Raw genomic sequence first — 72,089 nt, forward strand, 5'->3', positions numbered from 1 at the left:
ATCTTCAAAATCTAAATACTTCAGATCCAAGTTTTTATGGTTGGGGATTACCAAGCGCTGACAGAAAATGGAATGGTAGCTTCAAAAAATTTGTGACGGTCTTCACTTCAAACAATTTGTAAAGATAATGGCACAAATCATTTGGTCCAAATTAGCTTAAAAGAAAAAAAGACTGCAGTCCTTGTAGAGAGGTTGCAGGTTGTCTTCTTACCTCTGTTTTGACATCAGGCCTGGACAGCACAGAGGCAGACAGGGGTCTGTAAAGAGCCCGGGAACCAGCACGGACCTGCAGCAGCACAGACACAACAGGAGCACAAATTTAGTCCTGGCATGCTCAAGAAATATAACATACTGTATTATTAGAAACTATTTCCAGTCTGCAAGTACACAAGCTGGTGGAGGGCACTTTGGTCAATCACAGTGTCATTCACTATAGTACACACTTTGGACATGACCTGTGGTATTAAGTCAAGACTGCAAGTACAGTTGGTGCTGTAAAAGACACCTGTGCTTAGTTTGAAGTTTGTGCTAACCTATAGCATCGACAAACTACTGTAAAACATAAACTTCCAGGCTTACTGTCATACAGTCATATTGTAGTTCAAGCTGGTTAGCCCATTGGAGCTTCTAAAACCAATAATATGACCTTGGGAAATAAGTAGCACCCCAGGCTACATGGATATATAGAAGGTAACAATGCACAAATGTCCAAAGTGATCATTTGTGTATCACTTGCACAGGCCTGAGTGTGAGTTTGGTCTGCACCGGGCGCTAAATTGGGCTAACAGAGGGTGTAGATGACCTTAGCTAAATGCCACCATTGAAAATGTCCGCTGTGAGCTAAAGCAATGCTCCAGCTGCATATATTTGACGCGACCTAGCATGGAGCTTCTCTCTAAACATCAAAGCGACACAGGCTCCACATGAGATGTCTGATATTCAGTATTTTAACATTAGCTAGCTAACCCGCCGGCCTACTCCGCAGATACCCTTGTCAATCGGCTGCAGTCAAGTTCAACCAGAGGCCCACCGGAGATATTTGTAATATTACAAGAAGCAAGAGTCAAACTCACAGGAAACAAACACACCGAAGAATATAAACTCACCAGAGCCGGCGTGGAGACGAACTTTGCACAGGCGTACATTTTCTATTTTAGGTAGTTTTAACCGGTTCGGTCAAATCTGGTTGAAGCCCGGGTCTCTCTGAGGAGGGAAGACCGGAGAGAAGTAAGGTCAAACGAGTGTAAATATGCTCCACAGACGAAATAAACGCATTCATATGCACATTCACATCCATTCTGCATGCTGTCCTCACTTGTGTGCTGCAATGTGAAGGTGGGAGAGAGGATGAAAAGGGATTTACAAAGATTCGCTTCTCATTCAAACTGCCATTACACACTTACCGACTGCAGAGGTCGAACCACAGTGGAAGAGTGCGCCTGCGCCGTGTGACGTATGTAGAGGCCCGGATGATGACTGTGGAAGGTCATTTCACGGAAACTTTATTTAAAACGAACACAGAAGCAATGTTCATTCACAAATTACTGGTTTTGTTCACACGTGTATTTAAGTATTAATAGATGCACCTTTATTTTGTGATTACAGTTAAGAAACAAAATTAAATGTTTTCAAAAGATATTTTTGTTGAAAAAGAAAACGACAGAGATAAAACAAGGATAAAACAGGTAGGCTCAAGTTTTACTTTGGTTATTATTAGTTTTTATAAACTCCATCAAGAATATTGGCACTGTAAAGTTTGACACAGGTGAAGACAGGTAGCAATACAGGATGTGGCTTAAATTATTAGTCTGGTGTTTCTTTTTCTTTTATTTTCGAGTTCATAAAGATCAAAAACAGACAGACAGACAGACAGACAGATAGACAGATAGACAGATAGATAGACAGATAGATAGACAGATAGATAGACAGATAGATAGATAGACAGATACTTTATTCATCCTCTTGAGGAAATTCAAGGATGGAACTGGAATTACTTTTTACTGTCACTGCATAGTGTGCAACTAAAATAAGCTGCAATTATCTCAGTGCATTCACAGAATCAAATATTTCTTAAAAGTGCGATAAGAAAAGTGCAAATATAAAGTATAATGTTAGTAGTTCTTTCAAAGATAGCTTGTTTGGTATATTAGGAATCATGAAACTTCTGGATATTACACATTGCTGAACATGTATGAGAAAGTAAAGCTTTAGTAGTGCAAAAATACATACAAAGAGCAATAATATGTAGACATATGCACGTATAATGCCAGTAAAATAAATAAATTTAGTAAGTAAATCATACTGTGTATTTCCTTGCTTCAACACTAAAGTCTAGTGCTGACTATTCCTCTGAGTTTTGGTTCAGAAAAACAATAAAAAATGGATAAGTAAACATGTGTGCTAAAGTTTATTTTAAGTTGCTGCCACATAGATTGTCCTGCTCCTAAAAATACTCAGTAGCGCCATCAAGGCAGGGCTGAAAATAAAGCGAAACAAACGCACTTGTCACTCCTGGTTGAGGAGCATTTGCTAAAAACTACACCACCGTGCAGGAACACATTGACAGTTTTAGTCTGTTCACAGAATTTGCTGACAATGACAAAAGTATAGAATTTTACCTTAGTTTTTATGGGCATAATCACAATATATGTGACATCCAGGACTGCTGAGGCTTGTGAGTGTTTGTCTTTGTGGAGCAGATAACCCAGACTGAGGCAGGTTTACTTTTGGATTTATGTGCATTATCAACCGAAATAGCTCCACAGAAATGGCAGTATAGTGTTTGGTTTCTAATCTTGGCCCCAAGGATGAGCAAAATGTCACTCTTAGGATTGTTTTATCCAAAAAACAGAATGTTTTTGTGGAAATTCCAGTGTTTGAAGGTGCCAAATATGTCAGGTAAAATTTTGGGGGTGAAGCATCTAAAATGATACACAAAAGAGCAATTTTGTTTTCCAAGCTTAAACCTACATGAGGGAAAACTAGATTTTGAGGGTTTATTTGCTTTCTTTAATGTATTCACCACAACAAGGAAATATGCCCAACTACTGAGTTTTAGGTAATAATTAGGGATCGGATCGGGACATCCCTAGTAATAATCAATATATGACATTACTGATCTCTGTGAACTCAAGTCGTTAATTCAATTAACTGCTCCAATAAAGTTAACTGATAAAGTTCAACACATTTCTGGTGGAGCTATTAACAGTTTGATAGCATCTGTTTCTGCACGCTTTGATGGGAACCTACGTAGAAGATCCATATTTGTGTGAAATCTAATTATTATATGTATCAAAGTCATTTTGCCACAAATGAATGATGTGGCTATATCTGCTGATCACTAATCCAATCACTCATAAATACTGCTCAGCCACAATCGTCCTCAGCTCAGGTGGAAATGGAAGCCTATTCCAAAACACAAAATTCTCAGCTGTGGCAGAAATAATTTACATTTTCGTTTAAATAAGTGTGATCCTGAACAGTTTTTTTTTACATTCAGCACATAGCATGTACTGTACTGCATCTTCCCCAGACCCTATTTGTTGTCAGACGGACGACATCGTGTCGACCATTTGCAGGTAGAGGCAGAATTCAACCCGCATTTCAGCATTAGTTTTTCTCTCATAACAAAACCTGTCTGCCGCTGTCCACTACTATCACCTGTTGTGGTGGAATTTAACACTCTGTCCGGAGGGACTGATGGCTCGGGGCCCTATCTGTGCGTCTCACAGGCTGATGGTGGAGCTGTAGGCTACCAAGACCGGGCGGATTTGTAATCGTGATGAATGACTCCACAGCAGCTGGTCTGTGATGGAAAGGTAATGAGCACAGGGAGCCTGCCTTTGCTGCACGCCGGCTTAAAGGGAGGAAAGTCCCAGTGGCTCTTCAGGTATGATCTTTTCAGTCTTACAACATGAACATGAAACCACAGATTCCTGACCTCATAAGCATCGAGTAGAACCAGTCAGTACATTGTAGATCTACCAGAAAGGAGACAGTGACAGATCTGATGTATTAGGAAAGGACAGGGAAAATCTATTCTATTCTATGTTTTTACTATACTACCCCTGTCTATTCTATTCTATTCTATTCTATTCTATTCTATTCTATTCTATTCTATTCTATTCTATTCTATTCTATTCTATGTCTTTACTTTACTACCCGTCTGTTCTACTCCACTGTATTCAGGTTTGTTCTATGGTGTTCTTTTCTTTAATTTTCTATTCATTTCAGCTGTGTTTTCCACTATTGTTTTCCCTTCCACATGCTTTTTTGAGCATGTTCGCATCACAGGATTGCTAAAATTGCCGTTTTCAATTCACTGCATCTATTATACAGTAATATGTAAAAAAAATAAAAATGAATTAACCACAACCAACCTTTGGTTTAATTACAGCAGAAAAAAATGTATAGTTTGGCAAAACTGTGTCTAAGCTTCAGACATGAATATCTTTACAAGTGATAAAAAGGTTATTCTCATGAAGGTCCAGCAGAGGGTGCAATAGGGTCTGATGTGATCACAGCCTTTGTTGCTGGGGTCATGCTAGCTGCACAAAAGAGATGAGAAACATACACTTTCCACAACAATATTTTTATAAAATTCATAGTGATTTTATCAGGACGAAATATGCTCTGTTCTTGATATGTGCCAACACAGTAAACCTGTAGATAAAGTGCTGAAATCCCATTTTAGTTATACTGTACCTGGCCTGGTCTAAACCTTTTAATCGCCCTGTTAATTATACATGTGCAGAAAGAGCGAGCTTTCAAAGTAAAATTACCATATGTCAGATGTTTAATTTCTCACTACTGGTGCGGAATTTCTGTTAATGCAGAATGTAAAATGAAAGAGTACACCGTAGGCCCAAGTGTAAAGCATCAACAGAGCTAACCCAATGATAAAACATGAAGATTTACAATATATTAATTGCAAGACAGCGCATATCAAAGTGGCCGTTAACTACCTGAGGTCAATGTCATACTGTCTAATTAACCGGGCAGCGGCTGTGTGGTCCTACATGGCTGTGGAAGGTGGAGAGAGCAGCCGATCTCACACCCCCCACCACCCTTTACCCACCTTTTACTTCCTCCCATTCAGAGGCACGCACGCACTCGCTGTCTGAGTTCTTGCATAGAACACTCTGAGACATTCCATTTGCATGCCCGCCCCATCAAGCTGGATGCACTCAGACTGGTAATAAAAGGCATTGACCCCCTTAACCTTTATGAATTACAATTTGTGCCTGCAGCACGTCCTGTCAGAGGCCTCAGAAAAGCAGGCACCTCAGCCGGGGTGTGTGCGTGTTGTTTTGCAGTTGTTAAGGAGAGGGGAAAAGGTTTTTACAGCTCCTCGTCGGAGCTTCTGACAAGCAGGGAGGAGGCGGTCTGACAGCAGAAGCAGGGCAGGGAGGGACTGCAGCGCTGCTGATGGCTCCATGCTAATCTCTATCCCTGGATGCTGCACGAAACTACTGAGGCTCCTTTCTTTGTCAGGACCAGGAATACACAGCCTGTAGGGCTACAGTTGATCTGTGTTCTACCTGCGATTCCTTCCTCCTCCATAGCAAAGTAAACCTTTCTAAATCTGCTGGTGTGGACTGAGAGAGAAACCAGGAAATTAGATCTAACTACAAAAAGAGAACACTTGTTGATTAGTTAAGGAAAAATAACCGACACAGACTGACTTACAGTAGTAGATAAGTGTTGTAAAAACATAAATTTACAATCAGTTTGACAATGATTTTCTGAGCTCATCCTTTCTGCTTTAAGCTAATTAAATAAGAACATTTTATATAACAAATATAGTTGTTTTCTGAACTGTTGGTTTGATAAAACAGGGAATCTTAAGATGTCTCTGGCAAATTGTAAAGAATGTTTCTGCAGTGTTTTCACACATTTTGTAGATGAGAATGTTTGGCTTTTCTGCTTGAAAAGGGGCTGAAACAATCACTGTTATTGATTGCAGATTGTCTGAGAGTTGACTAATGAATTAATAAAGTAGTTGTTGCAGCTTCAGTCATTTTTCACTTTGCTGCCTAGATTTAAGGCACCTAAGTACACAAACATTACGTGCTCATAACACGCTCCTCTGATAAACCTGTTCTACACTCTAGTTCACACTTAGTTCAGACAGATTGTTTCAAAAAGACTGACAAAGATTAACATTTTAACTGCGGAAGACTTGAGGACAAATATAGACTACTACAAAACAATATAAATCCAGTCAGTCACATATAGTAGTTTCTACACACTCTTAACATTCAGAAATGTTAATTAAATATAAAGAATCAGAAATCTAAAGTGTTCAAACAAACGCATTTCTAACTTAGATTTCTTACCTAGACGTATAGTGATTAATTCTGTTTAGAAACATACTAATTAGATAAAACTTGGTATGCACAAAGCTGTTTGTAACTCCAGTGGCTGTAATTGTGTTTTGCTTTTCAAATTAACAAAGTAAGAGTAAGACAGAACATTTCCTTACTAAAAAAAACTCCTATCTGTTAAAACAGTGGTAGCTGCGATACTTGGGCTTCTGACAGGAGTTAAATACCACAGGTCACAACAGACTGTAAGGTTTAGTACAGAGAAATATTAACAGGTTCTCTCTTGTCTCATCAGTGTAGTTAAATGGAAAGTCAGTGACTGTAATCCGACACGTTTTTGTTAGATTTAGTGAATATCTGCTTCTCTGAATATGCCCGCTAGCTGTTGGTTCTGCATGTGCACGGAAAAAAGAAAAAAGCACAGCGGAGAGGAATATTAAATGTGACACCTATGTACTACCTAAATATGCTAACCGATGAAATACCAGCAAATTCTATCTAGTCTTTATCTAGTCTTCTTTGAAAGTACTTACGGCTTAGGCTTTCAGTGTCTAATATAGTGTGGAGGCTGAAACACACAAAAGTGATCAAAGCTCAGTTTCCAAGCAGTAAATTAACTTGTTTTCTTTCTTTGTTGATATATAACAAGTCACAATATAAATTCAAATATTATGAGACTAATTCAATATTTTTCAAGACACAGAGGTAGCATGGAGTAGTCTCAGTCTAGACAACAACGACAGGATAAGAAGAAAGAAATATGTTCTGGATAGCCAGTGAAGCTCTAAAATGCGACTGTGTCATTTCTCCTGGGTGGCTCAGTTGATAATTACTGCAGCGATGATCATGCTCCATGATAACACTTGCATTTTTATTCCCAGAGCAAACTGGAGAACAGGTGGAAAATCAGGTGGAGACTGAATCCAGGTCACAGCTCTGCAAAGCCTCCGCTTGTGATTTTTTATTTTTTTCTAGAAGAAAGATGCGTTTCTTTAACCTGTGAGGGCCATACGGAGCGTCTGAGAATGCTCTTCACTGAGAGCGTAGACAGCCTTCAAGCAGCTGCTCCAATAATCCACAGTAGGAGAGCACAGGCGGCTTCTTGATACCGCTGGAAATCATCCCACAGAAATGCAGCAGGCGTTCTTTATCTCTGAAAGATTTAAAGGACATTAGCATTCACAAAATTGATTTTTCAGCGAATCCATAATAACACTGATGTTTGTGCTGCTGCTGAGCAGAGCACTTGGAAGTGGTCTAAGAAATGCTGAAGCCTGCAGTATCATTAGTCTTTATCCTGACTTTTTAGCTAAGTCTGTAACACCTCTATATCCACTGCATGCTCTCTGCTTAGGGGTGTTCAACTGAACACAGCGATTTTATTAAATAATTCCTTAGCAGAAGTACTATAATACCAACATTGGCCTGATTTTAAATAAAGTTTAAAACTGACATTGTGTTCCCACAAACGCTGGCTCCGAACTGAGCTTTAATCCTCTTTCCTTTCTCTGTTTAACATCAGGAAATTCAGTCAGTGACTGTGTGAACAGGAGCGTGGCTGACAGGGGCAGCCGTGCGATGATTGGTTTACGGATCTCTGCTTTCTGTAGTGACTTCAAGGTCACTGAGATTTACAATCAAATGGCTTATGACACTTTAGTAAAAGCCACCCAAAACTGATGACAGGAAAAGAGAAGGAGCCGGCCACTTTGGAGGAATCTGCTTGACCTCGCACTGTGGTCCATGACTAGAATGTGCTGTTGTCTGTTTTTATTGCCACACCCAACACAGATATGCACGTTAGTTTTAGCAGACAGAAGGTTGTTAAGGACGGCATATGGAGAATGGATTTGATAGACAGACACTATATGGTGCATACACTATAGTGGATTAGAAGAACGGTGCATTTCAAGCTCCAGTCAAACTGCTGTTTCAGTCTACTACACAAAAGAGCAATTAAATATGATTTAAAGGCCAATCTGCAATGGCAGTGTGCTGCCCCCTATTGAAATATTATTGCCCTACTACTTACTGTTTTAGATGGTGATTTAGTGTGGAGTTCTGTCGACTTTAGTTTATTCCGGTCGTCGCTCTAGAATTTAATAGCTGAGTTTTGATTTAAAGGGCATTTAACTGCTAAATACGTGTTTACCTGAGTATGGAGGCACTTTGACAAAACTCTGTTCTTTTGTTAAGCAAAAACAAATCTGCATTTCAAAATAATGATGTGTTCATAATATTTAACCACATAGCATATAAGCAACTCTTTAACTAAAGCAAATCCGCCCAAATTGCTATACAAGCAAAGGAATAAATGCAGGTTTTATTTCGATCATTAACAAAATCACCTTAACCAGCAGTGGATATGAGACTTGTTACACAAACGCTGATATTCCAGGCGTGTTTACTTAGCACTCATATGGAACGCTGTTGATTTTTATGGGACGCATATGGCTGCGTTTTATTGTGCTCAATTAAATCGCTTTAAACTAGGATTAACTTTTTGGAGCGGCAATCCATTATATAACGTCGCCTTGCTTAGAGGCGTTCAGTGCGCGGCTGCTGCAAAAACGTCGCCTACACACTGCCCACACGACTGGGGTGTCAAAAATGAGGCTGTCACAACAATATTTAGTGAAAGAGCCCTTCCTGCTTTTAATGGCCTGACCTACATCCCAGTTCACAGAGCTAATAAAGGCAGTCTGGTGTAGGTCCTGGAGCTGCACAATGTCACTCACAGATGCCCAACTCAGCAAGATCCGGAATGCTCAATTAGTTGCTTTTATAGGCCCCATTAATATGCATTAACTCTCTTTCCAGTGTACGAGCACAGACAAACAGTTGCTGCTGGCAACATATCAGCCAGGTAACACATTTTTTTAAGCCCTTTCGGAAACATAATAGATTTTGGCACCATGAAAGCCTATCATAGAAAGAAATAGGGAGCAGAACCGAAAATAGAAAGTGGTGGAATGTAACTGAACACCTCTACTCAAAGTATTTTGCTTCAGGGCACGTTTGAGGTGCATTTCCTTGAGTGCCTCCATTTCCTACTATATGTTCGTGTATTCCTTTATATCTTATAGGGGAATATTAGAGAGCTGAAGTAATTAAATGCTTTTTTTAATCAAGAAAAAACACTGTGACAATCATTTTTTTCATTTCCAGCAGAAACACCAAACCTAAAATGTGACTATTATCTGCTTCTGCATGCCACATTGCCAATATATATGATCTAGTAAAAGAAAAAAAACAGTACAAAAACGCCACACAATAGTCATGGGGAGCCAGACCTTTACATTTCCACTGAATCCCTGCTCCAGCCTCAGCTCCTCTCTTGAACCAAGACAACAGAGAGCTCATCACAGAAACCTACACAATCTGGTACCACTCCTCCCACACAACAAACCGATCTGGCACACAGCAAGCTGAATCAATCATGGCACTTTATTATCCTGTCACTAGTCTGCTTCCTGCAAGTGTGTTTACCCTGTCCATGGCCCTGCGATTGTGGCTGTTCAGTGTACATTAAGACAGACATAATTGAGATTGTGGGCGGCCGAAAGTACAGGGCTCAACCTGTTGTCGTTAATCTGTCATATCGTCGAGAGTCACAGCAGCGGTGACCTATAGGAGGCTCCACCTTGGAGGCACTGCTGACGGCGCTTTGTTGTTCATGGCAGAGGGCCTCACCTATTTTAAGTTTATTGGTTTGCCACCAACGGAGAACCCAAAGAAAGCGTGATCTATAGCCCAACCTCTGGCTTCAATTTCTCTGCTCTACTCCTAATCCATGTCAGGCGCTGCATGTTGAGCAGTGACTCTTAAAACTCATCACCTCTACATTACCTAAAGCTATTCATGATCTGAGTTATTAAGGTCCAGACCTATTTGAAGGTGTTATGATGAAAAATAAGTTGGAAACACTCAAAGGAGGTGCAGTCATGCCCCATATAATGAAAGCTCAATACTGCTCTTTGTAATGTACTAAATGATGCAAGCAATCCATTTGAATTAATTCATAAGCCTTCAGATAGCAGCAGTCTCTCTTTAAATTAGATTACTGATGGCTGTGCTGAAAATGTGCCTTCACTTTGTATAAATTAAAGCTCTGGAAAAGCATTTACAAAATAACAAGATATAAATGAATGCAATCGTACTGTTGGAAAAGGTGCTTTTTACAATCACGCAGCATATTAGAAATAATAGCTCAATCGTGCCTCAGCAGCCTGTTATTAATTACCTGACAAATAGGACCTGTCTGTTTTCAAACTGAGTTATATTTGTGGCGAGAGATCACCAAAGAAAATTAAACAGAAATCAAAGTACATTTCTATCATCATAATTCTGATTGTCAGGATCACCTTTCCCGAGATGCCTCGCAGCACCATAACAAATCCTAGTTTTTATTAAGTGGCTCAATTCGCTGCCGTTCATATTTACCATTTATGTCGTATTTGCAACGGAGTCATACATGTATCCTGTGTTCTTGTAATTTCTGGTATGCTACATGATTTATTAGACACAGAAACAGAGAATGCTGTCATGAAACTGGAGGATCTAATTGATATTTAGAGACGACTCTGCTTCTAACGAGTAATCTGTGGCGGCTTCTGTGCCAAACAGCACGCTAACACGGAAACAGCAGCGGTAACAGGAAGGCTTTTATCACATCGTGCATTCCTTTAAACCAGCCTTGACAAAAATTCACAAAGCAATTGGTTAAAACCTCAAAGAGGATGTAAGTATCTGGCTCTTCAGAATGTGGCTTCTTTTATAGCTGGGGCTTATATCAGCCTGGAGACCCATAAGTTATGAAATGTCAGGATCCTATGCATTCTAATTGAGTGTGGAACAGTTAATGGCTGTGGAAATTCAGCCGCTTGACGTCTTATTCCCCAGTGTGCCGTTTCGCAGCCAAGCCCATGAGCCTCAATTAAATGACAAAATGGGCCCCATTCTTGAAAATAACAACAATAAAAACACAAGCCTATAAGGCAATAATATCAGGTCTCACCTTGAATCAACAATGGTCACAGGCTGCAGACGGCTAAATGGAGACACTCTGCTAAGAGGCGGGACAGGGGGTCTGTGTAAGATCATTCTAGACAGGAATATACAGCACTGGAGCTCTATATTTATCAGTTAATCTGCTGATTATTTCTCAGCCAATCAATGAACTGTTGGGCTATAAATTTTGAGAACTAAACATCACCAGAGTTCCTGTATGATCAACATGACCTGCAGTGTAAACATATTAAGTTAAATACCACAAAAGACAATAAAATCTGCAGTAGTTCACATTTACACTCTTTGAATACGAGGTTAACCATCTAATATTTTAGCTCCATTCTGCACATGTAGTTCACATAGAAAGGAATGAATGAGAAAATGATTTAATTAATTAAACTTCAAACTGACATGCAGCAGGTAAATCTCGGTCCGTCTCTCTGCACCCACAGGACTATTTTTTCAAGTCAGACTCAGGCCTACTTTCACCACCAAACTAGATCATGTCCTAAAATATATCCCTCCTCAAAACTGAAAGTTACCTATGTGTTACTGAGTAAAACTTTTAAAATCCAGAATCAATACCGCCTAAACCTTTTTTTCCCCCCATTTTCAGCCCGATGTCTGCAATCTATAAATACACATGGAGCATGTCCTATTAAATCCAGTGATATGGTGAGGGGCTAAATATTGACCCAGTCCTGATTGGAGTAGGTTTTTTTCACACCCTTGCTTATTGTTTTTATAATTCTATGACTTTAACCCCTTTCCTGCTTCACTGATTTCATGCAACAAACAACAGCTTTTCAATAATTCAATTTATAGCTCGCCATAAATGGAATTCAAAGGACAATGCTGTTGAACGTGAACCCAGACGACGCTTCTGACTCCAGCAACACCGTGGTTGCCAGAGGAAAAGAGAGAATATTTATTTTACGGTTGCCTCACATTCCCATTAAAACGAGGAAGCTACATTTCCAAGCATGTGGTGTAAATGTAATATACAGAGTTGAAAGAGACAGATGGTAGAGTGAAAATCTCATGTGGCAACACTGTGCGATGGTACCACTGCAGCCAGTGCCAATGAAGAAATCCTCCCAAAACCATCCAAGGCCAGATTAGATCTATTAATACATGTTCATGTGCATCTATCATGTTCCTGTTCACACATATGTCCATCCCGATCCTTGTTCATCATTTATTGTTAATGCCAAAACACCGAGAAGTGATGTGTGCGAATGGATCTAAGACACAAGCACAGAAATGAATTACCATCCTATTTATTTATCCAGGCCTTTCTGTCAATCACCGCAATAATCAGAACTAACTCATTCAGATTTTGAGAAAATGAAGGATGCATTCCCTCCAATTTTCAATTTGGAAGTGGCAACTATGGCCATGATGAATGTCTGAATAGTCCATCTTCCTCCTCTCATTTCTCCTAACCTTTCCTGACAGCTTAGATATTGCCTACCTGGTAATTTGCTCTACAATAATTGTTACTGTGAGATTTCCCCCAGCTTTTAACAAGGATTCTTAACACCCTCTGTAGGTGACAAAATGCAATTACAAACACAAGTACCCCATCGTGACTGGTCATCAGCAGCTGCCACCTCCATTCCCAAGCCCCAACTGGTTCCATTAATGAAGGGGAAAAAAAAAAAAAAACCGAAACAAAAGTCATGCAGACAGATTCTGCAAACATTTGCTGCGAATAAAAGTTTAATTAAAAGATATGAAGCTGCTTTATTGATTAACAACATCGGTGATTAAAGCGTACGCCTGACATTTTTTCCCAGCCTTTGCTACTCTGTTCCCTCTCAGAGATCGTTTATTGTTGCGCGGCCCTGCTTATTGATAAGTGTGTTTGATGAATGCAGATGCGGCGTGTTTGGAAAGCGACGCTTGCTGATGGAGCGATCATATTGTGCGAAACACCAGGCTCAGGCAAGAACAGCTGTTGCGGCTCCATCCACTGGGACGCCATGTTTCACCACCACCCCGAGTGCACATGCAGGCATGCTGCTGTAAAGCTGCAAACCAACGTATTCACAGCGCCCTAACAACTCTATGAATTTTATGACACATCACCAGAGCTCTCTCATCTCTGTCCAGCACTAAAGCCTTAATTATTGGACTAATTGCTATGGCTATATTCATCTCTCTGTAATCCTTTGGTGATTACATTTTGTGTTCAATACCAGGCTTATCCTTTAATTAAAAGGATTATTAACCTTTAAAACGGAGCCACATGGGATTAAACCCCCGAATGCTAGTGTCAAAAGCAGTTTTTTTCTTTTTTCGCAATACAAGCTGAGAACAGGGCGCATCGTTTCCATCATAATCTAGGAACAGTGGGGTTGGTCAGATAGCTCATGGCTGCACTACATGTTAGCCTTTTCAAGGAGCTGACTTACTGCAGCAATAAGCCATCATCCACACCCCCCTCCAATTAAAGTCCACAAAATGCTGACACATTAAGACCAGTGAGCTAACAATCAGTGCAAATGGATGGATAATGACATAGTTCTGACCAGAGAGCATCTACACATGGTGAGAACAAGGTGAAAAAGTGAATGAGTCAATGGAAAAAAAAGAAAATCATTATATTACAGACAGCCGTATCTTTCAAGGCCTTTCACCTCCTGAGTAAGTGAGTTCAAAGTTCAAAGTCAGCCTAAGTGGGGCGTGATTGAAAATCATTGGGAATCTTGGACAAATAGCGTGTTTTGGACATGGAAGGTGGTGGATCGGTTTGATGACACCTCATTGATCAACACACGGCTCTTTATGTTCACCTGTGTGAGGAACTCTGAAGAGGAACAAATGCTCTGATTAGTTTATGAATACATGAATATAAAGGATGCTCTGTTGACAACATCGGTGTCATGGCTGCTGCTTTGGTCGCCCGATGCAGCATCATTTTGTCTGATCAATACCCGCACTCATCAATAATACAGCAGAACTATTTGGCACCAATGAGGCGAACATGAACCATGAGCAAGAGGCCATGATGCTGAACCTCCCCTCAGCTGAGTCAAGCAGTTAGAATCAAGAGCTGTTTGCCCATGCCAAAGCCACGCTGCATTATCCAGAGCAAGTCTTCATTTGAATGTCCTAATTAGTTAATTAGTTGGTGGTTAAGGATGATATGAGCATCTCATCAATCTCTCTATCTCTAAAAATAAACACCGTGGGATGGCAGTGGTGAGTCATTAGACTACTGATGACTGTGGGAAGTGTCTGTGAGGAGGAGAGGTCTGCTTGTGACACTCCATATTTCCACAAACCACCCGGCGCCATAAAGAAGACTGAGGAGCTGTTGCTGGGAGCATTGTATGGATGATAAGCCAAGCATGACATAATGAGTTTACAGAAACTCTGAGGAGCTCAATTAATGTTTCTTCATGCGTAACTTTGGGGATCCATTTACTTGTTTATCATTGATGGAGGGAAATGAGAATTAGATATGAGAATGAAAGCTGTGTTTGCATTCACAAATTATTAAAACGAGTTTATTTTAAGGGAGCATTGTTTATGGCTTTAATTTCAGAAAGCTACTGTTGAAGCGGCTGTATATTCCTTCGTGAAGACTTTCAACAATTACTTTTGGCGAAGTAACAGCAGTGTGGACAGAGACTTAGTTTGTTCTTCATTTCTGCAGCAGAGTGTATGAAAGAAAGAGGGTAGAAGAGGAGGAAAGAATAGGTTAAAAATAGTTAGCATATGGCAGCATATGATTGAGTTTCCAGGGCTCTGAAAATTCACTCTAATTATTCAACGGTATCCCTCTGTCATCCTTCCCTATATACATTCCTTTGCGTGGAAGTACAAGTGACTCCAACTAATATACATAATTCTGCTACTTAATTGGCACGGATCGGGTGAAAGTGGGCTAGGAAAAATCCTCAGAGACTAATAGGGGCACATATCATTGGCTCCATCAGAACAGTAGTCCCATAGGTGATAGAAGTCAGCAAATATTTCATGAGCCGCACTATCAGAGTACCTCACCTCTGGAGTCTGGTGCACCATCCTGCAAGAAACACTCCGGAAACAGTCGAGCTGTCAGGTGTATTTATAGCAGGCGGGCCGATGACTGATGCTAATGCCATGGAAATTATGCAGTGCACTATCGCTGTCATAACAATATGTTAGGCTTAAACAGGAAGGTTAACTAAACTAGTCATTTAAGTTATAAGTGGGCCACTGGCGTGTGTCTGCGTGCACGGATACGGATTAAGCCGAGTGCTGCAGTAACTCAGTGGTTTTCATAGAAATGGTCCTAGATTTAACCTTGTGGTGATTTTAATAGGTTACTGTTAGATGGGAAAACGTGCGAAAGGTTAAACAGAGGATTCAATTAAAACACCACTGGAGAAGAGGCAAGAGGATGGACAAAATACCAGAATTTGCCCATAATTTAGATAGCAAAGGTAACTGTCTCAGAAATAATGAAATTTTTTAAAGACTGACTTCAGGGAGGAGGAAATGAGCTCACTGACATGTATAACCGATTTAAATGGCATTTCAAGACAAAACATCAAAAACAAACAAAAATCAAAGTTGCTGTGTCAGTATTGCAACAAAATCTGTGCAAGCTGATTCAACGGCTACTCTAAAACAAAACTGCTGATACATATGTGACAGAAGGTACATTATGTTGCTCAAAATATTGTCCAATAACTGTCTCTACATGTAGACAGGTTAACAGAGAAAACCAAAACATGCAAACCCCTAATTGGAGTGTTGGATCTGATGAGAGCAGCCATTCGCAGGAGTCATTAGCACTGATAATTAGCTCTGTAGGATTTCTTAATAGACAGGGAATATGAGGATATTTTGCAGGACTGGATGCACCCTAGGGTGTCAGCACTGTTCAGTCAAGATGCTTCGGTGTGTAATTACAAAATGAAAACGCCACAACTGCATAAATTATATGAATTCAGGAACGGTTGCAAAACAGTCCAGTAGTTCACTGCACAGTCCAGATCGTACATGATGACACACAAAGACATTATTTATCTGATGTGACAAAATTAGCATGATTTTAGATTTTACTAACCTAAAAGTGCCTCTCTGTTAACCACAGAGAGAATCTAGTACTGCTATTAACATCTGAGTTAATATTTTGTAACTTTTCTTTAGAGATACCAATTTGGAAAAAGTATAAATATTTGTTGGGTTGAATGTATTCAATATTTTACTTCTTAGTAATTTATGACACTATAGTAAGCTTTTCACCTGTATTTTCTTCGTGTTCATGATGAATGTACACCTTTAAAGTGATAACAGTATCAGTAAAGCCACATACCGAGTTGCCATAGAAATTGGATGCCCGACTTTCTTGTCTGATGAAAACAGAATATGCTCTGTTAAGTTCCTACATATGGTGGGTATGGTTGACTCTGACTGAATAAAAAGTAGCAGTTGTTTTAGGTTTTATTGCCAGGATGTCTACGTTCTTTAAAGTGAAAGTCAAGAATTCTAATATGCATATTTTCGGTAAATATATCCAGTAATATTCAGCTGTAGATGCTGCTTCGTACAAATAGCTAGCTACACATATGTGGAAAACAAGCAGTAGGCCTCTGGAGGGGATAAAATAACACTCATTGCCAAGCAACTGCAGTTTCTTGCATGGCCACTTGAGGCTGGCTCCAAAAGTGAGTCAATCGGCATAGACTCCTATGTTCAGCTTTAATGCAGAAATAAACCTGTTTACAGTCTAGTACAAGACACTGTTTCAGTCTCAGTAGCTAATTTCCCCATTCACGACAACTGTACGAGGAAAAATTTTATATAACTCTCTTGTTGAAATTGTATTAAAGCTTAAATTTCTGCATAATTAAGGGCGTGACTGCTTTGAGTGACAAGTGGTTGGTGTTACACGACAGTCCACAGCCCGCCTCAGCTCCACACATGCTACCTTTTTGCTACTTTTTTAAAAATAACCAGGAGTTGAGCGTAGTGAGGCACTGCCAAAATGGTGACAGTCAGAGACAAAACACTAAACAAACCAATGAGTAACGTCATGGAGGATTTTTTTTATCCAGCTTCATACACAGTCAGTAGTGGAATACGAAACAAATCAGGCCTAGTTCAGAAAAGTACTTCATTTATTGTGCACTCACAGCAAAAATCCTCTATGGTGACAAGTCAATTAGTCCGTAGGTACCTTTATTTCACCCGTTATAAAAGCGTGGCTCATGAATTTTCTGGAACCCTGTATCATTTCTGATTTATTAAAGAGTTAATTCATACTGGAAATAAGGATTTTTTGTACAAAATTAAATTGGTCAGAATGCAAAAACAGAAAAAGGATTTGTTTAGGTTCGGATTTCAGCTGCCAAATGTGCCACATGCAGTACAAGTCTTAGGTAGCAACAACATTTGAGCATTGGAATTTAACTTTACAAGCATATTTAAAAGATATTTCCAGTCAGTATCAATTGCTATGACAAGGATACACAGATGGCGTCATCAACCAACCAACCTTCCAACAACTCTATTTATTCCGATAGGACAGGTCCCTTTAACCTTTCTAAAATGAACATAGACTTTCACAAAATCAAAATGATTGCTCTTTCAGTCCTCTGACTGTACTTGATAATCTGATCAGCATTTTGGTCGAAACCTGAAGAAAGACCACACTATATAGAACGACAGCCGCACAATAAAAGGTTCGCACTGTATCAAAACAAATTGTGGCCACAAAAGGAATCAATTTTTGACATTTCACCTCTATCTATAAAGAGTTCACTGACCCTGACTTTTAAATTTACAGCTCTGCACAGCCTCTATCAGAGTGTTTGTCAGCAACGCATTTTGTTGAAAGTTTTAGTGTAACACTTTGCAGATCATGACATGTATGGATTTAATGGGCCCTTGAGCTCCCCTTATATATCTCATGTCGTTCAAACAGGATAAATATCTTAGCTCTCGGAGTAATAACACAGGAGGAGATTTGTGGATGAGACCCCCATTTCTAATCTTAGATCTATTAAAGTGCTTCTGAATGAATCATCAAAGCTGTTGATGTCACTGCGGGCTTGTTAGCTGGATCCTGGAGTCAATAACAATTTCTGATGGGGTTTGTAGGAGTGGTCACAAACAATATCTTTTTATGAACAACTGTAATATTTTCTAATGAAAGATATATACAAACATATGCTATTTGTATTTACATTTTGCTTCACAAAGATTAGGAAATGTTGGATACAAGATGATAAAAGAAAGCAAAAGGTTCGGTTCAGTATGTTGTTGTAGAGTCCAGAACTTTGCTGCTCAGTGTTTAGATGGGATGTCAGCAGTCAGGTAAGCGATAGGAATGCCAGCAAAGAGGAAAACAACAAATATAATCCCAAATTTATCTCTTCCAGGAGCAAACACAAGCCACTGGCCGGGCTTCTTTCGAGAATCAGAGAGAAGAGAACTACTCAAGCTGAGGATTCCCTCTAAAGCAGCAGAGATGACTTTTTCCATCGAGGTGAGAGGCTGTTCAGTTAGCCCAGGGAGAGGGATCATGAGTACAATATTGACTTTAAATTACAGCAATAGCTGCTGCTCATGCTGTCTCAGGACCACGCTGCGGATCAAACACAAAGATCAGGCCGGGATTAGGAGAAAGCCACTGACAAGCACAGAGCCGCCTCTCTGCTGCTGCAGCACACACACTCACACAGCACCGCCCAAAGCCCACACTAAGCTCTCCCCCGCCTCGAAACATGTAACACACAGACCTTACAGTCGGCTCATTTGGAATTTCAAAGCCAAAATTGATTACAAACGAAATTAGCTAAACACCTCTCGTGTTTAGGGCGGCTTGTGAGTCGACTGCCAGCGCAGATCTATTCTGAGGACGAGAGGATGGCAGCGTTTCCTCCCTGACTCTCACGTTTGCTTACAGGATACAGCCGTGTTCTTGCAGCGCCTTCTAACTGGGCTTTTATTTTCCTTTTCCTGGCAGTTAAACACAAATAACAGCATGGATGATGTGCTGGGAGTCATTGTCTGTGTTCAGGGAGGAGTGCAGGATATGACTGGTGTGATAAATGATCATACCTTGTGCTTGGCGTGACAAAGGAACTGCAGCACAATCTGCATGTGCTCCATCCTTTCGCCATCATTAGGTGTAATTGGGACTCATGGCGAGGCATGTTCTTTTTTTCTGCTGTGGAAGTATCGGGAAATGAAACTGCTAGTCCCTAATAGAACAAAAAACTACAGAAGGGAGACGCGTCCAGGCCACTTTCACAGCAATAACACCGTGTCCTAATATCACACCTGCCTTAAATGGAGGCTCAACAGATATGTGTATGTGTCAAATCCCCTTAACTCTAATGTCAAACCAAGTCTATTGTCATGTCAGACTCCCCTTTTTGATGTTGACCTTCAAGGGTGTGCACACTGGAGCCGTTATTGGCATCTGTCTGAGGAAGCCGGAGCATATTCCTTCAGTATAAACACAGCTCTGATTCCAGTGCAGCTCATTAGCTACACCCGGAATTTACAGCATTGTGCAACAAGGTTAAAACAGACTCATGAATCCCAGTATTTTTTTTCCTGCAGCACTATTACTCATCATTAGGACAAGAATATATAGAGTATATACAGTAAGTTGGGACTAAACTGCAATAGTGATAATAAATGTGGAGGAGGAGATGTGTCCACGTTGCCCCTGTTGCTCAGTGAAATATTCCAAAATCCCACATGTGCTCTTGAAATGCAGCAGAGTAAGTTCTGGCAGCAGCAGAAACACAAAGTCTTTGTTTCATGACCTCAGTCTGTATATCCTTTCCCCTCCTTCGAATCAAAGCCCCCACACCATCTTTAGCATTTAGAATTAATTGCACAGTTATCCTCAAATTAATTCCTAACTGTTTTACAACACACAGAGAGAAAAGGGCAAACCAATTATTATTCTGTTTTCACCTTACAGAGGGGGATATTATGCAAATGATCTTCTCTACATGAGAAGGAAGAGGGGCTTTATTTTCCTCAGCAGATGCTGCCTAGACAGTCTAGCGTTCAGTGGGGGACAGGAAGTAGGGATGCTGTGAAGATCTGATCGCTCCACCTGGCTTCCTACTGACTCCATATCCAAGCAATAATAGAAAACACACTGATTAATTATTTATTTAAAAAAATCATTTTTTTTTTCGGTATCTCATGCTGGACAACTAAGGTTAAAAGGAATGTTCCAAGTGCTGTCTGGAAGTATTTTACAACTTCTGCGCTTACGAGCTGGAGGTGTTTCTTGATGGAAGACAAAGTCCCTTGGCTAGGCAGACCTGCAAAATGTTTTATTTGCTACTTTCCCATGAAGTGAATACATACTAAGACTGAGCAGCGAGCCTGTGAGCCAAAACATCAAAACATGTCTGACAGGACAGCAACGAGCAATGCTGGGTTTCAGAGAGGACAGGGGGCATCTCACCTCCCCGGGCCGCTCCGCACTTCTGACCACAGCGAGTGTTTATTAATCTGAGACCTTGAGACCTCAGAGAAGTTGCTAAATAAAAACTAAAACGGGGAGCATTTCCAAGTTCTTAACAGTCAAGAGCCATAATGCTTTGTGAGCTGATTTTAAAAAGCAGCTTCTTCTTCTTCCAAGGTGGAACAAACAAAAGCTTTAATGAGCTGTAATGATGAGTTAAGGTCAAAGCACTTATCATCTTTACAAATCAGGAGAAGATGTGCTCATGGAAATAAGCTCCCATGAGTATCCATCATCACCTCAAAAAACTGCATGCAGTGGCACAGCTCCAGGTGCTCGAGCAAATTGGGCTTTCGATGTGGAATGGATCAGACGTCGGCTCAATATTCATTATTCCCTCTGACTGTGATCTGCCGCAGTTCTGTGAGTGGGAGAGGGTAATTGTGTACCTCATTGTGCACGTGTTTGGACCAAACTTAATCATGATGTCAGGCTGTTAATAAAAGGTTATTAAAGGAACAAAGATCCAGGTTTTACATATGTTCGGCAGTGGAGGTCTCGGGAACTCCTGTCTCTGAGGTAAACATGGGCCCTCATGACAAATGATGCTCATGCTGAGATCAGATAGTTAACAAGAGATCCCCTTATTAACCAGGTCTGCATAGATAATTGGCACTTGAGCCTCACATTTTGAATCTGGCCTGAGCAGTGTCATTTATCAAGAACCCGAGCATGCTGTCAGAGCTCCATAATAAGCTGCGGTAACTGATGAATCAAGATTAAGCAGATAGATTGCGAATGAAGCAGGAGAAAATGGGCCACAGCCGTGTTGTGAGAGGCTTAGGCTGATATTCATAACATTAAAGTGCTATTATTCCTTATAGGGACGGATCTACCCAGCATTAGAAGGTATGGCTGTAAAAGAGCTGCAGCCTGACAGCATCATGATGAAGAGTCGCACCACCTTTGCAGTAATCTGCAACACTCTGTAAGCAATCTTCAGATATTTTCTCTAAAAACAACCTTTTAGATGTATGAAACTGTGCGTACATGTGAGTATCTTCCGTTAATCAACTGCTCCATCATCAGGAAAATAATCAGCAAAACAAATTTGATGTAAACTGATTCCAGCAAAACATCTGTGGTTGTAGCTTTTGAAGGGTTTTTAAAGATTTGGTTCTTTTTTAGACAGTAAACAGAATATTTTGAACTTTTTGTTTACAAGTATGAACAATTTAAAGACGTCACCCCAGGCTTTGGGTATTTTTTTATTACTATTTCCAGACAATTTTTTAGACAAATATCTGAATTAATTTGCAACCTCACTGATCATGAGAATGATCACAGACCAAAGTCAAGACAGTAATAGATCTTATTGTTGCCTTGGGTTCACTAATAACTATTGTTCTCAGATTTGGTAAATTGTTGTTATTCCACAATATAATTGGCACTAGCTAAACAATGCAGAGGCTCATTATGCCTATTACAGCTGTTAGAGTGCATCAAGAAAAATAATAATAGCAGAAGACAGAACTTCCTCATCAGAGCAGCATAATTAGCAGCATTTATTCCACTGTTTCCAGTTTCCACTGGTGGGTCACTGGTGTGTTTTCACAGCCTTTTTAATGCGTGTGTGTGTTCACCGTCCTTCCGTTTCTCACTGGTATATAAGTGCAGATAATTACAGATGATGGGCTGGTGATCAGCTGCAGGTATGGGAGCCACCTCAGGCCTCGCCCAGCCTTGCACCTCCAGCACTCCCCTGCTCTGTCAGGCATGTTTGGCAAGCGTCTCCTTTCCCTAAGTCTCCAGCTGTCCAGTGGGGTGCGCCAAGTCACAGCAGGAGTGCGTGCCTCTCCATCTATGGCCCATCTCTTTCTAGGAGTGCGTGATGTGTGTGTGTGTTTGGGGTGGGGGGGGGGGGGGGGGGGTGGTGGTGGAGGGGGTCCTTCTCTGTACTTGCATTACTCACTAGCAGACGGAGCATGCTGCCAGCACCCAGCATGTCCGCCCACGCGCCCCTGCCCTGCCGGTTAGACCTCACGGTTGGAGGAGATGATGGAGAGAATCTGGGATCCAGGAGGGGGGTGGATCCAGAGGAATCTGAGAGACAGAGAAAGACAGACAGAAGCCCAGAAGCTTACCTCCATCCCACAGGCCGATCCTCGGACAGCCCGACCTGATATGGTAGTCTCACTCTCCTTGTTGGGTTTCTTTCTAGGGGAAGACAGGAGGGGTGTTACTGTAATGACAGCTGGATGATTTGCTTTGGTTTTGTATTATCACTTCCCCTTATTACTGTGCTACGAATTCTATCTGTCTTAGCACGGATTTTGATGTTGAAAAAGACTTAGTGTGCGGCAGCTTCACTTACTTTACAGGATTATTTAGTGGAACGTATTTACAAAACCAACAAACATTTGGCCCTTAAATCGGAAATAATGATAGTTTGATTGCAAAAAGTTGAAAAAGCACCACTTTGCACAACATGTCTGTTGAGAGTATTTGAAGCATTAGAGCAGGAGCAGAATGAGTGAGTTCAAGCTTACAAAGAATTGAATTTATATCGACTTTCTAATATAAAATGTTATATTAAAGGCGCTGACTGATGCTGGACTGTAGCCGAATATTTGTAACAACTGCTCAGAAACAATAAAATACAGCAATCAGATAATGTTAATCATCAGCATTGGGGCAAATCCTTCAACAATAAATCCTCATCCAAAGAGAAATAACTAGGGCTCATTACTAGTGGCCGGTATTACTTTCATGTGCCCACAGGGGGCTCTAGTGTACCACAGATTTTACTGCCCAAGAATCTGTTAACTGCAGCTCAGAGACCAAAGCACTGATTGTGTTGAGGGTAGACCTTTTGAACCGCCGTGCTATACGATTGATACAAACATTAACCAAGCTTATGCACAAATCAGAACATAAGCATGCTGTAATGGCGCAAATCAAATGCAAAAAAAGGGTAAAAAATAGTTAAAACTTAACAGAACTGTGCTCACGATGCAATGTGGCGCTGCATCAAAAAGACACAAAAAACTGAGTGAATCTTATCTCGATACTTATTATATATATATTTATATATGTGTGTGTGTGTGTGTGTGTGTGTGCATGTCTGTGTGAAATTCCAAGGTGGTGAACAGTACTTGATGAGCTAGCTCTGGAGACCTCTGAATTTTAATGATGTTGGAGATGATATTGTGTGTCCTTCAGCTTGTTATACTGACACAAGCACTCCATAAATCATCATACCTAGCTATCGTAAAATCAATACCAAACTGCTACCTCAGCGCTAACCCGTAATAAGTTTTTCAGCCATCTAACAGCTTAAACTTTGCTGTAATGCCGTTCGACCTATAGGTTAAGATCAGAGCATGCTTAATTTGTTTTGTAATAGAGACTTTCTAATCCTTAATGAAGCGCCTATTAGGGAGGCTTTTGTTGGCACATTGGTGATCAGTTGGTGGAACAGCCACTGCAATTAAGTTTGAATCTTTGTCCTGGAGCAAAAAAAGGAAAAAAGAAATAAAAAAAAGGGGGGGTGGAAAAGAAAAAAAAAGGAAAGCTTGAACGGTCAATAAATGTTAATCCAGTCAGAACTCGTCTGTGCCTTTGAACAGGACTCACGCTGGGGTTTTTTCACATGCACTTGTTTCATCCTTCCCTAAGAGAGGCCATCCCTTAAGGATACTGCCACTGATCCTGAGACCAGACTACCACTCACTAATAAGAGCCCATGTGTAAGCAATATTGTCCACATTAAACACATTATTAGTGAGCTTTGTGTAAAACATAAGCCATAAATGCACTCCCAGAAATAAATGGAGCACCACAGTTTTTCCATAAGAAAGGAGAAATAATGGGACAGCCTTTGTGTTAATAGGAAAAAAGTAAAAAATAAACATTTCATGGCTCGAGTGAAGGATTCGCCGCTGCTTCAAATTTCCTCTACTTCCTCTTGCGCCTAAATTCTCCCTGCATGCTTTATCCAAACAACAAACTAGATGCAAATAACAAAAGAAAACACAAAATGACAAGCCTCATGTAACCTTGTGGGGTTGTGTTGTGTGTTTTTTTTCAGAATGATAGCTATAACTGGGGCAGCATTTCTGAGACACACAACATATGTAAAAGCCTTTGCACAAGAGAGAAGCCATTGCCACAATTTCTGAAGCGTAAACAGCTTATGAAAGTCAAATGGATATGTGGCATAATCTGACACGGTGAGTCGCTGCTTCAAAAACATCCCTAACAAACCACGATGCCAGACAACAGCGACAATAGTTGCATGTTTTTAAACGCTCCACAGGTGATCGAGCCATGATTTTAGCCATTTCTGAGTCGACAAAGTAAAGTGAGTCAGGTATTTAACACGGGTGTGCGATAATGAAAGAGGATTAGCCCAAGAACAGTGTACTTCCTGAGTGGCAGCTCCCTGTTAACACTCCAGTGAATGTAGTATTAAAAAGACTAACATGGGTCACCGGCCCAAAATTTCCTGTCCAAAAGATTAAGCCTTAAAGTGACCTGGCACTGCTATCAGCTCGTTACTCATGTTTTTTGGCAAGGGGAACACCCACATAGCCATGGTTTTTGGGGACGCTGACTTTGGCTGTGATTTACACGCAATAAGAGGTGGTAACCAATTGTCAGAGGTCTTGCTGGCTGACCCTGAAACATCTGTGTTTAGGGTCTGTTGCTGATTACACAGCAGACAAGGCAGCAAGGAGACGATACAACCCTGCCAGCAGAGTGGCCTGAACAATATTTGGCTCAAATGGCAGCACCAAATAATGTCATTTTTAATTAAATGCTCAGCAAAGTGGACATGGTGAGTCTAAAAACACGAAACAAATGCACAAAAAAGACTGTCTGCCGTCTACTTTCTCATGCTGGACTCATGTCCTGTCATGTCAAACCCCGTTTTTCCAAACATGAATAATTACTGATAAATCTTCACGCCTTGAACTTCGGTGTTCTTTTGATGCTAGCACTTTTTCGGATACTGATGTAGATATAAATCACTCAGCCAGCACTGTCACAGCTAGTTTCTTGACTCAAGGGGAAATTCACCTCAGAACAGAACTGGATGTAGCATTTTATTTTTGTTGGTTACAGGGGGATTTCCTAGAGTTTAAAGTGATGTGTTAAAGGGGAAAAAAGGAAGGAAGACGGTATTTAATAGCTAATATTTTTGTTTTTAAACACAGATTACAATTTGTATAATCCTTTCCCAAAATTTTCTGAAATTTGTTAGTACAAATATATTCATTGATGTTATAAAAATCACATAGTTGAAATTTAAAGTATGTAAATGTGAAGCTGTAGTTTATAAGTAAAATATATACTGTAATGCTCTCAGCTACTGTGTGATTTGGGGTGTTTACAGACCTTTCCTTTTTTGGATTTGAACAATTGCAGTTTGTCCATTAACCCAATTTTCCTACTTTTTTCTTTTCCACACTGGGTTTTAGCATCTTGTTGGTCACTCCAACCAAAATAAAAATGTCATATTTCCATCATATGTGCATATGTTTATTTTCTTAAAATGATTTTTCAGTCAATTATTTCTTAAAAAAACAACAAAAACAAACAATTCTTCTTGTTGGTGTCATTGTGACAAAGCTAGACTTTTGGTTATGTTTCTTTTTTTATGTCAAAAGACAAAGAAAACTCAACCAAGGTGTTCATATTCACCAACACAAAGAATAATCCAGTCTTTTCAAAATTGTAGTTGATGTTTGTTTTAGTTCAATTGCGTTAGAATTATTTTCATTTGTCTACTGCTGATGGCATTTGTTCACACGCACCAAAATAGCATGACTAGTGAAAGAGCAGAGGAAGAGAGATTGTACATAATTTAATCCACTTTAAAAAAAGGGGGGGAGTCAGTCTGGTCTTGAGTTGTCAGCTTTAGTTTCATTATAAAACATATGTCCATATATTGCACTGACACACCCCTCAATATTGTTTTTTAGTAAGGAATGAACATTCAGTTGCACCACACACGTCTGTCGGTGCAGTTCAAGCTTTGCAGCACATTTAGCGTTCAGTTTGCTGCTGGAGACGGACCAGCAGTCGTGAACTTAGGAAAGATATTGACATGGCAACTTTGCAGAAAATATTGGGGTAAATTGGAGCAGCCTGGTATCTTGCATGTCTGTCAGAGGCCTCCCATGTGGCTCTGATGGGGCTGTTAGGGACTGGCAAGGCCAAACCAGGGCAGGGAGCGAGGGGGGAGGGGAGGGTTTTTTAAGGCCGGAGCTGGGATCCGTCAGTGTGGGCGGGTCGGGTCATCTTCAGCGTGACCTGCCACCTCTGATCTGAAAAGCACAATCTGACCCCAGTGCTGAGCAGTCGTCCCTCACTGTCACAAGTCTGCGTCATCTGAACGGACATCTCTTACTGTAATCATAATCCCCCATTTTTCTCTCAGTGTGTGCAATTTGCAAATTATGATCTTGATAAGGAGTTTCATTTAAATTTTAAATAGTGATGCAAACAAACATAAAACTGGATAATTCTACAAAGATAATTTTAACTAGATGGTGCAACAAAATAGCACAACGTACCAGAGCCTTTTAATTAAACCCACGCAGCAGCAGCAGCCCTCTGCTTTAGGAAACATAGATGCAGTTTTTCACAATTGTATGATCTGCCAAAAAGTCCAGTCTCGCCCTTTGTTGAGGATCTACAGAGGAAGAAACACGGATAATAAAGGTCTCTTTATGATGAGGCTCCTGCACACTGAGCCACAGAAAACTTAAGAAAAAATATCTATCAAGAGGTGGGAATTACATTGCCCTGTGCTGGGGTGGGAAAAATGAAGCAGGCATTTCTGAGCTCGCTGGCAACATAACCTTCAGAAACATCCTATTTTTCATTAGAGTTGTGTCAGACAGCTATGCCTTTAATAACATTCATCCCCGTACCAAGGAGAGGATAACTCAAGCTTTAGGCACATAATGAATGGGAGAATAGGCCCTGGCGCTGCTGAGAACAGGAGGGCTTGCCAAACAGGCAGAGCTGCACTGCTGCACTCGTGGCAAGCCTTTCACAGCACGGCATCCTCCTGTATTAACGCCATGCAAATGAACAGTCAGATGCTTCCTGAGGTGGCTCTCTAATGTGGCCCTGTTAATTACTGTCATTAGAGCCGGAGCTGGGAGAAAGAACTAACAAGCCACCGTCCTCATGATCTCTGCATTTGAAAGTCATCTTCGGCGATAAAAACACGCCACAACCCCAGTTAGAAAATTGCAAATTGCTAAATTTGCTGACAGAGTGCAAAAAAATTCTGCTGACTCCGAGCCGCCTGCCGGTGATGGATGCATTCTTGACACAGTCTTGGTGTTTAGACTTAAGAAATAATGAGTATCAATGTCCCAGCCGTGGAATATGCAAAGATGAAAGAGCGCTGTGTGGGTTTAATTAAGGGAAGCAGAGGCAGGAGCTGCTTTCAAACAGAGTGACCCAACATGATCAGGTTCTTATTGCTGTCACTTTTGTGCTGAAATATGGCCAGTAAGGTACAGGCTGTGCTTTAATAGCTCCAATGTAGTGTCATAGCAAGTCAGTGCGAGACTGTTAATGCATTGTAAACGCGGCCCAGAGATATTTTTGTGCAGCTTGTCTTGCTTTCAGAAGCACAGGTTAATGTGTACAACATAACATCTGAATAAGGCGTTTGAGAGGCTCTCGGAATAAGGGCAGTTTTGTTTTAAGAACAGTTGAATTGGTTTTCACTGCATCATTACAACCACGGGGGGTGTGGGCACTCATTGTTTCCACAGTCAAGTAAAGTATTTTGTTTTACAAATGCCCTCCGGCAATTCACACTCCCTACATCGGGGGGAGAAAAAAATGCTTCTCATACTTCAGAGAGCAAACCAAAATATCCCCTATTATGTCTGTGATGCATCAAATCCCTGGTGTGGCCTTGAATTTAGTTTCTCCCCAAAAACTGGAGGGTGACACGGTCAATATATTCAACACACAAGGCCACTACCAGGCCAATATAGAGGACTTTTCTCTCTTTTTCCTCTTCCCTTTCTTTGTTTCACTGTCTCGCTCTCATTCGCTTCTCTGTTTTTCAAACGTCTGTGCCGTTGAGGACAAATCAAAGGCTCTATTTTACTAATGTAACACTGAGCAGACTGTGAGGTGGCTGTGGGGATAATGAGGGACTGCAGAGATGTGAAACAGACAGGCTGAAATGGATAATTAGGACAGAAAGTTTCTGCGATGCCAATGACACTCTACAGGAAATAGGATCATTAAGTTCTATATCAAATTGCTGTAGAGTGTATGTATATAAAATGGCTCGTCCCATTCATTCTTTTCATTACAACTTTTCATTTCATTACAACCAAGCTCTGTTTAACTTAAGGTGCAGCCCTTACCTCTGTTTCAGAGAAATGTCAGAATGTAGCCACTTTAACTATCTTTATAACTACCTGTGAATATATTTAGCATAATTACTGCTTTGACCTGCCGGAGAAATACACGACTACTTCTCATCCTCTTGCACGACGGCCCATTAGTAGTTCCTCTGCAAACCCATCTTTGTTGTAAAAGATGTAGGTATCAGAGATAAAAGTTGCCATGTTTGAATTTTGGGACACGTGAATGAAAAGGGCATCCTCGCAGATCTGTGCTGCTCAGGAGTATTTGATACCACACCGAAGGGTTCGGTGCAGGCAAACTGGATAATAAGCGCCGCTAGCCGGTAAAAGGCGTTTGAGGGAGATATCATGCTACGTTGCTCTATTATGATTAGATTTCTCCTTGACAATATGAAAAGATCAAATCAATATCTACTGAGATTTTGATGATCCACAAGCCACCCCCATCCAGTTCCCCTTTCCCCCAGGCTCTATTGAGAGAACATGATCTGACATCACCACAGTAACGTCAGGCTTCTCTCGGCTACTGTGGAAATATGTAACTTCGATTAGCGAAGCGCTTAACAAAATGACCTGTGTTTTGGATGTGCTCCCAAATGTTGCTGTTTGGGTACTGATGACGGGACCTATTGTGTTCCACTTTAAAGCAATTCAATTAGGAGTCATTAGTCCTCTGAGTGATTACCAGTGGCCTATCGATAGAGACGAAGGACACACTAATTAAAGGGCATTTAAATGTTTCTCGGCTAAGAGTAATGGGGAGAAACACAGCATTTAAAACGCAGTTTGGAGGAAAATATCCTTGCACAGCAAATGACCGACATAACATGTTCACTTTGCTCTCTACAAATTCCCTTTATAGACACATATACGGTAATGGATCCCACAGGAATACTAAAATGTGGTCATACAACAGTCACCAAGAAGCTACCAGCCCCGCTAAAAAGCAGGTAAACATTCAGATGGTATGCTTATCCGCTTCAGGAAAAAATGAAAAAAAGACAGATAAATGGCAAAACTGATGTAAAATCATGGCAGGTATTTATAGTACATATGTGAAAATGAATATTCCACTAAAGGGATAGGGTGGATTATCTTTCATTTTTAATTGACTGTCAGTGTTGAGCATCTCTGAATTCATTGCATCAAAGATGGATAGGTACTTTCACTGCCTATCATGAAGTTAATTCCGTTCTTAGATGAATTGCAGTGATTATATCAGAGGAAGGTGACTTACTTTAAATCTGCTTCCTTTCTCTGTAAAATGTTTCTGCGGTTTCTTATGCAATCACGCCATGTGGAGAGGAAACCATCGGAAACCAAACTGAGACATTCCCTTTATCACAAGATAAATACGTGAAATCTTCGAGCTCGTGTTAATCTGAAGTTATTACACTGAAATGAAATAATTTTGCATTTACACAGGTGAGAGAGTCATATTTAATTTCCACAAGTATTCCCAGAGACTCATCAGCCACGGCACAAGGACACTGCACCTCCACAGCGTTGAGAGGACTGCTTTGTGTTAACATAGTGAGAGAGATATTGATTAAAGTATGATAAGAAAAAGCTCCAGTCCCAGGGCAGAGGCTCCACAGTTATGATTAAATACACTGCACAGAGGTAGGACCTCGATCTCAGACACAAGCTAACCTTGTGCATCTATATACAGCAAATTAGCTTTTTCACTAATGTGGAGTTAGAAAGGATGAAAGAGCTAAAATCCTAATAATGGCTCTTTATATATTAAAATAAATGTAGTAAGTTTCCACACTTTATTTTGCGAATAACTTTGGGTGACTCACAGCTGTCATGACATGATGTGGCTTTTTATTTTTTGAACAGCACTCATCAGAGGAACAAGATGACAGCGGAAATGATGAAGAACTAAATATAGATAGCACATAATGTTCAAGAATTAACGTAAAATAGGGGACTTTATCCAAAATGTTATTTTCCTGGATGTCATATAATTTAGGTGACTTAAAATAAACTAGTACTGTATTACAGGTGGGGAACCTCTTTCTCATGAGCTTTATTGTCGTTGCATTCTATAGGTAGTGCTGCACTAAAGGGACCAATAACTTCAGGGTAGGTTTCCAAAATTCAATCTACATAAACATTGCTGTCTAAATCTTACAAATGTGCATTTCTTATTATTGTGAAGAATACAGACATGTTCTATACAGGTTTTTGCCATTATAAACAAAGCTTGACATTATAATACTATTTAATTGTCCCATGTTTTCAGACTTTCGTGAACTAATTAATCTCAAACTCTTATGTCAAGAAAGTTAGAAAGAGGAAAAGTGTATTTCAATAGGGGGCGCCACATTCATCAATGGAGGCTTTAATTTTTCTAATTTTGTATACAATATGTGCATGTGAAAAGGTGTCAGGATTTAAAATAACACCCTGTTTGTTGTTTTTGTGCTCAGATTGACTGTGTTTAATTGTATACAATCTTAAAATAAAAATCGTAGAATAAATAAAATTCATGATAGATACAGGAATATGGTTCTGTTCAGGTTAAGTTACGGTTAAACGTCTATGATGATTCTTTGAAAATGTCATTATAGTCAAAGAATAAACTCTTAAAATACAAGATACTGCATCTTGGTAACTAAAGCCAGTAAAATCCCAATATTTTAATCCAATAAAATGATTTGAGTTTTTCGCCCCCTAATTTTAATAAACTGCATTTGCTCACAAACGTCTGAGGAATCAAACATAAATACATCTGAAATAATTTTGTGCAGTGAGTAGAGATATGTGAAGCTTGCAGCAGTGTTATAATACTGAACCTCATGCAGAATATTATGCAGAACATTTGAATGTATAAAATTGACTCATGTAACCAAGTTTTGGTAGCACAGTCAGATGCAATGCAAGGACCATTTGCAGGTGCAAATTAGTTGAAATACTGGTTGGATTGGGCTTAAAATGCAGGTGGATGAGAGTCCATCACTATATGACACATAAAGAGGAGACTTATGTACAAGTACATACCTCCCTCCCTCTTCTCTTCTCAGCTGTTTTACTGTAATCACAGTGTAACCCTGTAATGTTAAATTTCTCCTTTGTGAGATTAATAAAGTCTATCTTATCTTATCTTAGGTGTTTGTCACTGAATAAAAGCAAACAAAACTTCTCTCCTGTGCTCAGTGTGATTTCTGATATTAACAGGAAACTTTGTTGTATTTTCATTAGTTACCCCATAAAACAAAAACTATAATACATACTAAAAACGAGATGATCCAATTTTGCATGCGAATTGCATTCCTCGGTTTTACCTACACAGCCGAAATAACTGTGAAAAATGTCCCCTTGGTCTGACTTTTATTCCTCACCTTATTCCCAATGTCATTCATTTGCCACTGAAGGTAACAAGCCTTTTCCACTCGGTGCTCTGTAACGGCAGACCTTTAATAGCCATTTCCCGGTGTGGCGAGGGGAGAGAGGGGGAACATGTTTATTTGTGTGTCTGCACATGCTTCTCCAGCGATTCTCTCTGCTCCACTCACCCAGCTGCTGGCTGGAGGAGTGATTCATGGGCCTGACAGATGCCTGGTGCAGCTGGATCTGTCCTTGATCATCCCAAAAGCCTGGACAGCACTGTCATTCACCATTGCCCAAATTATCTCTGTATTGACTGCAGAACCCTCTGTGACAGCGCCGTAATGGCTAATTACCCAGGATGCTTTGGGTACTTTTAAACCCCAGAGTGTTCTCTTGCTGTCTTGCCATGCGGCTGCTGCTGCTACCGTGTCGTGTCGTTCTGAGGGCCACTGTTTTCTCTGGCCCCACCTGAGCTCCACAGTCAGAGCATCCCGGAGCAAAACGTCAAGAGGAACAAAGGCATAATGTTCTCTTTTCCCTGAATTATACAGCAAAGTAACCAAGCTCCTATTTTTTTGTAGTGTCAGTGAGAGAGACACCGAACTTCACAGAGGGAAACATGAACATAAACTACTGTTTACGGTTTGTCTGTTTCTCTATCCTTCTCTGCATGTCAGGGGAATTGCCTTGTGAAACACACACAGTTAATTATCAAAATCTGTCTAATGATGGTAGAAAAACTGGCTAGTTGAAATCTTTCTCAGTATGTAAATATGTATTTTTTTCTTATTATGAAAACATGTTTTGAGGATCAACAAAAATAATTGCCCAAAAGTTTCCGGTGCAAAAAAAGCTCGCTAATCTACAATTCTAAAAAAACTGCGGCGTTGCTTTCGTCTTTGAGGTGCGTTTCAGGTAGGAAGGTGACAGAGAGAAGTGAAAGGAAATGAACAGAGAGACAGAAAGAGGGAAGGAGAAGGTGAGGGAATAGAGGGTACAAAATCCCATCCTGACTGTTAGAGAAGATGATGAGGTCCCCTGAGAATGGACAGAGTAGAGAGGGAGCAGCTTTTCCTCACAAAGATTCTAGTAATTTGCCACATCCTGTCCGCACACCAGGCATGGAAGCCACTCTGTCCTTAATTACCAGGATAACAAACCCCATCCCCTCCCTGCTCCCTCATTGTCCTGCTCTCCTCGCGTTACTTTCACCCCCTCAGCCGACGCCGCCACCTCCCAGGCTTCCTTCGCCTCCCCATCAGCGTTGGAGGGAGGTGGGGGGAGAAATGAATGGCCTTAGCCGCTGTCTGCACACATTGGAAGGATGGACACCAAATAAAGTGATAAAAGCTGAGAGAATGACCCTGTCTCAGTTAGCAGCTCTGATCTTGACGGACAGGGGCATTATAATGACACCAAGGCCTCACCTGGATAAACTAGCAGCTCTGACAGCCCTGTTAGCCACATACACAGGGGAAACCCTTCAAGTAATGATACATTTACCATCAAAATACACTGAGAAAAATCCATGCAAAATTAAATTCTTGCAATTCTTTTAGTCAAATCTTCAAGTTCAATTCAGTGAGCATTAAAATCCACACTGCAAGACGCTGCAAACGCTGTGGCTCGTAGCAACATCACTGTCAGGGAACACGCAGAGTTAAGGGGCCGTGGCCTTTTCGTCTGGCCATCGTCTGTCATCTCCAAGATGGCGCCGCGTCTGCCTCGGCTTTATTTGCATTGGCTTTTGCATACGTTGCTGCATACATCCTGACTCCACAGAATCAAAACAAAGAGGGGGGAGAGAGCCGGGAGTGACACCACAGTCCTGCCTTTGCCACAAGCGGCAGATACATTGAGCCGAGGGGGAATGACGAGGCTGTATTAGCGGCGTGTTTGTACGCCTTTTCAGCGAACAGGCAGTGGGAGGGTCTGCTATTCCTGGGGGTGAAGGGGTTAGAGGGGTGTGTGTGTCTGTGTTACCAGTCACCTGCTGCTAAATCCTATTAGCAAGGCCTGGGGGTTAAACCAACCATCACCATTAAAGGCCTGTCAGGGGAAAGCCCACAAATAATAGGGCTGATCGCTACAACTCACAAATAATTAGGTGCTTTGATAGAGGATAATCAATTAGTGATAATAGGAAGAGGCTTGACATTCTGAGATGTAGCAGAAAGGGACAAAAATAGTAACAAAGACAGTAAAAAAAAATGCTACAGAGCAATGAGAATTTAGGCTTTTATTAATAGCCTAAACCTTATTTTTAAGGAATACAATGTTTTTTAAAGAGCTACAACTAGTGGAATTTTCTTGATCACTAACATTAAATTAAATTTTATTACTTTGTCTCTATAATGCCATAAGACAATGACATTTAGCTTCAAAGGGTAAGGTAAAGTCACAAAATTTCATGTTTAGTTCCACCAACTGTCGTAAATAATACATTTTTAAAAAAAGTAATAATACTGAACTTGGTATTACACAAGAAGGAAAAAATGGCAAATCTTTACAAATGACATGCTGGGAAATGTTTGACATTTTTATTATAAAAGTGACTTAACTGGTGAATAGATTATTGAAGCAGTAGCTGATTATATTTTAGTCAATTGACTGATCAATAGACTACGTGATCATTCTGAAAATTATTTTATTTTCATTTGTTATTCTTCCACTGTTGTTAGAGCTGTAATTAATACCAGTAAATCTAGCTTCTTTCATATGATGTCATGATGCAGAAAGTAGCACCATTAGCTCTTCAGCTGACTGTGCACTAAAGGGCTGGAATTTATAACTTGAGGTCACTTGATGGTTCAACTTAAACCTCAGTGCCAATTCTTTGGTTGTTCCCTCACTTTGCTCCGGTAAAAGCAACAATTTTGTGCATTTAATTTATTCACCAGAGCTGCATGTCTCTGAACAGACGGTTTAAGGGTTCTTCTTGACTTGACTAAACCAAGGACAAAAGAGTCTTCAGTTCTGAGGCCTTATTACCTGCAGGAATGAACGACAAGCAAAAGTCTTATAGCAGATATTGTTGTTCAAGGATTAGAACATCAGCTTAAACATTTCCATATGTTTGCCAACATGAGGAAACCATGTGCGAAAAAATTGGCAAAGCAAGTGTTAAATGAGATGAGAAGTGACAGTTTACATCTCCAGCCACAATTAACACGTTGATGGCGTTTTTCGCCGGGCCCCTCACAGTGATAATGCCTGTTGTCAAATCTGTTTAGCACGCCAAATCTCCTGGAGCCTTCAGCTAGGCAGCAAGCTTTTGACAGATTGAAGGTTCAGAGATAGGCTATCATGACAGATGGAAGCTGGCATCGATGTTCAGCTCTCGCCAATCACAGGGGACCTGCCCCCCTTATTCTGCGGGGCGCAGCTCCGCAACCTTCCCCCCTCTGATGGGAGCAGGGGATGGCATTGTTAAGCAGTGCATCTGTGAGACTCAGTCTCCTCTGATGGAAGCATAAGGCAAAGAGCTCTCAAGCAAAAGACGGCCACTGCTGTAAGCGCATTTCAGATATGATGGGAGGCTAGCTCCAGGGAATTGTGGAGGAGGAAAAAGTTTGAAACATTTTGAGGAGCAGAGGAGGACCCAGGAGAGAAAAGAGCGACTGCAGCAAGCCTCAGCTATTCAGTAATGCCATCATTAAATTTGATTATTACCTAAATGCTGGCAAATGCTCTGTATAGTCACAGCACAGTGGAGTTTGACAGAAGCATTTACTTGATCGCTGTTTATATCTGATTAGCAGAATGACAGCTTTTTTTTTCCTCATGGCCAACAGAATCTCACCTGTTAAATACTCAATACTGAGAGGGAAAATCAATTTAGATAGCCTTGGCTTGTGTATAGAGTCCTCCTTAGAACTCATACTACAGTATGATTACCCTTAATGAGATCCATCTGAAACAGTGGCACAGGAGAAACTCATTAAACTGAGCTTGTTCTAATCAGACAGGCTTATATGGATTTTGCAGACATCAGAAATTGTTCTGAAAAAGAAAAATACACCAGGGCCTCTGAAACAGAAGAAGGGATCCGATAATTAAGTATCTGCCATGCGCTGATGATATCACGAGTGTTAATGATCACGATAATGACAGTTCACGCAGCACCCAGTTGATTTACAATACACCTACTGTGAGGCACCACTGCGACAACCACTGCAGCAAACACGCCCAAGTGAAAACAGTTTAGTATAGATTAAAAACACATAAGTTAGACCCAATAGGCACTTTTAGGGAAAGGAATTAAATGCTTACTTGCACTAAAAGATTTCCGTAGGTAGATAAGTTTGAGATGCGGCGTTGTTGGTTTACTTGCTGGCAGGCAGCCCTCTAAGTTGTTTGGTCTCTCCCTCCCTGTTTAGGCGAACACATTGTTGATTCAGACCCATCATGTTGAGGCTTGAGGTCACCCTGTCTCAGGCTTGGCTAGTTAGCAGCAGCCCACCTGATGGCCCAGAGGAAATCACAGCAGCCGCACTCACAGGAGAGGGCCTGACAGCCAGGCCCCGCACCAGAGAGAGGGGTCCAGCCAGGGGGGTGGAGAGAGGAGGGTCAGTATGGGGGAGGGAGCAAAAAATCAAAGGGGAGAGGGAGGCAGGGAGGGAGGGAGGGAGAAAGGAGGGGGGTCCATCAAAAGCAGGGAGGGATGAGACTTCGCTAAAGAGGGCGCAGTGGTGAGCGGTGTTGTGATCACGGCTGTGTTAAGTGGCGAACGTGGAGGATGTTAAAAAAAAAAAGGAAAGCAGGTGATGCCAACTTACTGGGAGGTAGAAGAAAAAGAGAGATGAGAAATGAGGAAGACGGTTCCTGGGTTAAGTCGTACAAAAAGAGGGAGAAGAGGAAGGTCCAGTCGGTGTAAGAGAGTGATGAGGATCCTCATTCATAAAGATGGATGGTTCAAATTTTGGGGGAGGGGGAGGAACTTCTCCTCAGCGGTGTGTGTGTGTGTGTGTGTGTGTGTGTGTGTGTGTGTGTGTGTGTGTGTGTGTGTGTGTATATATATATATATGTGGATCTATACAGGGGGCTGGTCTAGTGGTCTAGTTGTCTAGTTTTTCCAACACCTAACAGCAGTTTCTGTTCAAGCAGAAGCAAAACTGCACTGTGTAAATGAAGTGAGGCATCAGTGTAAGCTATCCTGGGGCAGTGATGCTGCTCTTGCAGAGAAAACGTTGGCTGTAAAAAATGCTGTGATGAACAGCAGACATTTCCAGTTCACAAGACTCCCAGTCTCTCCTGAGAGTCTGCTTCATCCCTATTATAGCCAATAATAGCCCATTGTAGTCAAATGCTCTTTCTCTTCACTGTGACTGAATGAGGACACATTATTTACTGAGAGGAGACAACACTAATACACGGCTGCAGAAAACTGCTGACAGGAAGAGGGCAAAAAATCAGAGGTTTTCCCTCCTGGAGGACGTTACACTTCTTTATATTTATAGTTATGTTTAATAACATCCCACAGTCTGCCAATACACCTCCAGACAACCTCCAGAGTCGCTCTCACTGCAGGCTCCGATACAAGGCGTCGGATTTGAGGAGATCAATGTTTTATTTCCGTTTCCTACATTGACACTGATGAGGTCATTCGGTGATATAAGAAAAGAACTTCTTCAAAATAGTAAAAACCTACACTCTGTTTATGATCATCTGTTCAGATTAAAGCAAGGATGCAACATTTATGGTTTAAAATCTCCCATTTCACAGTAAATATGGGGATGTATTTTTAATTTATGACTGCAGCTTGCACAGATCATAAGCACTGCACAAAATAAAGCGTAAAAACGAAGTAATTAAATGAGTCCTTTAATGCTCATTAAAATGTAATCTCGATGGATAAGGGCCCTCTTTTCTGAAGCATTTCAACAGTGCAATAACTGCAAAAATGCAGATCAAAACCTCACTGTATTCATGTGCCACTGAACACAGTTCCTTTAGGTTTCCATTTTGTGCTTATGTCCAAAGGCATCCCGAGACAAATGCCTCACCACAAAGTCATACACCATTAATGCAGTCAGTGGTGCTGCAGCCTCAGAATCTTATTATCTTAGTTGGTTCAGCCTCATTAGCTGTTCTATGCATATTAATGGGTGGGAAATGGAAAACTATACCCCATTTAAGAACAAAACATGCTCAAAGTACTCGCTGCTTCTAGGCTATAGGACATAACTCACTCTGCAAATTGCTATCATCGGGCTGCTGGCAGAACCCTGCTGTTTTCTTTACCCAAAAGCCCCTGGTTCCCTCACGGAGACAGAGTTTCATTAACCTGCACTGCATTCAGATGCCATTATGGCTCTAATTATGGCACATGCTCTTATGAGGAACTGCCTGGGTTCTCAGGGACTTTTATGTCCAGCTGTCCTGTCGCCAAGGCCGGGGTCGTCACCACTACTGCCCAAGTTCCAGGCAGAGGAGATGTGCTAATCTCAGATGCATTGAAGCTGGCTTTGTAGACTTATGCAGGCTTATCTATCATGGTCACGACTGCATTAGACATAAGACCTTAAGTTTGCAGGCACTGAAGTAGAAAGGAGAGCAAATTAAATTCTTCTCATCTACCTCCTCAGCTGTGTCTAGATTGCATCAGTCAAAAAGAAAAGAAAAAAACTGGAGATCTCTTGAGGATAAAACGAGCACCTCACAGTGCAAAGGTAAGTCTTTCTGTGCTGTTTGTTCTCCACAGTGAAAAGACAATGTTGTTATGTAGGTTGCCGATCTGCATTTAATTATCGGAGCCGCGCGATAATGACAGGGTGTTTGCCATTCTAGACTCAGCACATCTGCCAGCAGACCAATGGAGACCTTAGCTTGGGAAACAAATAAAACCTCTGTCCAGTGTCTCATTATCCATGAAAGTATCTCCTCGGCTTCCTCTGTCTAATCAAAGAGAAAGGAAACACAGGAACAAGCTGAAAAATTCCAACATGAGGGCGATTGAAGCAGTTCCCTCAGCGTTGAGCATTGCTCACTCACAGCAGATAGTGAAGGTAAGGAGATCCTTTGGCAGGTGCTGTGGGCTGTCAGAGCTGAAGATGAGCTCTGCTGCTGGATAACATCTTGCCAAATGCTCGAAGCTTGTCAGTTAACAGTCTGCCAGAGAAAGGTGGACAGCTACTAACCTCTCAGTGAAAAGACAAAGACCAACAGTAAGTTCCAAGCCACAAAAAGAAAGTTTAGAGTTGCCTGAGTGAAATTACCAGCACTGTCGCTACGATGAACTTAAAAATGGAATGTTTTAAGGCACAAAAAAGTTTTATGAGCAATGACGGTCATAAGATTCATTCAACTAACAGCAATTTTAATATATCTTAATTTAATCAAGCTGCATAGACAAATGTGGCCATGCTTGTGTTTACACGCTCATGTTCGTGCATCTGAGGTTCCTCTAGTCATCTGTGAACATATGTAAGCATAGATGTCGATTGGTAGAGGGTTTTCTTGGCTGATGTAGTTTAAGAAAGCCGATAGTCGATTAATCGCCCAATATTCCTCTTGTATACTTCTCTCTGCATTCTTTGAACAGTGGAGCCGTCATCTTCAGTATGATGCATTAACAAAGCCTTACTATAACCAACAATATTATTGCGGTCATAAATTACAAATAGAACTGTCTTATATAGAGATAACTTTCATTTAAATGCAAATATTCTCAGGTACACAATGACGGTACCTTGACTTCATGCAAAACAAAGACGCCTTGTTCTGTTCTGATTAATCTGACAAATATAATTGGTCAACCACTAAGCATGTCAAGTATACTTTCCCATGTTTTAACTACTTCTGTGAGTCAGACAGAAGTAGTTTGGTTCCAATGTCCAAGGAAAATTCACTAAATCAAGATCAATACCAGCTCTTTGGCTAATGAACATACTATTACAAAACACTGTAAGTTCAATACACTGGTGCATATATGGACTTCTTGTGCACAAAAAGAATCTGATCTGATGAGTACAGTAAAGGTGTCTGCTGCCTCTATCACTCTTTCTCTACAAAATTCCTGCAGTGCCACAACACTGAGAGCCGCTGGGTGCTCATCAGTTCCTGAAAGTCTAATAATTACAAGAAAATGTCTGCTAAATTGAGCTGCATTGAGTCATATTATTTGTTTTAAAGCCCTGTCTGCAATCTGAATGTAAAGATAAGTGAAGCACTACCACCAGCAGTTAAAACAGCTGCTACCACTGACAAATAGACAGTCAAGTCTTTAATAAAATGGAACACTAAACAGCACCTCATCATGAGTCTTTAAAGTTTTCTGATGTTGCTTAAGATCAGCATACACCGCAAATGTTTGTACTAAAAAAAAATCTAAATGTATACAAATAAAATAACAAACTCAGTATGTTGGTTTATGATTTGCAAGCTGTGTCTTGTAAGCTAATTTTATAATTACAAGAAAAATAAATCTTTTTATATATGCAAATTAACAAACTCCACAGACTTTGTATATTATAATCCAACACCTTAATGTGATTAAATCTGATCATATATTACTATGTAATGCAGAAGTAATCAGACTAATGTAACTCATTTAAAAGTTTCTAACTGTATAATTCAAAGCTCCACTTTGATTTTTGACCAAAAAAATACAAGTATATTGATATATAGCATTATTATTTCGGAACTGATTGAAATTGATGTTTTGTTTCTCCTAAATGTTCTTTAAATCTAATAGCTGATGTCTGAGTGAGAGGTTAAGGAGTTTATTTGTGATTTATATCATGATCCAGAACGGTAAATAAAGTTACATAAACTTCATTATCTTTGTAAAATGACTAAACCCTGGGGGTGATCCAATAGCTGAGTGTTTATGAATCCTAGCTGGCCCTAACCTTTCCTACATGTGTATTCCTTGCTCCCTAACCTCATATTTACTATCTCCCTCTTTCCACTATCACTATTAAATGAAGGCAATAATGCTCCCCATTAAAATATTTTTTCTTCAAAACACAAAAAGTCCTCGAAGTCCACTTCAAGGCTTCCTTAGTTATTTAATATAAAGTAGTGTGTGAGTGAAGTGTGGATTTATCACATGTCAACAGGTTTACTACAATATCTTTATAACTTTAAATTTTATGCATAACATTTTGAAGAATCTTTCTCTAAAAATGCCATGCGGTGCTTGGTTATCGGCAGCCATGTTGATTTTAGGCCTGAAAACACCTAAAATGTCAACTGTGATACCTGTCAACTATGTTACAAAAAGTTCCACAGTTATACACTGACCCACTACATGATTCCCTCAGTATTCAGTACCAGTGAGTCAGATCATATCTAACATCAAATTCAGTTTTCATTTTGATTTTATCTGCACATGCACATTCTATGACTGTATCTTGCATGGTTGCAAAGTTATCTGTCCGCAAACATCAAGACAGACTGTCAGACAAACACCTGCCAAAGTATTTGGAACTGCCTTTGTGGAGGATCCTGCTACAGTGGGACAACCACAACCACATTTTGTCATGTTGACACACACACAAACATACAGACAGACAGATTCACAATTCACAACACAATACCAGCCACGCTGTTGCAGGTGATAATAAACACACTCATATGTACAAGAATGTATCATGTTCAGTTCAAGGTAGTTTCATGGGAGTTTTGCCTGATGAGGGGACCTAATCAACCAGTCCCCCCCCCCCCCCAAGGAGACAAGCATATTTATTTTGCCAGGATTTAGCAGGGAGTGTTGTGGGTACTCCCTGCTGTGATGAACATTCGTTCAGATGCTTCACTTGAGGCACAGATGCAAAGGAATTTGCAGGACACTGTAAACAATAACTTCTGGTAGTTTGCAGTTCAAAAATTCAGCAATATATTAACAACTAGAAAAGCACTCGGAGAGCGCATACCTCCGCCAGGCCATCTGTCTGTCTGTCTGTCTGTCTGTCAGACAAACTCCGGTGATTACATAACCTCCTGGCGGAGGTAATAATTCCATTAATTAGGAGTTTGTTATTGCACAGTTTCAAAATTGCATAAATTGCAAAGGCAAGACGTGCTGCCCTTTCTGTGTCTCAGACATTGCTAGCAGTGAGACAGTTCACCACAGTAACATAAGGTTTCATCAATGATGCAGCAGCTGACCGTTGAAAACAAGATGAAAGGAAAATCAAATTTACCAAACAATGCACAGTGACACAGTTGAAAGTGATGCTATTTTTGGTGTGTTTGTTCTTCTTTTCTTTTTTCTTGCAGTGTTCACAATGTGTAGAAGTGCAACAACTGTCCTAGTGATGCTTTTTTTGTAGTTTTTGCACATACCGCACTGGTTACTACTATGGAAAAAAAAACCATACAGGCTGCATCTGAATCCATTTTGTCTTGATTTTACGTAGACTGAAATCATGAATCATCCATAAAACTGAAAAAAATTAAGATTTAACTTTCCAGCCATATCACCCAGTTGTAGTTGGGCACAGTGCATGACCATAATATGCCATGTTAGCATCAGATTGTAGAAAAGATGTGTACATTGATATATTATTAAAGGAACGCATTTAATCAAACACAAAATGTTCATCTTTGTTAAATCCAGACAAAAGATGTAATCTTAGTATGCCACTTTAAGCTCATTTAACTTGACTGTTGCTATTTAGTGCTATTTTAAAAACAAGGAATACAAAAAGGAATAATGAAAATAATCTTTTTCAACACCAAACTTAAAGTACATTTTGCCACACAAATAGTGTGCAACTAATTCACGAAGACTCCAATGAGTAGAGCAGTGAATGTGACTTACTAAGCTACTTTAATCTCATGGGGTGAGTGTTAACGATACTTGAACATGAGCATGGAGAGACATCTGTAAATCACTCCAGCTTTTTATCTGTAATGACAAATTTCATGACGACTAAGAGGTTGAGGTTGTCTAAGAGGTTGTCTGTGTGTTCAATTGCTTTACTAATAGAACAAACTATTTGAATTAATGTGACCTCATGATTGAAAACACAGTTGAAGTGTACACACTTAAAATGTGCAACACTAATTCCAATAAGCCCTTTCCCTATCTAAATAATTTTGCTTTAATTATAACCGCCATAACAATGAGCCACAGTGAGATAAATAAATAACTTCACTGTCCTCCCTGGAATTGTGCTGATGCGGAGGCCTGCCTAGGCATTATAAACCTAATTAGCAGAAGATTACTATGCAGTGTGCAAGGCTGTGGTCCAGAAAGACATCATTAGGTCTTCTGATGGGGATATGCCTTTAGCACATTGATTGTTTTTCGCTCCAAGAACAATGCAGATTGCAGACTTTATAATTGGGCTTTCAGGTCACTTGTGACTTCACTTCCACTATGTGTGGCTGGTGATCTCCATTCAAACAAAAGAAGCCGATAACAAAAAGACATTCCCGCTGAGCTCATGGAATGAAGAGGATGTTCATGGATTATGAGACACACCAATGAGACTGAGATAAATAAGAATCATACTGTAGGACTACATAACTATTCTACAGAAGAGGATAAAGCTTCAGATCCCATCAGATTTTCTGGAGAAACGAACAGCAGCACTGTTTGACTTGATTTAAAGATTGATCTTAGAATACTAGTCACACTCTTGTAACTGTTACGTGTCAGTAATGATCTTAATGAGAAATGTCAACAAATTTTTTTTCTCTTTAATGCTACCAATATAACTGATCATGATTTATTCAAATCTACACTTTGAATTGGACAATAAATGTCTCTCGTAGTGTTTATTGCTCTGCTATGATTTTCTCTTTCCCCTTCATCCTCACCCCAACCAGGTGAGGCAGAGTGCAGCTCTCCCTGAGCCTAGTTCTGCCGGAGGTTTCTTCCTGTTAAAAGGGAGTTTTTTTCTTCCAGTTGTTGCCAAAGAGCCGCTCAAAGGAAATCACTGGATTTGTTGGGTTTCTGTCTTTAATATAACATTGTAAGATCTCAACCTCACAATGTAAAAAGTACTGAAATTACTTATGATGTCAGTGCCATATAAATAAAACCGCACTGAAATGAAATGTGAATCAACAAAAACAGTACTTCTGTTTTCAATTAAAGTATACAAGTAACATATTTGTGATCTGTTATTAACAATGTTGTGTTTCCAGCAGGTCCAGCAGGTATCACACAAGAGACGAATGCACTGTTTTGTTTTGGTCTTGCATAGGATTTGTTGACAGATATAGAATATCAGAGGTTGGGCATCTTCAAGCAGCCTTTTCTTCAGCAGTTAGATTTTGTGTTTTTCATCTTTCCGTGGCCTTAGGTTTTCTCACACCATCTTGGTTTCTCACACATTTCAACTTGAAATTTCAATAAGCAACAAATCACCACTAAAAAGAAGCGGTGCTTTAATCCCACTGTTTTTGCACACTCATGCGCTAAGCACTGGACAGTGGACATGAAGGGATAATACCCTAAATATTGCCATGAGGGGATAGTGGATGTTGCTGGATCTCCTCTGTAAGGAAAAATGGGGTTTGAGATTTTAGTTTGTTTTTACTTGTGGGTTTTCCTTTTTTTGTGAGATGACTGAAGAAAGTATAGCTTTCATGTGTGGCGGTATGAATACATTATTTACTCTACAATAGTACCCAGATATCGACATTCATATAGCACCCCTTTTCAGCTCGAAGTTACTTCTCACCAGCTATGTCTTTGTGCTCCTTCTGAAGATCCCGAGATGTTTCCAGATCAGGTAGAATATGTAATCTCTCTGGTGTTTTCCTTCTGTCTTAGACATCAAAATTCCCTTTCCCCCTTTTTCCTCTTTCCTTTCACCCCCTTTCCAACTACCAAGACATTTTGACCAGCTGGAATATAGTCTGAGAGGCAAAAGAGAAGCTATACCTTAAAGCTAAACCTCTTTTTTTAACCACGATTGCCAGCTACAATGCTTGAATCACTGCCAGTACTGCACTACCTGTCAAATTCCATTTACCTTTTACTTTACATTTTTTGCTCCCAGCTCAAGTAGGGACGATGCACCATTTACTGTAATAGGAGAATATCAGGGCTTCAGATATGGCAGCGGTGGACTGCAGTATGAAGCAGTTCAATGGTAACAAAACAACATCATCTGCAAAAAGTTGAGATGTAATTCTGAGGTTAACAAACCAGATGTTATATAACCCTTAAAAGCCAGACGGATGGTTAGAGAGGGATATATACCCAACTATGGCAAAATGCAGGAAAATACATGTTTGGTCAAGATTAAGTTTCAGATTGTATCTGACTTTCTGATATCTGTTTTACTGTATTAAAACACACTACTCCACATATATGGGTAAATATGACAACAGTTTTTTAAACCTAAAAAACAAATTACAGTGTTTGTACTTTGATTGTTTGTGCTTACCACACTCTTTACCACAGAAATTCAGCTAACTAGACAACTATCCCTCTACACTATGCAATACAACGGAGGCTTGTCAGTCAAGATAGCACTACAAAACATTCAGCTTCTCCTCCTCCTTATGGTACCCAGTGTTTTTGAGTTCAGGAATTTCTTCACCATATAACAATGTGCAACTAAGGTAAGTAGTGCTCACTGAGAGCAGCTTGGTCCAAACCCATTCTACCTTCAATGATGTTTACCACAAGTCCTTTCCTATGACTTCCCCTAATTTGTCCTAAAGTTTTTTGCTAAACAAAACCGATAAGGCCTTTTTCTTTGGCTTGAGAGCTCTTTGTTCATGCGGTGCCCCAATGACAAGCATCAACAGCCCTCTGTCCACAACTTAAAGCAGCTGACTGTGAAGGCATTATAGGGTCATTTAAATTCATGGTTGCTAGCTCCATCCAGGTTGCGGGACAAAATCCTCTACAGGCAGGACATCACTGGAGGTTTGAGCTTAGCATTTTTGTTGACGATGACAGCTCTACTCCTCTCTTCAAGAAGGGTGATATGGCAAGAATTCGGATGGTACAGCAACAACTTCAACTGTTAATCTTTGGCTTAAGGTAAAGTCTAACACACTGTACACTCAAACATTGTTCATTACGGAAACTCCATCGCAAACACCAGTACAAGAACCAAAGTCAAGGATTTCTTTGTTGCATACTTATATCTCTAAATAGCCTTGGTGAAATATTAGCAGATCCTGAGATGCAAGTAACACCACAATGCTTTGAGTGGATGGATTCCTCCCGAAATGGTTTCTGGTTTAGAAATAACTGTGTCATCACCAAAGGGATGATGTTGTTGGCTACTAGGTTTCAGCTCAAGCAGACCATTCCTCACAATCACATCCTTATAGTTTAGTTGTTATAACCCACGAGTACAGAAGTCAACCAGCAGCACAATGTGGTCCCCATGTTGTGTTTGTGACACCAGAACTATATGCTACAGCAAGATACTGACTTGGTTTCCCTCCAACTTTCTGTAAAAGATCAACAAGGCATGAATTACTTAAATAACAATTAATTAATTACTTAAATTCTTGTGACAAAAAATCTTCAAAATATCTAACTTGACGTCACTTGATACAAAGAGGTTAGTCTTCACGGGTTCAGTCAACAACACAAGAGGGACTTTAAGGCCATAAAAACAAAAAACTAATAATGATAAACATTCTAAAGCTCTCGTCTGTCTCGTGCTTGGGCTGCGTTTTGTTTGCTTACTTTGCATTCCTCTATGTGTGTTCATAAGAGAGCTTGTTTAATCAGCTTTGCTCGACGCTTTCCTATGTGGACTCACCCATCGTATGCCTGTCTCCTGCACCTCGTTCTCTCTGGATAGCGTTTGTAACAGAGCTCTACAGCCCCATTTGAGGTATGATAATCAGCTGATTAGCCAGCGAAGTCCTTTTCCCAGAGGCTCCTTTGTGTGCAAAATCCTCACACTCAATTGACATGTGGACATCATCAAGCTGATGAAATGCAATTGTAATGAACAAGTGAGGCAGAGCATCTGCAGTGGGACCCTGAACGAAAAGGACCCTTCCCACCTGACATGCTAATGCTGAAAGCTGCTCTCTGCCTGTACTTCCCGTGGGTCCCTCATGGAAATGTGAAGAGATGCATATTCAAACCAGCACCTTCTGAGGGGGCTAGATGTACGAAGAGAGAGAGATGGGAGAGAAAACCCTGTGTGGACTTGGCCAAATGCTAATTCTGAGACAGATTATATTGCATCACGCGCAGTAATGATCTGACAGTTCATTTGTGAGGAGAGTTCAGGATCTGAGGTTTAATGCTTGGGTGGACGCAGGTGCTGAGCCCCAGCTCCTCAGAGCTGTCAGAGGAAGGCAGGGGGCTGCTGTCAAATTATCCCAGTTATAAAGGCTGAGGCGCCTGCAAATATGAAAGACATTTAAGAAATTAATGCATTCGTATTCAACACATATTGCAACAGTGTTTCATTAGAGGTGCTCTAGTCATATTAAAACTGACATCTGACCTTTCACATTTCTCTGAGGCACTCAAGAACATTCTTATTACATACATTCCTAAGTCAAAGAGAAGGTAATTGTGATAACTAGCAATAATTAAACAAACTGACACTTTAGTACCATCGCTTTCCCTATTATTCCTGTTTTTTTTTGCATTGCACCGAGCAATGATTATAAAAGCCGTATTTGTGCAAGCGAGTTTATTTTAGAGAAAAACTGAGAATGGCCATTACGTGAGTATCTCATACTGCCTAAGAATACCATCATTTCATCTCTTAGTTGCTTTGTGTTATCAAGGAGATTTATTGTATTACCATTGCTGCTTTGTTACTGCATAATCTTGCTGTGATTATGATAAGCATGCATAATGGAGACAAATTCCATACAATTTCCCTGATCAACATTTTCTGCTTTCATGCATAAAACATTCATCATGAACAGATACAAGGAGGAAAGTCATGGGGACTATCAAAGTCAGGATTTCATAAATTAAAGCAAGAGAATTTCTCAATACCGTCCTTCCAGCTGTGGTGTCGCACAACAGCTTGGAAAGTTTATCTGGGTAAATCAGAAACAGTTGAAATCTTTTGGGATGTGATATGAGATGCAAGTACAGTTGGTAGAGGTCAAGTCAAATAAACAGAGTGATGATGCCATACATATTGTTCTATATGGATGGATGTAGGTCATTACACCTATGGCCTCCAGCTGAGCCGTTTTGTGATGACAGGACCTCTGGGCTTGGACCTCAGAGACAGAGCAAATGGGCAGTCAGCAGGCCCCCTGCTTTCTGGGCCTTTTGGGTCACTGAGGTGTCAGAAGAAGAGAGGGTCATAGACCCTGAAATCTAGCCTCACACACTTCAACGCCATACCTAACCCGGTGTAAGCACAACTAGACCCTAGGCTCTGAGGTGGGCTCCCTCCCACCAGGTGTTCAGGATGGCATACATGTCTTCAGGGTATGGAGTGCTGCTGGCTGCCCAGGACTACACATGGTGCTGGGGGTCAAACATGGAGCCATGCTGGACCAGCTGTCGCTTTGCTGTTTGCCCCAGCTCTGAGCCCGGCCCGCTGGAGGGGGCCAGATGCGCACACTCAGTCACTCTTCTACAGCTCACTGCAACATGGGTCCCACTATCTGACCTCAGCGCTTTGGTATTATTTTGCAAAGTATCACTGCGGCAAGTAAGCTGACGCATTATGATCCTGGACAACTTTGGTTTTCTGCAGAACAGCGCAGAGTGTGAACTCACTTCCTTCATATTCCCCAGTAATTGACACAGTCACTGTTGTGTGTTCCCAATCAGCATACAAGGGCATCCATTAATTTGAAAAGGCTAAGCTACCATGCTCACACATGTGCGTACCTAGATCACAGACTCGGCTCTGCTTTGGAAGCAGCAGCACTCCATCTTCTGTCTAACTGCAGCTAAAAGCATGAAAGCAGCAGTGAGATTTCATTTGGCTAACTGACTGAAGGCACTGAGGGAGTAAAGCTCGCTGGAGAGATTTATACACCCAGTCTGATGCCTCCTGCTCCCTATAATAGAACAAAAGCTTGTTGTCTCTTCCAATTACAGATGTCAAAACGCTTATTTTGAGGGTTGTGATCTTTTCCCTTTTAATCTGCAAAGATAAAAGGTCTCAGCTTCATTAGCATGTGTTCGCTCCCCCCAGACCCAGATTTCCTGCAAGCAGCCAGCCCAGTCTTACAGCCTATTACCCACTCTTGGGGCCATTAAGGTCTAACATTAATGATGTGTAATTAGCATATGATGACAAATAATAACAATGCAGACCCATTCAATGTAATGGGGGTAGGATAATAACATGGAATCCCACTGTTTCAACCCTACATAAAGCTCACAATATCTATGTTTTATTGCCCACGCTGCTGTTCATAGGTATAATGGAGTGGGATGTAGTACATGTGCATACATTATTCAAATTAATATGTTTATCGAGAAATATCACAATTACAATTCATCAAAGTGCTTAATCTGCACAAAGCCTGGCTGTAGTTTAATTATGGTCCGTGACAATAGAGGGAAATTTTGATCTAATTTTGAGAGCTGGATGTTTTATGTCTTTGTGTGAAGAATTCTGTGAACTACCACTATTATGTTGGAACCTTAAAGCCTAGAATGCACAGAAATCTTTTTATCTCCCTCAATGAAGTAAATAGGCCAAATGTGCAAATAACGGCTCTCTTTTCACACCTTACCTATATCCCTAATGTATAAATTATCAATTAAAGATAATGACGGCAAGAGCTGGAGTTAAATAGAGGGGTATTAGTAGACAAGTGATCAATTATACTGTAGAACAGAGGCAAAGCAATCAGAAGTGACAGACCGTCTTCAAACGGCTCTTCTCATCCATTAAACAGGCTGCCTGTTTGTGTCAGCTGTGGGTCTGGAAGAAACCCATACAATTAAAGAGACCCCGCATGTTTACGCACACACATTCATATGCAGCTCCAACATGGAGCATCTTGGATTGTGTTTTGTGTAATGCAGCACACGCTACACGTTTCCCTTTTTTTTTCCTTTTTTTTTTTTTTAGTTTTCACATCTGTCACAAAACAACCCATCACCAATTATACTGAAGCACAAACACGGCCGTTTTCAAATTTGTTGGTTACCTCCTGTAAAGAAGATGGTGGGGCATCTCAGAATCAAACTAATCAAAGCACCTCAAAAGTACAAACTGAATGAATATATTGACAAACCCAAAAGTGAGGTGTTGTTGAAATAAACAAGTGTGAGATGTTGTGAGACATCCTACTGTCTTTGTGCTTTGAACGCGAGTTGTAAAATTGGGGGTTTAAAAAGAAAATCTCTCAACTCTTTAAAAATTCAGCATTGAAGGGGCTTTCTGTAAATGTTACCGTTGTTTTACTGGTCTCCTCTAGATAACTGGGAAATCACACAAAGGGTAATAATAATAAGAAGTATTTGTAATGAAATGTATTATCTATCTGAAGAGTATCAAAAAAAAATCTCCCAGATAAGGACAAAAAATAAAAATGTAAGAGTGTGAATAGTAAAACATACATCTCAGCTGTTTCAGATGGAATTTGCTGTCTGGAAACACAGACATTCTCTTTTTTCAAGCAAGCAAAGCAGGGCTATTCGAAGCCCTGTTTACAGCACCCAGATCTCAAATTGACTTGCTAATGTTAACTTTTATTCCGTTGCCATGGGTTACCATGTCGTGTGATTTGACACCGAGCTACAGGCACTGCTGATTAGTAGCATCCAGTTCTGTCCATCTCTGTGCATCACTGAACCATCTGGTCATTTATTCACTAATAAGCCCCTAATGGCCCAAATATTCAGCGGCCTGTCATTGTGACATGGCAGAAAATGCCTACATCTTTCAACTCGCCTTGACATGTTGCTTGTTTCACATCAAAACTCGTCATTTACAGGAGAGAAACTCAGAGGGGTAAAAACTTGACCTAATCTGCAGTGTTAACACAGAGGCAAGAAGCTTTGTTATCTGCTAGACTGACTGAACGGATGTTAATGCATTCATCCTTCCCCGCTTCAAGATCTTCTTTTCTGCCACAGGGAGAAGGATATGAGTGCTGTCAATAGGAGTTTGATTATGCACACATTGATTCGACGCTCAAAAAAAAGGGGAAGATTATGCACAGCCTCGACCGTAAGAGGCTGTGAGAGAATGCAACATGCGGCTGGGGGTTCTGCAATGTGTTCACGTCCGGCCTGTCATTTGTCACCAAAACATTGACTTTTCGCCATAAATATTTCCAGATGAACACAGCCAGCTGGGATTGTAATTAGTGACATGCAACCATAAATTTAACCTTTCCTGGGACACTGGTGGCAACCAATTAACTAGCCATTGAATAAAAAATACCCTCAATTATGTGTCTCATTATGGCTACGTTGGCCTGCATGTACAAAGAGCAGAGACGATGAGACACAAAACACATGATTGCTATTTTTTTGTTACTGGCTTTTTATATGCACATTTAAGAGACTGAAATTAACAGAAATAAATGTTACATTTTTTGTCGTCACATGGTGATATATGAATATTTGATTGTTCATTTTGTGCATGAGAAAATCTCAGTTGTGATAAAGAAACGATTTAATACAGAATTCCAAATGAAAGCCCAAAACTGCCCTTTTCTCTATCATTGGTCTGATTGGAGTGTGAATGAGCTTCATGTTGACCGACTGGTTGCAGAACCTCTCTGTCAACTTAACTAGCAGCCCAGGATGGTGTGAATGTATACTTAACTCCCTGTCACTTAGCAAGGCATGCACCCTGAGTCTCCATCAAGACGAGCTAAGTAAGATGGAAGACGAGCAGGCTTTGGCTGGAAAGGAGACGGGAAATGCCACCTTTGGTGAACTCGCCTGGGACCAAAATCTCTCAGACTTATTTGAATGTTGTGTGAGGGGGTGAGAGGATACAGAGCGTGTGTCTTTCACGCAGTTAATGTAATTTCTATTGTAGAAATGTTAGGGTATGGCTGTTTGAGGGATTTACTTCATACTTGAAGCATTCACAGGAAAATCCCTATTCTGGCTCATCTTTTCCCCGTTTAAATCTCCCACCATGCATTGGCATTACAAACCACACCACAAGCAGAGGAAATCAAATCATGTATGTCTTACACCATCAGGCTTCGTACAAAAATAAAGTTGAAACCAAAGGCATTTGATACAGGAAAGTGAGGGTAAAATGTTTTATGTATGCAGTGCAGATTCAGAACAGAATAAGAAGCACAGTATATGTTTTGAGTCCACTTTTTCTTTTTTTAGCACTTCTAATTAACCAAAGTATTCAAATACAAACAGTCTAGCCTGATGCCACTGCAGCTCTGTGGTCTAATTTATGTAAACTTGTTCCATTATATAGGCTGCTGAGAGCATCATTAAGGTTTGGCTTGGTTTTGGGACTCCTCTAAAGCAAACCTACAATAAAGTCCAGCCAGCTCATCTCATTTGCTCCGTGTGTTAGATGTGTATTCTAATGAACGGCTTACAACAATGTGACCTGCCAGTGCAAATAATTAACCTTAAGTGAAACCAATTACATACTTTTCTGCCATCGCCAAAGCCTCCAAAAGCAATCATGTATGGCCTTCTCCAGGAATGTTTTGCCGATAAAGAAACTAAATAGAGGATTCGGGGCTATTCTGTAGCAACAAATGGACACTGAGAAGTCTCTTTATGCTCAGAGAGATATCTAAAGAGGAAGGAGATAAACAACAATTATACTGCTCTTCCTGTCAGCACAGCATGCCTCGGGTCAGTCCATTAGAGATCACTGTTTGGTGCACTCTTGTGCTGGAATAAGAAGTGCACCCGTTTGCGGCCAGGCTTTTGACTGGCAGTTGGGACCTGGAGACTGTGTGTGTGTTGTGAGCTGCCTGCGAATGCAGACGGGGGGATATCCAGACATAAACTTCCGCTGTCAGCATGGGCAATCATGGCACTTCATTGTCCAGCAGCATCATTACAATATGGTTATCATCTGAGCTTGAGTCTGACACCTTCTCCAGGACCTCTCCAATCACCCCCATAGTAGGCTTCAGTACCAGGCAGTCAGGGCAAATCTCTGCTTTGTGCTTGTCTGCCTTAATAGACTGGATGTCACTTCTGCCTGTGGAATGTGCCCGGTCTTCAGCTGTCAGTCAGAGGCGCGGGTGTCAGGCCGGAGCGTGGCTGGAGCCGTCTGGATTAGAGGGTAGTTACCATAGCTGTCAGATTACTGACAGCCTGACACCCCCTCTCCCAACTTCCTTTTATTGTTTCTTTGTTTCTCTCAAACATCCTCCAGATGGGAGAATTACCAACCAGAAGAGAGAGAGGAGAGCGAAAGGAGAGAAAGATGGGGAGAGTGTGTGTGTGGGTGTGTGGGTGGGGGGGATACAAAAGCCGAGGCGGGTTTTAAAAGTTCTATGCCACGTTAGTTTTGTGATGAAGTAAAGCGTGCTCGCTAGATTCCCATAGAGAGAGAGGGAAAGGGAGAGCGGATGAAAGAAAGCATTACACCTATTCCCACCTCTCCTTGTTATCTTTGGTATTCATGTCAAGATAGGTGATTGTGTTGGTCATTAGTGTTCCTATACCCAACAGAGTGTCTTAGTTAGTACCTTTGAGGAAAGATTCATCCTTACCGAATACTCACCTCTATGACTGCACCTGCCTCATTCATCTGGAGATATGTTGGAAATGTTCTTTAATTCCTCTTTCTTTTTAAGACAAATGAACTGGCTTATTGCGGAGATGTAGACAGGCATGATAAAAAATCACTTAGACACTATAACCTATAATGAATTATGGAATCATCCATGGTTTCTGGAAGTATTTTAATGATTGAAGAAACTGTGGGTAGGCTACGGGTCAGCACTTGTCTTTACATTTTTTCATCCCGCTCATTTCAGTGACCCCGTATGTGTGACACTGTCATTCTGCCGCTTCTAAATGAGTGCTGGACTAACGGCAGGCTCCGCATTAGCAAGAGAGATGAAGACCACATGCCATTATCTGGTCAGCTTTCCATTTAAAAGGACAGCATGAAAAGAAAGGGATTTTTTTTAAACGTCAAGCAGCGTTTCATTTGATCGAAGCAAAGGAAAAAAAAAACAATCTTGATTTTGAAATAATAGATTCAAACCCGCTCCAACTTCCAACAGCCGCGAGCAGTGAACTTCAGAAACAATTACACGAATGTAAAATGAAAGGAAATGAGGTCTTATGTTTGTAAAATACACTGATACACCACTTCAGCCCCTGGCCGTCGAATTCTACCATAAAAATAACCGAAGGCAGATTACAGTTTGCCCTGACCTCCAATCTCCTCTAACAAGCCGGGCTACTAAAATCAGCTGCGCCGTCATGTACGGGTAAAGATAATGAGGGCGGCTGCCTGAGGAGAGACTGAATGCAAAACAATTATAGTTAGTTACAGGAGCACAGGTTAATATTCTCTCATGTCCCTCTTCTCACACATTCCCTTTTGTCTCACATCAATCTTAATGAAAGTTATGAGACCTGTCCGCAATGATAAGCAGCCACTCAGGCGTACTCGGTGTCAAGGCTCCCACATTATGCCTCCCCTTCAGCCTATGTTTTGCATAGCCTAAAGCATCTATTAAAATCCCCTTGTAAAATTCATAAAACAAAAATGTGGTGGGTCAAGTCTAGAGGGAGCCAAAGTAAGCTGCTTATTAGCAGGGAGTCGAAAACACAGATCCAATTACAGATCCTGAACAAGGAGCACTAAGAATCAGCATTGGGGAATAAGTATTTTCCTTTTCTCTCCCCTTCAATTGGCCTAGGTGCAGAGGAGAGAGAGAGAGGTATCAGGGAGCAGGATCCACGAATGGTAATTACAGTGGGAGTGTTTAGTGCATGAAGCTAGAGTTGGAGCCATTCAAGTACAAACTCATGTAAATCTTCACTTTGCTTCAGATAGTAAATTGGTTGGGTTTAAGAGGAATCCCAGAAGGAGAGGAGGAGAGGGGCTGCGCCGAGAGGAGCCATGAGCTCCAGAGATATGTAAAGAATCTCTGTCTGGAATTTAAAGGGCTACAAATTAGACCTGACATTAGCCTTTTTCTTTTACAGAGCCAGCAGAATGTGAATGAAACAGAATAAATAACTATAAGACGGCTTTTCCCCCCTTTCTTATAAGATGACATTAATCCTTTCATGTGCAATGACAGCTTACAGGGTTTGACCCTCTCCCCAGACAGCCATATAAAGCCAGGAGATTTCTTAAGATCCCACCAAGAACAAGCTTGTGTTAATAAGAGGTCCTGATAGAGGTCTCCACCCCACATTTAATACTCCAGTTTACACCAACCTACCCTGCTCAACATGCTCAACAGATGGTTCTTAAACCAATCAACAATATTGCCAATCTGAAATTCCATTTACTTTTATTTTTTTAATTTGAATCGTTCTGTGTCTGTAACAAGCGGACAGCACTTTTACATTTTTTTCCCATTCCTGGGTAGTGAAGGCTGAAGTGTCTCTCAAGCGTACAATAGCGTGAGCATTTGAGCCCTTTGAAAGAAAAAAGATCAAAGGCGGCAAGTCCTGCTGCTGCTGCTGGGTTTAAGCTGTAACCAGCACCGACCCCGCTCTCCACATCTCGGATAGCGCATAGTGGTGGGTGGCGAGCTGACTGATTGCCAGGAGTGTACTGTCAGCGTCACTGCCTCCACAGAGGACCATGATGGGGGACAGCGTGTGGGCAGTCCATGTGGACCCCCACACCAATACCGCCAGCTCTGCAGAGAGGCGGTGGCAGCCTGCGTCTCCCATAATGACCTCAGTAGGTAATGTGCTACACTAATATTTCGACAGGGTAATTCATTTGCACAAATGGACAATCCATCACATTTTTGCAGACAATAAATTCTGCCCCAAGCTGAATGAATGCCGCATTTTGTTTTCAATACATTCCTGAAAACTAATTGGGTATATTCAAAAAGAAATCAATAAGACTACAGTGTAATATCTATAAGTGGTATTTAGCAAGATGCCATGCGAAGGCGTATAGTAGCTCCACTTGACGCTAAAAAGGTTTCAAGGTAAGTGCAAAATACGCTATGAATGAATATAAATGGGAATGACTGAGCTCTATTCATTTATAAAACTAACACGTCATTAACTGGAAACACGAGTGCAAAGTTGTAATTGCATGAATGATCTGTTTATGGTTTATTATGGTGACAAAATGCTGTATGTGACCACAGGAGTAGGAGAGGTAGCAGAGGTTGGGATGCTGAAAGTAAAATTATTTTAAAAAATATTAGCATGGCTCAGTGGAGACTAAGGTGACACACAATCTGCTTTGTAATGTTGCGGTTTCAGGTCAGGCTTGTGGCCCATGTTGCGTTTCATTCTTCCCGTTTTCTCTCTATCATGTGCTCTTTTTCCTACCTCAGTTTTTATCCTCTATTACATACAGACATACATTAAATTGCATTACATTTGGACACACTGCACTTATGTCAGGGGCTAAACTGAAAGTGCAGGGGCCTCACATCCTTAAATAAATGTTAACACAGTGATACGAGTTCACAGGCACTCCTGTACAATTACCAGCCAATGTTACACCGCTGACATTATCAGGAGGAAATCTACATTACAGATAGTCCTCCTTTTGAAAACAGCAGCAAAGTGGCCACTTTATATTCCATCACCTTAGATTTTTTTCTCCCCAGCCGCCCCTTATTTCCCCCCTTCCCAATCAATTTCATCTGCTGCCAATGGACTGATACAAACACAATTTCTATTTACGCAACAGGATCAGACACAAAGCAAATAAAAGCCGCAAGATATGGAGTCCAAAACAACATCTGCTAGTCAGACTATGCAGATTAATTGGAAGTCTTTGTGTTGTGATTTCAGTTGAGTGCAGTTTGACTAACATCTTAACCTACTTAGTGCAATTAGTGCTTCATTAGAGAGGCTAACTAACTATTGCTTCTCTCCATAATGATGTGCAAGAGTGTAGACATAAAAGTACATAATCAATGGTTTCCAATTACTCCACAAGTGCAACCACTATTTCAAATAAACTGGATAATAATATAGAGCCATTACAAAGTCTAAGGTAGCAGAACCATTTAATTGCAGTGCAGTTCTTCTCAGCTCCAAGATTTTTTCACACTAATGAAGTGTCATACAAAAAAGGCTGTATTGATTTTTTCACCACACAGCCTCCACCACAAATATGTAATTATCCTTTTTATATCTGGCAGGGGATTAAAGTAATCTATAGTATCTAGCCTTTGCGCTTCCCTGACAGGAGTGTGTGTGTGCGGGCTTTTACCCTTTTCAAAATATGCAGCTTTTTGATGAATGAACTTTAGACAAAATGATGTTCTGTTCTATATTGTTTTGTCTAAAAACCTGTATTCTGAAGACATCATGCAGCATGTACAGCTGCCTGAGCTTTCAGTACACAATCATGGCATTTCAAGCCCTGTCATCTAAGAGCCAGGCTGTTAGAGCTAACCATCAGCTAACACACACACATACAAACGCAGACAGATAGGCTCCACAATCAAACACGAGCACACAAAAAACTGAAACGGCTGCACGCTTTTTGCACACACACAGTTTCTTTGGAGATCCGCGTGAAGCAGTGAGCTCAATAGAATTCATCACAGCTGGTTAATAAGGTTAATTTAATCCAATAATGTGTCCATGAAAATCCCTATTTCCTCCGGAGCGGCACACAAAAGCGCCCTGCTGTTCACTGTCAAACACACAACGCATCCACACTCATCCTCAGGCTTCACATAATAACAGCCCCGTCCATTTAAACTTTAGGCCAGCTACTCCTCTCCTCTCTCTCCCCTCTCTCCCTCTCTGTCTGTCTTTGCGTCTCCAGACCTGAGATGGACGAGCAACCTTAAGACTACCCCACGCTGGGCTGCCCTTCACGATAATAAAAAGCCATTACCTTGACCGCTGACACGAGGCCAAGTGTGAGGGTCAGAGTGATATTTATTGATGAAACTCTGAGCTCCCAATCTGCTGCACTCAGTGCGCATCATACAGCTGTCAGCACAGACAGGGATCAGGCAGCATGATGGCCCTCGACATGGCCCATCTATAATTTATGAACTACACAGAAAACAACCAGGAGACAACAGAGAAGCCCCGGCTGCCCAGGGATTACCCTCCAGCCCAGCTAAAGAGATCTGAACGAGAACCACCTAAGGGCCACTGTGGGCCACGCTGATATGGGGCAGCAGGTAAGCACAATAGCTGGTGTTCCATATTCAGAGGGGCCTCACCGGGATCCATCTCTCTGGAGGACAGTGTTGTGAATAATATAATAGACAGTGTTTACAGTGGGGATGTAAAGTGAGTGCGCTGGTGCATCACACACCCCAGCACACTTCAGCTGAGCCCTGTAAATGAGCTAACAGAGGGGCAGAAGATGCAAAGTTTTACACTTTATTCTACAAGAAGCTTTGGGATAGCCCAGTGGCAAAGACACTCAGAGATGACCGTCACAGGGCGAAAACATTAGGCATTTTTGTTAGTGTTATTGTTGTGTGTTGTTGTTATTATTACTAAAATAAGTAGGACTTTTTTCATTAAGTCCTGACATCAAATGGTCAAAATGTAATTACATTTGATGTATGAAATGTCTGAAAATAGCGAGTCAAATTTAGCTAAAGCCTAAAGTTTTCAAATTGCTTGTTTTTTCAGATCAATAGTCCAAAATCAAAAGCAACAACAACAAAAAACCTGAGACACTGAAACCTGAAAATTAAACTTACACCGTTAACTAATTCTCAAAATAATTGTCAATTAATTTTCTGTTGATTGACTAATCAATTAATCGGTTAATTATTTCTGGTTAAAAGGTGCTAAACTTGTGCCTAAAGCATTAGCATCAGTGACATATTCATTCAATGTACTATCACTGGTTTAAATCAATTAATTCAATTAAGGTTGGAGTCAAACTACTGCTACATCAATGTGAAAAATATTTAATCCAACTAACTTCACTATTTTTGCTTCAAAATGATGTGTTGTTGCCTATTACTTGTAGCATTAACTACACATGGGTTACAGTAGATAGTGAGGACTTTTTTCTTTCTTCAGAATCTCATTTTTTTTCCCCCACTGGTTTATTTTTTTGGTATTGTTATAGTTTTTTCCTTCTTATTTTAAATCCCACTTGACAGTTCTTTGTTGAAAACTTTAATTGCAAATACACTTCTTGCCCATTTTTAACACCAGGGTATTCTGTCTCCATTCTTGAATTCCCACCCAGATCAAATGCAATCCTTCATCGGCCAATTTCACTGACACTTTCTTTTTATCCTCTGAATTCATCTTTACACGCCGCAGACAGACATATATTGCTTCTGATCAATAAATAACCATATAATTGAATACTGCTGCATCCCAAATGAAGCCCTCATTTACCAAGCTTCAGTAAACAGGCTGGGTTCTTTGCCTATCTAACGCTGACATTTCAGAATTCAAACACATTCAGGGCAGTGTCAGTGCACAGAGCTTCTGTATCCCACTTAGGCGCTCTTTTCAATATGGAACTATCTCCACCCAATAAATTATTCTGGGCATCTCCAAAGTCATTACACATTTATTTTGATCTCGCATCATAATTCACAGCTTGGCGCACAATGCATTTTCTCAAAATGCATGGTAATTCCTTGGTGCAGAGCAAAGTTATGATTCATTTATACTGGAGTGACAGCATAATGCAGAGACGTCAAAATCCATTAAACTGTTCAATGTCTTGGGGTTTATTTTTAGATTCAATTGAGATTTAACTGATGGTGAAAAATATACAGTCAGGTGTGTTTACCTCACCTTTAGAGAGAATGTGTTATGGTTCCAATTAATTTGTTATTCCTGTCACTAAAGGCATTGTCTATGTCAAAACTGTCACAGCGCTTTGGGCTTTGTTTTCTGGAGAATGGCATTTAATTTCGCTGCATACTTTCATAACTATGCTCATTTAAGAGGTGTGCATTTTATTCAGAGACACTTAAACTTAATACGTGCTGATTTGATTGCTCATCACAATGGCAGATTGCAAAATTGCTAGCTGCTACCTTGACCACTGAGCTAGTTAAATGATCATCCGCAGTTTAAAAGACATTCAATTATTTTATGCGCGTCTCTCGAGATGAGTGTTGAGAGGGGGATTCTGCAGTCTGAGTGGATGCTAAATTGCACGACTGTGGGCATAATGCTACCATTTAACACTGTTACCTTTGTTAATACTTCACAATGTAAACCGGTGCAAAGGCCCATACTGTGCTTTTGCAGTGCACAAATTAGGGAATACCAATGCTATAGAAATTCTGGCGCAGTAAAATGCTGCTAAATATCAACTAAAACTTAATATTAAGGATTAGCATAACTGTTTTAATATATGAAGCATTTCACCCAATTAACTCAACAGCTCAACATATTATTTTGGGAATATAAATAAGAAATACTTTGTTTAAAGCCTTTAAATGTAATTTTGTTGCCTACCTTCCTGTGTGAATTACATTCAGCAGTGATTGTACATCCCACACTGCTATGGTTCTTGTATAAAAGCCCTGAAGTGCACTATGGCTAGCTGCTCACTGTCTGAGATGGGGAAAGGCAGGCAGGAGGGATTTTTTTTCCCTTTCTTCTACAAGGATTTTTTTGTGTGCAGTTATGGTCCATCATTATTAAATGTCTCTTGTTGGATGGGAGAGGCGCTTTATCAAAAACAGCCATTCATCAGGCGCTGTGCAAGACAGCTCACATCTGACCTCTGCGGCAATAATGCCGCATCAAGTAGGCCAACTACCTAGTTTAGCGGCAGAGCAGGGAGCAGGGGCCGGCTCCAAGATTAAGTGCGCTGTTTCAGGTTTTCATTCCCAGGGGCTCTGCTGGCTGATGTTGTATTGATTGCAAAAGTTTACCAGTAAGTATCACAAACAACAATAGCCAGGTCAACGATCGGTGATGCCTGAACTGCTATTCCCGGCGGAGGGCTACACGTTCAGGGCTAAAGCACTGCCATCATCATGGCTGTGTGCAGGGTGCAGAGAGGGCTCTCCTGAGTTGGGGGAAGAGAAGTGCACTAGCTGTTCCTACTGACATTTAGGAAAGCGATATGTCAGTGTGAAATGAGCGAGCGTGAGATAATTATAAGCCTTTGCATTATAAAAGGCTGCATCGACAAACTGTCGGATTGGCCTTCCAAGAGAGGCACCTGGCCCTGTTAGGTACTCCCACATAGGTTACTCCTTATCCCGTTTAATGGTTTGGTAATTCATTTTAACATCCAGTGTAAAGACTCTTGCCTTTCTGCACACATATGTGACAGATCCAAGCAAATGATTCACAGTATAGCCTGTTTCCAAACAACTCACTTCCCATATTTATGGCAGCATGTCCAAGAGAAGAACTGTTAGAGCTAAACAATATTTTCTAGAAGGAAACTGCAGTGCTACACTCTAACATAAGTGAAAGGGCTGAGCAGTAAAGAAGACGATTCACCCTGAGGCCATCTCCAGCAGGCTGAATGATGGTGCATCCTTGGCCCTGCATGGGGGACAGCACACAGCCCTCCATCACAGTGCCACCGGACCATTACCCAGGGACTGTAACGGCCAGCCGCACCAGCCAGGCCTCCTCCACTGCCCCATGAAGCTAATCATGTGATTTGATGCAATGACAGAGTAATGACACAGATTGGTGGTGTGTTCAGCTTCCCCCTGCTGGAGGCAACAGAGGAGATGGTAAACACACGAGACTGCCTGGGCCAGAACCAGAGATACCACATTAGAGAGCAAGTTACAGAAGATATCCACATACTCTCACAAGTGAAATCAAGATTAATGGCACTGCTGAGGGATTCTTTTATGTCCTTGAGTAACTATATTTCACTTAATGAGGGACATTAGCCGTAATAAAACTACTCAGAAGTACAAGCCGTTAATTAATGCCTCCACATTACCACTGAATGAAAATAACTCAGTTGTAGTACCCATTGGACCAAATATTAAAGGTGCAATCTGTGGGCTCATAATTTCCACTGCCCTGTGCCAATTCATCATTTCAGCCTTTAAGACATATCCCCATGCTAAACTTCTAAACCAGTATTGTAAGACTTTCATTTCTGTACTGCACATCATTCCTTATTAGGCTGTCTTTAGCAAGGTTTTAAATTGCTGTCTTTGTTTATCTCTTATTATTATGCATACTAGCCATGAATATAATCACTCCAAGTCTGCTTTGAAGAAACCAAGGACTGTGTAAGAACCTGATAATAGACAGCTAACAATGAAATACCTCTTTCATGATTCTAATCTGACGTTAGGGTACATCAACACTAATACTGTTTCATTTTAACCCCTTGACACCTATTGTCGCGAATTCACAGCATACCACTTTCATTCAGACTGCAGCCAGGATAGCGAATCCATTCCCCCAGCGCTGGTTTGTGCATATTCAATACGTACCTCGGAACCTTTTGCAAACACCAGTTTCTCATAGGACCAGTCGGAATGGGACCTATTACATATCTGTTCTATGTGTAATAGATAAATGAACAATCGCCACTTATTTTAGCATCAGCTGGAAAGCAAAAACACACACAAAAAAATGTTTTTTTATTTGACTGTAAATAAATTCAGGTGTCAAGGTGTTAAAACACATAACTTCTGTTACATTTACACTTGGGAGTCGACATCACCCCAAAACAAAACATTTTGGAAATGCTTCTGAACTGGTTTTAGCTCATAAAGTACAGGGTCACGTTTAAGGCTGGATGGGCAGAAACAGGAAGTTTTGGAAATACTGATACACACACACCCACGTTCACTTCCTGGTTGGGCTTTAGCTGTTGTTACACGTCTTTCCTCAGTGGCCTTGCTCCCATTTTATGACCTGTTTCCGGACGACGACAACGAGTTTGACTAGCAGTAGTTCATTCAACATGGATAATGACTTACAGGCATAGCCGACCTTGTTATCTGTGCTAGCGGTTGTTGTGTAGTTAAGCAAACCCTACTTTCCACTTCTGCTCTTCTTCGTCTATGGTATTTTCACAACTAAGCTTACACCCACATGGGCAGTGTACGTGAATGGTCGTTAGATATGTGAGTTAGTACACAAGGATATTTGCGTTTTTTGTAGCCTTAGTGGAGCTCCTTCTGCATCAGGCATTCAAAAAATTACTTCCGGATCTTCACTTACCTCAACACCACAGAAATACATCTCACTAACCTCCCTCTAAGAGCACCTTTATCTGTGCTATAATCCTGGCTGTAATGTGCCCTCGTTAGGAAAGCACTGCTGGCCCACACCAGTAGTAACACGGGGAAGGCCTCAGGCACCACTGGAATTAATTACAGACAAAAGCGATGGTGTTTGCAATTGTCATGCCAAATTTATCACTAGCCACTTAATGTGCCTCATCTGAACTGATCCACACTAGCTGAATTGCCCCAGGGCATCTATTCTTCGTCTTGCAGGGGTGAGGTGGTAGCACTCGGAGACCGTGTTGGTGTGTGTCTGTGTGTGTGTTTGCAGGCCAGTCTGCATCTGCTGTGGGGCTACCTAAATCCTGGGCTGGAGGCGGTGTGTGCTAACAATGCCCCCAGCAAATACAACATGTAGAAGTGTATAACAAATGTCAGCACCCCTCCCCGCCCCCTCGCTCTCTACCCACCCAGCGACATCTCCGGAGAGAGGTTCAAAGCCAATCTTGACATCTTTAATTCTGTCATTTTTGTGATGATAATCCTTGATGTGCTCGGATGTGGTGTCAGTAGTCATTTGCTCCACACCAAAGTACATCTCTACACCGGCTTGTGGTGCACAAAAATCCTTACTGAAGATCAATGAAACATCAAAGAAATCTTACTACATTTTGTCGATAAGGATATAAGGAGAGAAAATTCACAGAAATAAGGCTGCACCTGAAAAGTGTTTTCACTAGCATTTTAATTGAGCATTTAGTCTGTAAAATGTCAGTAATGAATAAATAGAATCCACTGTAACTTGGCTTGAGGTGTTTAAATTGCTTGTGTTGGGCCAATAGTCCAGAAGTCAGAAATGCAGAAATGGCATTTTTACTCATTAAATACTGTATTGCAAATTAATTTTCGCTAAACAAGTTCTTGAAAAAACATTATAGTTAGGTGTTGACCAATGTTTTTATGTTTTGTTTTGTTTTTTCTGGGCGGGACAACACCAATAAACCGAAACAGATATTTGGAATATGTGTGTTTGCTGTAAAAATTAAAATATTCCTATCAAAATTTAGAAAAGACAAACTCTAACACAAAACGTCATTGAAATGTCTTCATGTATGTTTTAAATATGTTTGATTTTTTTTCTGTATTTATCCTTCTGTGTTGATTGGCTGTTTCTTGTGACTCGTAACCAACCAGATAGTGACGTTTGCAGGACGTTGCTTGTAACTGAAGAATTGTAACACCAGATAAAGCAAGGAAGCTGAATCAGTACCAAAGTAGATGATTTTTAATGATTAAATTCGTCAGGAATAGGTGTGAAATAAACAATACCGATAATTGGAATAATCCTGAATATCAGATCTTGTATCAGCCAGTCTGATGATTGTTGGACGATTAAGGTTCATATGAGCCTTTTTGTGAATAATGTCAGCCATTTAGGCTTATTATCAAAGTGACTTGCAACACTTTTGTCACTCTATGAAATGGTGCTCATTGGAGTTTATAATATTTTCTATTAAATATCACAGTGAAATACAGTTAGCATTATATCTCTAGTTTCTTTAATCTTGTCATTTATATGGTTGTTTATATCAAAAGGACAAAGGCTGTCCCAAATGCACACTTACACATAAGCCACTATTATCTTTCTGCTTGTGCAGCTGAAAACCTAACACCTTAGTTCAATAATAATGCAGAGGGGACAGCTCATTGGTAGCCCAGTGGTACAACAGAATAATAGCTCCAAAGGAGACCTGCCTCTCTAAAACAAATATGCAGGTGCTTCAGTTCAACTTAGGAAAAATGCAGCAAAATATTGTATCCACAAGTGCATAATGCCTCATCAACACCGATCGGTTATCAATTAAAGCAAAACCATCTCATTATATTAATGAATGGCCTCAGCTCGTAATAGCCTGTCTTATTGATGTTTGAACAAGGTAAGCACAAACCCCCTTACACAGCACCGAGATCCACAGCATCAGCAGCTGAGAACAGATTTGCAAGGATGAAGAAAACAAAAAAAAAAGGGAAAAGCAAAGAGAAATTGAAGGACACAACAGGGTACTCTCAGGGGGACTGCATTTATTCCAGCAATTGTCATGCAAGCCTTGTTGTAAGTAATAATGTGGCCTTTAATGACGGAATGATGGACCTGCCAAACACTGCCTCTGCCATATACTGTCTGCATGTCCCCACCGTCCGCTTCTCACATACCCATCTGGGACATATTAGCATATCCTCGTCAATTCACAGCCCACTTTAACATAATCCATATTTGTTGGGTAAAGTCCAACAGCAAGGCTCCCATACAGCGGTCATAGGATGCTATGACACACTTCAGGAGCTCGGCCCACATAAAGCATGCTTGGGCAGCTAAGCAATTCAGAAATGCAAAATAGCAGGGCATACCATCCCCTACCTTGTACCTAGAGGGACAAATCCCTTTTGGCCAGACATCTCCAGACTGTTACCTTGGTATTCCTCCACAATAGTACTTGTGATTTTTATTCTAAGTGCTCAGGAAAGAGGAGAAAAAGAACAAAAAGCAGCCTGCTGTCATGGCTGGCAGTGAGTGTGTAGAATACATTGGGTTGCTGAGGCATGTCAAAGTATGTATGCTTCACCTATCAGAGAATAATGCCATATTTTGATACACATTTGCTTGGTAAATATTCTTATTCTTGGTCTTTAAGAAATGGGCAGACTGTGTGGGGGAAAAAAAGCTTCAAATGATGCTAAATTAAAGTGGCACATAAAACAAAAAAAGTGTTTTTTCTATATTGACAGTGGTCTGCTGTGCCCCTATAATAAGGACATTTATTATAATGTATCAAATATACATATAAGCCTGCTTTTCTAGAATACATATTATAATATAAATAGTGTGAGATAAATGCTGTAACAGTAAATTAGGTCACAGTAATATCCTTTAGTCTGGAAAGCACAGGGATAATAATTTACTTTGTGAGTGATCCCTGAAGAGCATCACAATCATTACTTCAGAGAAGAAATGCATCTCGATAGTCCTGACATTTATTGATACTGTAATGTGACTGTAGATTTTATCGAGTACACTCAGAAAACAGTTTAGGCAAAAATAAACCTCAATTTGAATCGATGTGTGAATCCAATCAGAGGGTTGCTGAAATAAAACGCAGCTAATAACGAAGTGAATGACATAAATTCTCCATATTTGTTTGTCTCCTCGATGCAGTTCTTTGAAGTTCTCTGCAGTACAGACATTCAGCAGAATTCCTTCACCCACTTCAAAGCAATACCTGTCATGAACCATCATCACAGAAGCCTTCTGAGATATAATCTCAGAGAACTTTTAACCCAGGAATTTCAAACCTTCCTGTCAAAGAGAAAGCAGAGATCTTGGGATCATGACACTCAGTCAGCAGCAGTCACACAGCTCTGGGCCGGGTGCTTCTCAAGTGCTGGACTCTCTGGCAGCCAGCAGGGTCAGAGACTGAATTTCACAAGCCTTAGTTAAATATCAGTCCAGTGGAATCCACTTAATGTGGCATACATGAAACTATGTACAAATGCATCAAGGCTCACTGTGTGCTATTTTTCATCAGATACAAAAAATATCTGCCATCACTGCTGGGAGGTAAACAGAGTGGAGCAAATTGTAAACATCAAGAAGGCTATAAATATTTCAGCCGTGTCAGTTGTCAGACCCACCTAGTGTTCAGGCCAGAGACATCTAGTTATAGCTGAATTCTAACTGAGGTTGACTTATGATAATGAGATTCATTCACAGCACGATCTACTGTATGTATACAGGACACTCCCTTCATTTCACTAAGTTGAGGAAGTTTCTCATTTATTTCTCTTCTGCCCTCACCAGCTGAGCATTTAAAGAAGGGTATCTGCTACGCATGGCTTCAATATCATAAAAAAAATTACGCTAAAAGCAAACATGCTCCTCTTGAATCGCAGACCAATTTGATTTGTGCTTCACAGAGGTCAGCGAGGGATCCCGAGGTTCATGCACCCCCTCTGACAAAACCCCCGATGAGGGTGCAAGTGGGACGCTTCTCTAAGGGATGTCATGCTGCATGTCATCAGCCTGGTTAAATTGCACTGCCAGTGGGTAAGCAGCAGGGGTCACATGAGGCTCAGTGTGGACTGCAACATGAAACGCATGGCAGACCACAGTCTGAAGGCTGGCCAGTAATGACTCCAAAACATCCCGATAAAGATTGAGGGGCAGCTGGACAACCCGTGTCAGACACACACAATGAGGAAAAGGCCATGTAAAGCTCTGCAGTGAAACCTCAAAAAGGGCTATAAGGTTTTGCTTGTTTGCACTACAGGAATCAATATATCAATACTGTGTCAATAGGATCCATCTATAATAGGGCAGTTGTTTGGGGGGTGGTCTTCAAGTGTAGATGATGCTCATTTTAGGAATGATTAAACAATCCAGGGTGTAAGTTAAAGGAAAATGTCTGTTTTCGGGAGCAAGTCCAAGCATTTGCCCTTGTAAACACAAAGCCCACATGTGACTGGGAGAGGCCTCAGTTGGGCAGACAGCAGAGGGAGTTAACAAAGCTAATTAGGAGAGGCTGACATGTTAAAGTGAGCTGCGGCTCGGGAGTCAGCTCTATCACATATGTTTCCTTTGTGGCGGGTGAAGTGGCTCCTTTGTTTGTGAATTGATGGCGTTTCGCTCTGCCGTCCCTTTGGGTAGAGGCACTGACCTGCGGAGGCCCCGACAGTGAGAAGAGGCTCTTTCTCTGTCTCCCCAATGCCTGCTGCTCCAGCTGTCCCACTCCCTCCCAAACCTAAACCTTCCCAGAACTGTGGACGCACAGCGAGATGGGCAACACCTGTAAAAGACCGAGTACCCCCTCCGCCCAGGCACCTCAAAGCAGCCTGCCCACCTGCTACTGAGCTCTCTGGGCCCTGCAGCTTAAACGCTCATTTTGTGCCTCTCAGCACGGGACTTATTGATATAAATAGCTGTGCACAAAGTGCACACTCTGTTTTCTCTTGGTCTGATGCAGTAGGTGTGTATGTGATTATACTCAATGGCAGCCTCTTTCAGGTGGGGATGAAATATGAGCAGTTTGGACACTGGGTAAATGACAATCTCTGCTGGATTCACTGAAAATGATTACAGCACAATTGACATATATCGAAATGGACAACATGATTCTGCCACCCGTCTTAAACAAGGATTCAATATCTAATATGTAGACACAATATACTGTGTATTAAACATTACAGATACTACGATAGATTTAATGATGACCTTACCATTTGTCTTTATAAAGCCTGTCCTTTCGCACTGGCGAATCGTAAGGTTTGTCCTTGAACAAGATACATTACAGTTAGAAGGAAAAAGACGCTATTAAGTCCATACAGAGCAGGCCTTCCACTTATAATTACATCCTAATTGTAGTTTAATACACACAAGTGTATTTATTATTAACCCCTTAAGGTTGACTTGTATTTGGATCAGATAGAAATAAAAAAAAAGCAGAATAAATCCCACACTACAGATGCTCAGAGGCTGGGTATTTCAGCGTTTACTTGCCCGGTGAGGCCACGAAGAAAGTTTGAAAAAAGTCAATCTCTTTCATTCACCTAAGCCTGCATGGCAACAGATTAATCCTCAGCCATTAAGATGACAAGACAATTTGTGGAGTAGTTGAGTGTAAATAAATACGTTGAGGAGGAGATAATACATTAGGCTGCTGACCGGGCTATTCCATTACGGCAGCACATTTGTTTCCATACAGGGAGGAAGCCATTCAGCGGATGGCGTCTTTCCTTCATGAGGTGAAAGTGGAATCTTGCCTCCGAGAGGAAAATAAGGACATCAGGACTCCCCAACATTAACTTTCATCACAAAAGTCATCTCCCCCACCAGGAAAAGAGGCTCTCTCAGGCTCGCCCATAAAAAGGAAAAGATATAATACACAGCCTTCAGTTTAAGAGGTAACAATGGTTTTGTCTCCATTAGGTGCCATGAAACAATACCAAAGAGAAGTGCATCGCTATTTCAGAAACATGACTGTAAAACACCGGCCCCCCCAATGATTCTCCAGCACCGCAAAGCAATACTAAAAACTTTTTAAAGATGTTTTATATGCATCTTTAAATTTACAAGCTCCTTTACCATTCTGCCTGCTAGTTCTGCTGGAAGACGAGAGGCAGTACGAGCCAAGTGGCTGCATTGATTTTGCAGTAATTGATCCGATGGTTCCTTGTGATAATTGACAATTATCCCTGATTACCAGACAGGGGCTTAAAATCAGTCTAAGAAAATGACCGGCATTATGGGATGTTGTACAATGGCTGAACAAAGATAAATCAATACACCTCAGAAACTGCTTAGAAAACAAGACAAAAGGGCGTCACACAGGAACGCACGCTGCTCCGTCTCTAACAATCGCTGACATACAATATACCCCGACATATATAGTGCTAATGCCACAAGGGGCTGAAATTAACGCCGTAGTCATTTAGGAGCGTGTAATAAGCTCCTAATAAGATCGGCCGATAATTGTTTCCAAACGTGCACGCGTCTGCTGCAAACCTGCACACGTCTGCATGTTTGCGCGCCCATATTAAGCGTGTGCTGGTGTGTAGCTACATGTCTATATTTCTCCGTTACTATGTGTCTGACCTCCGCTGATTGGTCCTCTTGATTCAAGCAGACAGATGCAACTCATTGTAGCTTAATAAATATAGGGGCCCAGGGGATCTGCACTAAACAGTTCTATTAAGTTGGAAACATGTCAGCCAATATAAAAGCAGCCTGACCCCGGGAAAGGTCAACTGTGACACGCATGTTTACTCAGGAAAACAACCCGAGGCTGGAAGGTCTTGTTTTATCGGATGTCTTCAAAAGAGAGAGAGAGAGAATGTGTGTGTGTCTGGCTGCCCAATTGTTCGTTTTACGTGATTTTTTTTTGGATCTTTGAACTCACAGAGGAAAAGGCTGTGTTGTCACTGAGCTTCCCTCCACACAAGTAAAACAGCTTGTACACTGGGTACTGTGTATATTCCTCAAGCAGATAGATGGATAGATGGCTAGATAGATAAGGTAAGAAGGCCCTGCTTTCTGCCTTCAATAATCTGCCTCCACAATGTTTAATCAGCGCATCAAAACATTGAGGGAGAGGAATTTCCGTGCTTGGTGAGCATATTAGGGATGCAGTCGCAGCGTTAACTAGCATTGATGAACTGTTTGCTTATGCAGTAATAATTAACTTCCATTACATTACTTTGTGTGATTACTTTCTTAATTGCCTGAATTATGCATCAATTTAATATCTAATAACCAGTCTTAGACATTAGACACTGTTCAGACACATTGCATATAGTTTCCCAGCTTTAATTAAACACACCAGAATAAATGAAACGATGTAGGATGGATGTCTTGCGGTGATTTCCTGGGTGCTTAAATATGCTATTTATTATAAAAGCATATAAAAATTCACTTTCTCCTCAGGAAAGCAAACCACAAGATGCCAATTATAGAATGCAAGTTGCGTTGCCGTGGCTTTTTCAGAATCCCGACTAATAAATTTGTTGAGCGGGACTCATTGTGCATTATGCAAATACAATACGGTGCCATTTTTTAAGTTTCAAATTTGCAGAGCAAAACATGTCCCCAAAGATGATTTTAATTATATAGCAGAATGGGCTCTTGTTTTGCATTGTTACTGTCTTCCAGTAAGGAACATATTTCACACATAGTCTCTGCATGAAATATGGCCGTGTGCTTACTTGTTGAAGCTACAAATGAATGACCTAATCAGAAATATAAAAACACTATAAAGGTATTACAGCCACAGAGCAATTGCAGGAATGCTATTTTCTACATGTCACAGGTCAGTGCATCAATGTGAAGAAAAGCCTTCTGCCCAAATGAAATGACTTTGCTCATCTCTTTCAATGCAATGCAAAAATAAACATTTCAGAATTAGGCCCATCTTTCTCAATTGCCACCTTCATGGTACCTGATTTAAATTTGATTTACAGGTGGTAAAGCAACTGTATGTCATATGAACAGAATATAATTAAAAAGCCAGGCCGTGGAAGCGCCGGGTCATTCAATGAATTGATATTAACTTTTAGTCCTCTTGTATCATCATTTTACCCTCACTCAAAAAGTGACACGCCCACTTAAAGAGAAAAATGAACCCTATTTTCCTCATCAGCAGTAGTTTGGCAAATATACATGGAACAGAAGAGCAACAACCTTACACACCCCTTTACAAGAGCATAAGAAACCCCTTTAAAATTATGCGATTAAAAATTATATTTTACACGAATTAGAAGGGAATTCAAATGATAGCTAATCAACGCAAAAGTCACTAGATGGGGGGAAAAAATCACCTACGGTTGAAATAAAAATCTATTTAGCCAATCTAGACTCATGCAAATCCATGTGACTGGTGTTAGGTC

The 72,089-nt window shown here is 40.8% G+C and overlaps 1 protein-coding gene across 2 annotated transcripts in view; it reads right to left on the minus strand.

The window, feature by feature from the left end:
• atp5mc3a (ATP synthase membrane subunit c locus 3a) overlaps positions 1 to 1,493 on the minus strand; it is a 2,561-nt gene extending 1,068 nt beyond the window's left edge. The window contains exons 1-3 of one of the 2 annotated variants that reach the window (XM_022198902.2): positions 1,404 to 1,493; positions 1,107 to 1,203; positions 212 to 286 (exon numbers count right to left, since the gene is read on the minus strand). In XM_022198902.2, the coding sequence (XP_022054594.1) occupies positions 212 to 286; positions 1,107 to 1,145 (114 nt within the window). In that variant the 5' untranslated portion in view covers positions 1,146 to 1,203; positions 1,404 to 1,493. Of the gene's footprint in view, positions 1 to 211; positions 287 to 1,106; positions 1,204 to 1,315 lie in introns of both variants that reach the window. The other variant, XM_022198903.2, reaches the window with a different exon arrangement.
• Between the last annotated feature and the right edge of the window lie 70,596 nt (positions 1,494 to 72,089).

This window comes from Acanthochromis polyacanthus, chromosome 14 (genome assembly GCF_021347895.1).
Source record: "Acanthochromis polyacanthus isolate Apoly-LR-REF ecotype Palm Island chromosome 14, KAUST_Apoly_ChrSc, whole genome shotgun sequence".
NCBI classification, from domain to species: domain Eukaryota; kingdom Metazoa; phylum Chordata; class Actinopteri; family Pomacentridae; genus Acanthochromis; species Acanthochromis polyacanthus.